The sequence below is a fragment of the Sus scrofa genome, chromosome X (assembly GCF_054392235.1).
Source record: "Sus scrofa isolate SSC_HxYL_T2T_F1_AM1 chromosome X, Sscrofa_HxYL_maternal_Yorkshire_Landrace_v2.0, whole genome shotgun sequence".
NCBI lineage: Eukaryota > Metazoa > Chordata > Mammalia > Artiodactyla > Suidae > Sus > Sus scrofa.
The window spans coordinates 62,105,179-62,177,267 of record NC_139401.1 but is presented as its reverse complement, the minus strand read 5'-3'; the positions used below and the strand labels follow the sequence as shown (position 1 = coordinate 62,177,267).

The 72,089-nt window shown below is 38.5% G+C and overlaps 1 protein-coding gene, 1 long non-coding RNA gene and 1 other non-coding gene across 9 annotated transcripts; 1 reads left to right on the top strand and 2 right to left on the bottom strand.

Annotated features, from left to right (window-relative positions):
• The first annotated feature begins 12,445 nt into the window (after nucleotides 1–12,445).
• Nucleotides 12,446–35,481, top strand: VSIG4 (V-set and immunoglobulin domain containing 4). 7 transcript variants are annotated; one of them, NM_001244102.1, is given in 8 exon segments: nucleotides 12,494–12,628; nucleotides 18,548–18,904; nucleotides 19,607–19,888; nucleotides 27,187–27,249; nucleotides 27,805–27,882; nucleotides 31,401–31,505; nucleotides 33,706–33,727; nucleotides 34,063–34,797. In NM_001244102.1, coding segments are annotated over 8 exon segments (1,200 nt in total). In that variant the 5' UTR covers nucleotides 12,494–12,573; the 3' UTR covers nucleotides 34,301–34,797.
• A 1,297-nt stretch (nucleotides 35,482–36,778) lies between these two features.
• On the bottom strand, nucleotides 36,779–41,042 carry LOC110257651 (uncharacterized). The gene is made up of 2 exons (XR_014834741.1): nucleotides 38,126–41,042; nucleotides 36,779–38,000 (listed from the first exon to the last, which is right to left on the bottom strand). It is a non-coding gene; the product is annotated as an uncharacterized LOC110257651 (long non-coding RNA).
• On the bottom strand, nucleotides 37,862–37,940 carry MIR223 (microRNA mir-223). The gene has a single exon (NR_162179.1). It is a non-coding gene; the product is annotated as a microRNA mir-223 (primary transcript).
• Nucleotides 41,043–72,089: the final 31,047 nt, after the last annotated feature.

Genomic DNA, 72,089 nt, shown 5'->3' with positions numbered 1-72,089 from the left:
AGAAAAGGAATATAAAAATATAATACCTTTTAAAATTGTATCCAAAAATTAAATATATAGGAATAAACCTTACTAAACAGGTGAAAGACTTATATGAATAGAACTATAAAACATTAATCAAGGAAATTAAAAAGGATTCAAACAATGGAAAGATTCCATGCTTCTGGACTGGAAGAATTAACATCGTTAAAATGGACATACTACCCTAAGCAAGCTACAGATTCAATGTGATCCCTATCAACTTACCCATAACATTTTTCACAGAACTAGAACAAACAATCCAAAAATTTATATGGAACCAGGAAAGACCCAGAATTGCCAAAGCAATCCTGAGAAACAAAAACCAAGCAGGAGGCATAACTCTCCCAGACTTTAGGCAATATTACAAAGCCACAGCCATCAAGATAGTATGGTATTGGTACCTAAACAGACATACAGACCAATGGAAGAGAATAGAGAACATAGAAATAAACCCAGAATCTGTGGTCAATTAACCTTTGACAAAGAAATTGAGAATATAAAATGGGAAAAAGATGGTCTCTTCAGCAAGTGGTGCTGGGAAAACTGGACAGCTACATGTCAATCAATGAAACTAGAACACACCCTCACACCATGCACAAAAATAAATTCAAAATACCTTAAAGACTTAAACATAAGACAAGACACCATAAAACTCTTAAAAGAGAACATGGGCAAAATATCCTGACATCAAATGTACAAATGTTTTCCAGGTCAGTCTCCAAAGGAAATAGAAATGAAAAAAAATAAATAAGGAAATAAACCAATGGGATCTAATCAAACTGACAAGCTTTTGCACAACAAAGGAAACCATAAAACAAAAGGCAACATATGGAATGGGAGAAAATAATTTCAAATGATGCAACCAACAAGGGCTTAATTTCCAAAATATGCAAACATCCCATACAATTCAACAGCAGAAAAAAAATTGAATAATTGGCAGAAGACATCAATAGACATTTCTCTAAATAAGATAGACAGATGGCCAACAGTCACATGAAAAAATGTTCAACATCACTGAATGTTAGAGAAATGCAAGTCAAAACTACAATGAGATACCACTTCACAAGGGTCAGAGTGACCATCATTAGTAAGCCTACAAATAAGAAATGATGGAGAGAGTGTGGAGAAAATGGTACCCCCACTTCACTATTGGTTGGAATGTAAATTGGTTCAACCATTATGGAAAACAGTATGGAGGCACCTCAGATCATTAAATATAGAACTACAATATGATCCATCAATCACACTCCTGGGCATATATCTGGACAAAACTTTCATTTCTATTTCAAGATACATGCACCCCTATGTTCACTGTAGCACTATTCACAATATCCAAGACATGGAATCAATCTAAATTTCCATCAACAGATGAATGGTTTAAGAAGAAGTGGTATACATATACATAATGTAATACTATGCAGCCATAAAAAAGAACAAAATTATGCCACTTACAGAAACATGGATGGAACTAGAGACTTGGATCCCATGCTGCTGTTTCTGTGGTGTAGGCCATCAGCCACAGCTCTGATTAGACCCCGAGCTTGGTAAACACCATATGCCACAAGTGTGGCCCTAAAAAAGACAAAAAAAAAAAAGACAAATACCATATGATAGTACTTATATCTGGAATCCAATATATGGCACAAATGTACCTATCTACAGAAAGGAAACAAACTTGTGGACTTGGAGAACAGATTTGTGGTTGCCAAGTGGGAGGGGGAGGGAGTGGGATGAACTGGGAGTTTAGAGTTTGTAGATGCAAACCATTGCATTTGAAGTGGATAGACAATGAGATCTTCCAGGAAACAGTATCTGAACACTTGTGTGTGCTCCTGCTTCACCCTGAATTTGAACTTGAACTTGAACTAACCCCCCAAGAATTTTCTCCTAATTCTTCCTATAGAAGACCTACCTAGTCTTCATAAAGTCTATTTAAAAATGTCATCACATCTTCCTCAAAGACTTTCCTGATCCTTCAGTATTTCATTCTTCATTCCCCTATGGCTTTATAGTACTTTAAATTCTTAGTTATAATACTTGCCACATTCAACTTGTTTAAACCTAGCAGACACTAAGTATCTGGTACATACAAGGCCCTTTTCTGGGACCATAATTATAGATATTAAACTCATAGTACAAAACACAGTATTGAATAGGGATAGCCAAAACATGGATTCTTGCTACATACTGCACAGGTTCAATACCAGTTCTGATTGAAATCAATATGGAGCCTCTGGAAAGTTATCTACTTACATTCCATAAGTCTTACCCTTGTCATCTGTAAAATATGAATAAAATTTTTATCTTTTTTTAGCCTTGTATTAAGAGTCAAATAAATGAGACAATTCCTTTGCTTACACAAGTCAGTAATCAAACTTTTTGGTGAAATGAATTGGAATTGAACATCCATTCACGAGGAGGGTGACGGAAAGACTGGTGGGTCTAGTGCCAGGGCTCTTCTTAGACATTAGAATAACAGTATTTCTTGCTCAACTCTCCAAGTCAGTGGGTAGAGTGTGTGGAAGTAGTAAACTCCTGAAATTTGGACAGTGTGTATATATCACAACCACCCACTCACAGTTACCACAGATATCTCACTTTCTTTTTTCTGTCACCTTAAGAACCAGAGCACAAGAAAATTTGTGGGTTTTTTTTGTGCAGTCAAAAAAAGACCTGATGGCATGCACTTGTTGCATTTTTTTATTTTTTCCATTCTGTGTACATTCATGTAACCAGTGGATCCAGTCTTGTGTGTGTGTTTGCGTGTAACATCATCACAGTTAATATAACCATGCTGCATAGCATAGGGAAGAGGGTCCAATCTCTTGTGTTAGAACATGATGGAAGATAGCATTTAAAAAAGAAGGTATGTGCATGATGCGTGTGAAGAGTGTGGCTAGGTCACTCTTCTGTACAGCAAGAATTGAAGGAACATTTTAAATCAACTATACTCCAATAAAACTTTTAAAAATAAAAAAATGAGATACAGATACATCAACTCCAAAATGATTCTTCCTCCTTGAACTTTGAGTTTTTCCTACTTAGCTCCTTGATACTGCTGAAAACTCAGCTGTGCTTTTCAGAAACAGTCTACTTGGTTTCTTATCCTCATATATATTCTTGTCCTTTCTACTCTAAGTGTTCAGTCATGTAGAGAGCTTTGGAATCAAACAGGTCCAGGCTGCCAACAATTCTATTCCCACGTGGCTGGTCCTAAACTATCTTCTGCTAAAATCAGCCACTCCCCTTTCAGCATTTCTTTAATCTTGTTTTTGGCCTTATTGTTGCCCATGCCATCCAGGTCTACCAGATGAGCAATGTCTGCACTTTACATTTATCCATGATTCACTCTGACAGTCAAGTCCTAGTTATTCTTTTTCTTCAGTGTCTGGCATCCACTCTTTCTGCTCTAATTTCACTGCCATAATTGTACATATACTCATTTGTTGCAAAAGCATCCAGGCTTGTCTTACTGCTTCTAACCTTGCCCCTCTAGAATCTACCATCGAGAAGCCATGGAAATAATTTTAAAACACAAACCAGATCACATCATCTCCATGTTAAGATTCTTCCAATCTCCTATCTCAGAACAAAAGTTAAAATTCTTTAAATGTCCCTCAAGACCCTATGTGATGTATTCCCCCTCAATTATCCCTTTTCCCATTACATCCTCTAACAATTTTCCCCTTAACTCACTCTACTCCAACCACACATACTTGAACATGTGTGCTCCCTGCTCAGAACCTTTCCACTTGCAAGTTCTCCATTCCTGGAATTATCTTTCCCCAGATATCTACCAAGCCTAATCTTATATTTCATTCAAGTCTCTGCTCAAATGTTACTTCCTCTGAGAATACATGCTGCCTTATTATTTATTATTAATTTTAAATTTATTAAAATTAAAAATTAAATTTATTATTAATTTTCTTTCACGATCATAAAAAATTATCACACACTTAGCAACTTAAAACACCACAAATTTACTACCTCACAGTTCTAGAGGTCAGAAATTTGCTAGGGATCTGACTGAACTAAAATCAAGATGTCAGCAGGATTATATTTATATTTAGAAATAATCCATTTCCTTCCCTTCTCAGCTTCTAGAGGCCATCCACATTCCTTGGCTCATGGTTCTCCTCCTCCATATCCAAAGCCAGCACTGTTGTACCTTTCTGCACCTTTTTTTCATAGTAACATTTCCCTCTTTCTGACTCTTCTAACTCTCTCTCTTCCTCTTTTAAGGATCCTTGTAATTACGCTGATACCACCTAGGAAATCCAAAATAAACTTTATGTTAAGGTCAGTTAACTAGCAACCTTAATTCTACCTGAAAATTTAATTATCCTTTGCCATGTAAATTAACGTATTTATGGATTTTGAAAATTAGCATGTGGACATTATGGGGGGTCCAGCATTCTTCCTACCACATTATCTGTACCACAGCACTGCTTTATTTTAAATTCATGGTACTCATCAATACCTGATATATTATATATAACACGTGCATTTTCTAATTAAACATGCATATAATCAAAATAATCAAATAGTTCTATGATGCTTGTTAAAACATTTCTCCTTCCTCAGAGACAATCATTTTCAACCTTTTTAACTGATTATTTTTGGTTTTGACTCCAATAACTCTAAACTAAATAACATGCTTATATTGCTACTCCTTCTTCTATCTTCTATAGAAGATGAGACTCTAGCTCTCATTTCCTCCTCTATATCCATTCACCCAAGTCCTGCATATATACATTCATGCATGTTTACTGCCTTCACATTATTTCAATAAATGCATAGATACTTTTGCTTATGAGAGTAAGATTCAATGTTTATGTTGCTAGAATTTATGGCTGATCCATATCATGGTTATGTAATTTTATGTATCCTTTCCATATTCATTTGTTTGGGTATTTGTTTAGTAGATTCTTTCCACTAGAAAAGTAAGCTCCATGTCTGTTTAATTTGCTACTATATCCCTGGTACCAAGAATTGTGTCAGCAACACTAAGGGTAAATTATAAGCATTTGTTCATTACCAACTATGTACTTAGTTTATATTTGGGCTCTTGTACTGGAACTTTGCCAAAACCTATCAGGGCCTTCAACAATGAGTTATGCCTGTGATTTTCAAATAATTCATGTCATTGACCCCTTTCAGGATTGTTAGAATCCCAGTAGAACTAGCAGATAAAATCAAAGTTTTAAGATTAATGTGAGATTAGAAGGTCAAAATAAGCAGTTTGTAGGTAAATGTTTAAAAATCAGAATATTTTCTCAGGTCAGTCTCCCAAAACAATAGAAATTAGAGCAAAAATAAACCCATGGGACCTAATCAAACTGAAAAGCTTTTGCACAGCAAAGGAAACCCAAAAGAAAACAAAAAGCAACTTACAGAATGGGAGAAAACAGTTTCAAATGATGCAACAGAGAAGGGCTTAATCGCTAGAATATATAAGCAACTTATACAACCCAACAGCAAAAAAACCAATCAATCAATGGAAAAGTGGGCAAAAGACCTGAATAGACATTTCTCCAAAGAAGATATACAGATGGCCAGCAAACACATGAAAAAATGCTCAACATCACTGATCAAAAGAGAAATGCAAATCAAAACTACCATGAGATACCACCTCACACCAGTCAGAATGGCCATCATTAATAAGTCCACAAATAACAAGTGCTGGAGGGGCTATGGAGAAAAGGGAACCCTCCTGCACTGTTGGTGGAAATGAAACTGGTACAGCCACTATGGAGAACAGTTTGGAGATACCTTAGACATCTATACATAGAACTTCCATATGACCTTGCAATCCCACTCTTGGGCATCTATCCGGACAAGACTCTACTTAAAAGAGACACATGCACCCGCATGTTCATTGCAGCACTATTCACAATAGCCAGGACATGGAAACAACCCAAATGCCCATCAACAGATGATTGGATTCGGAAGAAGTGGTATATATACACAATGGAATACTACTCAGCCATAAAAAAGAATGACATAATGCCATTTGCAGCAACATGGATGGAACTAGAGACTCTCATCTTGAGTGAAATGAGCCAGAAAGACAAAGACAAATACCATATGATATCACTTATAACTGGAATCGAATGAACAAATGAACATTTCCTCAGTAAAGGAAATCATGGACTTGGAGAAAAGACTTGTGGCTGCCTGATGGGAGAGGGAGGGAGTGGGAGGGATCTGGAGCTTGGGCTTATCAGACACAACTTAGAATAGATTTACAAGGAGATCCTGCTGAGTAGCATTGAGAACTTTGTCTAGATACTCATATTGCAACAGAACAAAGGGTTTGGGGAAAAATGTATAAATGTAAGGATAACTTGATCCCCTTGCTGTACAGTGGGAAAATAAAATAAAATATATTAAAAAAAATCAGCTCTCTGAAGAGAAAAAGAAGCCCCAGATTATGGCATTTGTTGATTTTCATGGTGTAAATAGTCTCACTATGGCTTACTTCAAACTACCAACATGATGTCAGTGAATATGGATTTGGGAAGGAATGTGTAAAATGTGCTCTCAGGATTCACGTTGGCTCCAGGACCCCATTGGTTGAAATAGTCTAGTATCTCCCTCTCACCTTTCTCTCCCAATTCTCTCCTACAATTACACCCCTACCGGATCCCTAAGGTTATCTCGAACATAGCCTAAATATACATGGGTGAATATGACATCTGTAGGGTATAGATGGGAACATTGAGGCCAAAAGAAAGGCATGAAGTCAAGACTCCTAATGTTTATTCTAATGCTCTCTCTACTGCATTATGCTGCAAATAGCCTAATTGTTCTCCCATTCACCTGCCGCATACACTATTCCATTGGCATTCTGCCAATAGATTTGGCTCTAAAATATTTTTTCACCAGAAACACGTCCAAGGTTCACTCTAAAACCTTCTATAGCTCCCATAGAATCCTAAAAGGTCAGGTTTAGGCATCTTGGTTTGGTTTTCAGTACCATCCACAATCTGGTTAAGCTTTTCCTCTCCCCACTCTTCTACATATGCATGCCAAGTTAAGTTTAACTTACTTTTTCCCTCTTCACCACAATTCTTGTTCTTTCTTCCTCTGGGTTTTGTCTTTCTCTCTCTCTCTCCAGCTTATCCGGAATTCCTTCCCCATCCTATTTGCCTAGCCAATACTAAACAAAATCAGGTCCCAGTCTACTTTCCAGCTCCTCTCAGAAGTTTTCTTGGACTGCTGAAGTCCAAGTCCATGGGGTTTGTTACTACCTCTGTACTCCTATTGTACAAATGAGTTTCCATCATTCTCTTATCCTTTAGTATGTGAGACCTGTTACTGTTAGTTTGCTTTTAAATACATCACTCCCTTTGTATATGTATATTGAATCACTTTGCTATATACCTGAAACTAACACAACATTGTAAATCAATTATACTCGATATAAAATAAAAACTATACTAAATGTACATCTTTCTCTGTTTTTATGTTTCTTTGAGTTAATATCTTTATGTGTATATCTGTGTGTTTACATGCTTATATGCATGTATTATCTGCTTCTGTTCTGCATGGATGTATGGATTTGTGTTTCAATCTTTGTTTCTCTGTCTATGTGCATGTTTGTGTATATCTGTGTATCTGTATAACTTTTGTGTGTGTCTGTGTGCTGTGTACCTCTGCATGTATATTTCATGTGTCATGTGTCAGTGTGCTAATATTTTATGTTTATGGCCATTATTTATACATATGTATATCTGTATGTATATGTGTTCATGTATATATGTGCATCTATGTTTATATGTGGTATTTGTGGGTTTATGAGTTTGTGTGTATGCATGTTCTCAAGTAGGAACTGTACAGATTTCTTTTTGCACCACTGCTTACCCCCAGCTCAGCCAAGCCCAAGGTACATATGCATATAGGAGGTCTCACACTGATTAAATGTCCCAACCTGCTCTTTCAACCTTTTTTAGGAAGATGGGTTATGGAGGTAGAGTTAGGCACAAAGTCACAATGACCTCTGGATACTGGGCCATATGCATTCTATAATTGCAGCAAGCACTGGGTTCTAAGTTAAGGAAAAGGTGAACTCCCTGGATTAAAATGACTATGCATCTCCCTTTCCTCTCTTCTACTATTGCATCTTTCCTGGTTCAGCTTAAGTGTAGTCCTTGTGAATGGAGAAGAAAGGAGACAAACCAACTTAAATTAGAAATTTCCCTTCAGACACTTACCAGCTGTGTGACTGTGGGCCAATCCTTTGGTGTCTGTAGACCTCAGTTTCCTCAAGCAGATAAAAAGGTAAGACCTAAGGAAAATGACCCCAGCCCAGAGTATGTGTTCTATGAATAATAGTTTTCCTTTGGGAAAAAGAAGTGAATAATATCACTTTTTCTGGGAAATCTTTCCACACTACTCACTAGATGTCTGAACCACAAGCTTTAAAGTTCTATTAATAATCCACCTTATATCACTGTGTACATATTTTTGTACATTGGTGTTTACATTGTGTGTGCCTGTGGTGTCCATACTATGTATCTTGACTCTATCTGTACTAAAATCTTGTTCAACCAGAGATCATGTCTACCATTTCTTCTGTCCCCCTTATAATATCCAGAGAAAAGATCTGAAAATACTTCCTAAGTGGTCATTAAAGGTGCAAATAAAGTAGAATATTGTTCTGATTAATAATATAATTTTTGGAGACACACACATATGGGATTGGAACTTGTCTAGGTAGTTTCACTATTCTGGGCCTCAGTCTCATTTGTAAAATGCTGATCTATGCAATTCATCCCTCAAAAAATATTTATTGAGTGTCTATTATACGTCAGGCACTCTTCTGGGCAATGGGGATATAGCAGCAAACATGAAATACAGATTTTCCTGCCTTCATAGGGCTCATATTCTAGAATGTAAGACAGATAACAAAGAAATAAACCAGTAAATGTACAATATGCCAAGTAATGATGAGTTCTACAAATAATAAGAATGACAGCATAATAACAAAGAGTGACAGAAGAGATAGAAGTGTAAGTACAATAATACCCACCTGAGGGGTTGTAAGTACCAAATGAAACAATCTACACTAAGTACTCAGTACAGTGCCTGGAAGAGTAAATGATTAAGAAATAGTAGCTGTCATACTATAAAAATCTTAGAGGAAAAACATAGGCCAAACACACTCTGACATAAACCACAGCAACATCTTCTCAGAACCTCCTAGAGTAATAACAATAAAAACAAAAATAAACAAATAGGACTTAATTAAACTTAAAAGTTTCTGCACAGCAAAGCAAACCCTAAACAAACAAACAAAAAAAGACAACCCACAGAATGGGAGAAAATATTTCCAAATGAAACGACTGACAAGGGATTAATATCCAAAATTTATAAACTTTCCACGGCTCAATACCAAAAACACAAATATCAAAAAATGGGCAGAAGATCTAAACAGACAATTCTCCAAAGAATTCATACAGATGGCCAAAAAACACATGAAAAGATGTCCAACATCACTAATTATTAGAGAAATGCAAATCAAAACCACTATGAGGCACCACCTTGTTTTTTATAATGATTTTCATTTTTTCCATTATAGCCAGCTTACAGTGTTCTGTCAATTTTCTGCTGTGCATCAAGGTGACCAAGGTACAGATACATGTATACATTCTTTTTTCTCGCATTATCATGCTCCATCATAAGTGACTAGACATAGTTCTCAGTGCTATACAGCAGCAGCTCGTTACTTATCCATCCCAAAGGCAATAGTTTGCACCTATTAACCCCAAATTCCCAACCCATCCCATTCCTTCCGACTCCCCCTTGGCAACCACAAGTCTGTTCTCCATGTCCATGATTTTCTTTTCTGTGGAAAGGTTCATTTGTGCCCTATATTAGATTCCAGATATAAGTGATAACATATGGTATTTGTCTTTCACTGGCCAGAATGGCTATCATCAAAAAGTCTACAAACAATAAATGCTGAAAAGCGTGTGGAGAAAAGGGAACACTCTTACACAGTTGGTGGGAATGTAAATTGGTGCAACCGCTGTGGAAAACTAAAAATAGAATTACCATTTGATCCAGCAATCCCACTCCTGGGCATCTATCCAGAGAAAACCATGACTTGAAAAGATACATGTACTCCATTGTTTATTGCAGCAGTATATACAATGGAAATGTCCATTGACAGAGGAGTGGATCAAGAAGATGTGGTACAAATACACAATGGAATTACACTCAGCCATTAAAAAGAAAGCAATAATGACATTTTTAGCAACATGGATGGACCTAGAAATTATCATGCTAAGTGAAGTCAGTCAGACAGCAAGACACCAATATGTCTCAAGATGCCAATATGCTATCACCTGCAAGTGGAATCTGAAAAAAGGACACAATGAACTTCTTGAAGAATAGATACTGACTCACAGACTTTGAAAAACTTACGGTTTCCAAATGAGACAGGTTGAGGGGTGGGAGGAAGTACTGGGGGTTTGGGGTGGAAATACTATAAAATTGGATCGTGATGATCATCGTACAACTATAAATGTAATAAAATTCATTGAGTAATTTAAAAAAGAGTTGGAAAAAATGTTGACATAAAGGGAAAAATAAATAGTAGCTGTCATTATTATAGTAGTTATTATATTATAGAGCAGTTTAGTTTTTAAGATCAGAAAAGATACAAGTATCAAGACTAAGAGCACTCATGTTACACTTGGGGAAGCTAAGGTTCAGAGCCATTTAACTTGCCTAAAGTTTCGGAATGAAGTATATTCAGAGCCACTCCTGTCTCTGGGCTTCCTAACTTCCCCTTCAATGTTCTTGCTCAACAGGTTTACTAAGTGCACTGCAGGACTTGAAGTCTTTGCCAGAGAAATGCTGTGCATGCTCTCAAAGGCATTGCTTTATCTTCAGATCCATGAGATCCTAACAAGAGGCAAGAAGTAGTTTAAAAAATGCAGTCACCAGGCCAGAAAGAAATTGACACCTGTCCAATGAGGCATGGGCTTTCCAGCTCTTCTTCAAGAAAGACTATATAATGGAGGGTGTGGAGAGGGAGTGTGTGAGGGGGTGTGTGTGAATGGTAGTAGCAGTGGTGGGGGGTTGGCTGGAAAATACAAAAGATGGAGTCTCCAAAGTTTGGAGTTACCTGAGTGAGGCCCAGAAGAAAAGAATGACTAGAAATTCCAGTGAGGTAGATTGAAGGAAATAACTAAAAACCAAGGGACATCCAGACAAGGGGGATTGAATCTGGAATGCAAGGGGGCTTGACAGAATGCCATGTGATAATCAAAGGGTCTGAAATACTGGAATATCCTCTTAGCCCTTTCATAGACCCAGTATCAGCTACATGTAACCATCCCTTGACAAGAGTATAGAGGAGATAATGTCTCTCTTTGGAGTCCCACTCCCCCTCTGTTCAAAGCTCACTCCTCTCCAACCAAGGCCTCTCTATCCCCCTAAAAAGAAAGCTAGATTTAGAAGTTACTTTTACTTCAGTATGAATTTGTTGAATGTATTTTTCCTTTTAGAAGTGTTTATATTTTCAAAGTTTAGTAGATTGTTGGCATTGCCAAACCTAGATGTAGACCTCTGGTGGACTTAGAGTCACTCTGGAGCCTGTGAGAAAAATCAATTAAGCTTCCTAGAATGCTTAATATCCATCTCTGATAGGTCAGGGGTATGTACCAATGGAAAGCCACTGAAAAGTTTGACCTAATTGAGGATACCAATGTCAGACCAATTAGAAAGTACACTAGATTCTAGACTTAACTTTCCCATAAATGAAATAAATAGCAGATTCCTTGTGAGCAGTAATGGGAATTAATGGGAACACTTACCACCAAATAAGCAGAGCTATTGGAGAAAGTAATTCAAAGAGCTTTTTCCATATGAGATATGAGAGTATATTCCCCCATAACAGCCTTATTTGTTGGTTTACCAATTATTTAAACAAAGAAATAAACCAGTAAATGTACAATATGCCAAGTAAATTTTTATATTATTATATAAAAAAGCTCTTTTATAAACTTAATCTCTTGTACTCTGAAGCCCATAGGTACCCACCTCCACCTCTGGTTATTTACATAGACTGAACAGATAGGGATTGACAACATGACTGCTGAATATTGCCTAGGCCAGCAAAGTTGATCTCTTCTACCTGGATCCGACAGAAAGAAAAATACCCCCATAGTGGAAAGGGATACCCCAAAGGTCATCCCTCAACCTCATCTTGTGGAGGAAAAAAAGTAAACACAGCCTGGGAGATCAAAGGCCAGAAACCCTATTGGATCCAGAAGAAGTCAAGTCAATGCTCTAGCAGGGGGATGAATTGCTCCACTCACGCTAAAAACCTCCAACCCAAGTAGAGGAGGGAGGGGTGTGCTCATGTGACTTCTGCTGAAATAGAGAAGGAAGGGGAATGCGAGATGGGACTGGGAGTCTGAGTAAGAGATATAGGGAAGAAAGGGAAGTGGGCAGGCACAGACACTGGCAGACATCAGGAGTTCAAGTGTTTTTGGCATCAGGAAGCTGGAAGAAAGGACAGAAATCGCTCTGACTGTGATGGGACTCTTACTGGGCCTGCGGCTCCTGAGCCACCTACTGGTGGTCACCTATGGTAAGGTAGCAAAAGGGAGCCTGGCAGCAACTGTTGGCATAGACAAAGGCTGGGGGTGGAGGGAGAGGTGGGATTGAATGCCTACCAAGGAAGTCCTACTCCTGCTGAGTAGGTAAGTATTCTCAACCAATGTTCCAGATTCTCTCAGTTTTGGGCAGAAGGGAAGTATATGTTTGAAGGATGTTGAAGAAGCCAGGAAGGAAATAAGTTTGGGTAAAAATTGGAAAGGATCTTCTCTTAAAAAACATCCACATGACTATCTAGTACTGTCATATCTCATGGATATTAAAAATGTGCCTAATGCCACCCAAATCCCTCCTCTATCTATTGACTTTCACATGAAGTTTTGCCATTATATTTTAGCCCTCTGCTCCTTGGTTTTGATCCTTGTTAAGATCCCTCCCCCCCCAAGAAGTAATGTTGTCAAGAGCTAGATGAGACCTTATAAATAACCTATATCCACCTTTCACTGTCATGAAAAAATGCTCAGAATAGCTATTCACATACTTACTGTGACTGAGAATTCACTACTTCTCTAAACATCTTGTCTATCCAGAGGCAGTTCCATCTGTTAGAAAGTTCTTCCTTGTGTTGAACTAAATCCACAACTGTGTGGTTTCCATTCAAAGACCTCAGCCTTATATCTTGGAGACACAAGGAATTTATCTTCTCCCTCTATGCTGTAACACCTCTTTAGGGTTCTGAGGACAGAAACCATGCCCCTTTATCTTGTCTCCAGGCTAAACAGCCTCTGTTCCTTCAACTGTTCTTCACAGGACTTGGCTTCTTACTACCTCCTGAGGTAACTCACTTCCCTGTGGACATGCCCCAGTTTGTCTGTGCTATTTGTGGAAACCTAATGCTGGACACATACCCCAAAAGAGGTCTTGATTATCCCATAGTAGCATTATTTTGTGGGGGTCTTCCTTCATCCTCATTTATACCCCTGAGAATCAGAATAGCCTTTTATGAAACTATGCTTCAGTAATAGCCAAGTGATACCCAATGTAGGGTGGAGGGACCCTTGACGTACCCCTGCTTATTTCATTTTATTAGAGGGAGAAGCTAGATAGGTATTAGCTTGGTGCTCTTTGTGTGGTTAGAAAGAACTCAGCTATCCATGACTGATGCATATTAGGCCATCCTATCCTGGTGCTCAGTGATCCAGAAAATTCTAGAACCTCAAAGTTAGAAGAGACATTGAATTAACTCACCTGAGAAGGAAAATACTTTGCTCCAGGCCACAAAGCATTAGTAGCAGATTTAATGTTCCTAAAAATATTGTTCTTTCTACAACTATATTTTCACACATTTTAGAGTGCACCTCTCTACCTTCTCCAAATCTCTCGATTTGAGCTGGGACTTAAAAAGACAGAACTGGAGCTCAAGGGACTATTCACTTCATAAATGTTAAATTTAAATCAATTTGTGTGTGTGTGTGTGTGTGTGTGTGTGTGTGTGTGTGTGTGTGTGTGTGTGAGAGAATGTGGATCCCCCCCACCCACTGTCTGTGAATGTCCTCTAGACCTGGAGGCAGGTATTCCATTTATATGGAGGGTCTTATACCACAAACCCAAGACTGGAAACATACTAAATGGCCAATAACTCCTTCTGTTTACCTTGATCTCAGTGTCCCCAACTCATCCATATAGTGAGGAGATCAGCTTGGCTGGGCTCAAAATTCCCTGCCAGCTGGACAGCTCTGTAGGATTATGGCTTCACTTTTTAAAAAGCATCTAGGTCTAAGATACATATTGAAATAAATATAATAAAAATAAGTCCCAACATTTGCATTTTATAAACATTGTAATTATTTATCTAAGCTAATCTTCTATTGAGAAGGAATCACAAGATGGGGATAGAGGCCAGACACAGAGGTGTTGTGTCGTCAAAAGATCTTAACCTCTTTTTGATGATAAGAGAAGAAAATTTTTTTAAAAAAGGACCCAGAATGGACCTCATAAAGGGGCCTGCACCCCCAAAACTAGGCTTTTTCATTCTTTATAATCATCACACATACCACAGACCTTTGCTTTTCTAAGTCCTGATCCCAGGACAAGAGAGGGGCTTGGTACTATACCTTCTTTTTCAAGGTAAAACCTTTTCAACAAAGCTCTTTGAGTCAATGTCAAACCCTTTTCTTTCTTCTGAGGGTATGCAATACTTGAAGGAAATTCAATCCTTCCCTGAGGGAGGAAAGCTAGGCTCTGATGTTCTGGGAAATTTTTCTCAGAAAGCAGCTGACGTAAGGGGGGATTATTTTTCAGGTAGTCAGGAGGATATTATCAGGCCTTAGGATAATACCCCTTAAGCCACACCAAATAGTCCTGGATAAAGGGTTGTTGGTTTCAGTTGTGGCCGATGGATTCACAGTTTAAAAATTAAGAAGGTAGTGTAGCATCTAAAAGATTCCACCAGGCCCAGCTCTTTCCCTGCTCTCTGTGTGATATTGGGTAAGCATTTTTCTCTCTCTGGACCTCAACTTGTCCATATATACTGTAAGGGAATGGGACTAAGTGCTTCTAAAAGCCCTTCTAACAATACCATACTGAAAGTCTCCAAATTCTATCCTGTCTGGTGCATCAAGCTATGTCGTACCAAGTATCTCACCATTTCATGATTTGCATGGACCTATAGCAGGCAGAGTATCCCCCAAGAGTTGGGACTTTCCTGAAATAGATTTTCCCTACCCAATTGTCCAGGAAAGTCAGGAATATTGTTTAATTTGTCCATTTCACATTGGCTGCCAAGCCATCCCTGTTGCTGAAGTGTTGTTTCTGGCTGCCCTATAACCCAGGGATGACCTATTACCTACCCGCTACTTGGTAGGTCACATCAGGTTGAAAAAGAAAATTCCTTACCTTCTCATGTACTGACTTCTCCATTAGGTCATTATTAAAACTGACAATGATCCAATCTAATGAAACTGTCCACACTGGGGAAGACATATTTAGGACTTCTATAGGATAAGAAGAATTAAGACAAATATGTAAAGTTCCTCTTGAGGCACAGGACTAACATTTATCCCACAATCACTGTTTACCAGCCATTATGCCAGGTGCTTTCATACCTATAAGCTCATTTTATCTCCATGCATGGAAGGTATATTATTACCTCTATTTTACTGATAATGACCTAAAGCTCAGTCAGGTTTAGCAATTTACCCAAGGTCACACATCAAGATATATGGTAAGGCATATCTTAAACTTAGATTGTTGTTACTCTTCTTACTACATTATGCAGTCCTTCACTGTCCTCCTGATCTCACCAGGTGAGGCTCCTACTCAGTGTTTCTCTAGGTTCTCTGTGCATCAGAGAAAGATTTGGAAGGTGCAAACCTATGGTATTATTTTTTTTTTTACCTTCATTAACATTCATTTTTGAGGTCAGAATACATGAGGAACTGTACATTGTCCTATTTTTTGTGATACCCCGTGCCACCACACACTCTCTCTCTCTTCATGCTACTGGTGAAATAGGAGGAATAAAAGGATAGAAGAACAAAAATAAAAAGGAGTAGTAGTGGTGGGAAGATGGAAGAATGGATGAAAGGAAGGAAGGAGGAAGAAAGGAAAAGGGGAAAAACAAAGTAAAAGCGGAAAATATGACATTCTTGGATGCCCGGTTACTATTTCCCACTCTCCTATTCTGGGATGGAAGAGTCAAGCCTGAACTACTTCTAGATGTGACTTTTAAGGCTGAGAAATTGGGACTGGCTGTCCATGTTTTTGACAGACCAGAGTGTATTATGTGAGAATTCCCAAAAGCTCCCAGAGAGAGAGTAATGCAAGACAAGCCTTTCAGTTCCCCCTAGGTCAAAGGGAAGACATACATATGCAGGGACAGGCATTTTTAGCTGCTGAGCTGTCCTCATAGCAGAGTTTTTCTTCTGTCACCCCGGAAGGGAGAAAGGGAAGGGAGTGAGAATACTTTTCAGAGGAGGAGAAGGGAGAGATTTGGGAAGGCTACATAAAGATTAGTGGACAAGAAGACATTAAACTGAAAGGGCCAGATAGTTTTCATGGAGCTTAAGTCTGGTATATTGTGCTTGCAAGTGACAAAAAAATGTGGGTCTATGGTAATAATAAGATATATTTGCATGCATACAGAAACAGGGACTATCAATAGCAGTGAAATTCACCACCTAGTGAAAGCTCACCACCATCTAGAAATGTAATTATTTAATTTCTGCTTCCATTAAGTCTATTAGCACTGAACCATCTAAGATTGGAAGAGATCTTTAAAAATAATGCTTTCATGTATACATTCTTTTTTTCTCACATTATCCTGCTTAATCATACATGATAATGTGAGAAAAAAAGAATGTATACATGTATGTGTAACTGGGTCACCATGCTGCACAGTAGGAAAAAAAGATGTATTGTGGAGATAAAATAAAATAAGAAAAAAATGCTAAGACCTAAACAAAGCTAAGAACTTGCCCTAGACCATTCAGTCCATCATAGCGCTGATTAACTACAAAACATCATTTTTAGAGCACACCAAAATCCACCTATATCGTGCTCCCATTTGTGGATCTGAATCTTTCTCCCTGCACAGTCTGAAATTCCCCAAAGAGTATTGCTGGATCTAGCAACATGGACTCATGTTTATTTATTCTTTTTTATTCAATGCTTTTATCTTGTCCAAAATATGCTGCTTATGTACTAGACTCCCTGGTGAGTGCAAAGGCCAAAGACTAAACTTTAGTGTTCCATTGATAGAAGCCCTGGTACTTGGCAATACATTCTGGGAGTTTCAGGGTTTTTAAACATACCCCCACCCCACCTTCCATTTGTTTGACTGAGACTGGGAATCCTGGGCTACTTTAAAAGCTTTTACTAAGTAATAGCTCACACTTTGAAACTACCTCTCCTATGATAGATATAAATACATATCTAAATAAAATCACTTACTCCTGACCCCAGATACGTAAAACACAATTTCCTCAAAATACGAAGTTATGGATGGAAATTGCTGATGGAAGGTGATAGCTCTCAACATCCCCAACTTTTTCCCCTTTGTTTCCCTCCTCAGCAATCCAAGAAGCAATCATCTTTAGTCCTACCACCATCCCTACCACAGTCATCTTTAGGATTATACTTAGAATCTTTCCCTTCCAAGAAATTTTCTTCTCCATTCCCCATTAGGATGAAATTTTCCAATATATCTTTGCTGATAACTCAGAGATATTAAAAGGGAAATAAAAAAAGAAAGGAGTGAAATCAGAAAAATAAGTCAGGTTACAAATTACAGGTTTAATACTAATCACTCATTAATAAATTTTGTTAAACAGGAATGCATCTCACACAAGTTTCCACCATCTGAATTGTCCTTTGCCTTCCTTCTTCCCCTCCAGAGAAAAACCTTAGTCTAAGGATTTGATCACTGAGCCATTCTGAGGGAGCAATGGGAAATAATCAGGGCAGATAACCCTTTCTTTCTGGACCTTGAAGCAATCACATTCCTCCAGATAGATAGTTACATACAATAAAATAGCCCAGACCAAGCTGCTCAGTATTTGCCCCCACTCTTCTTTTGGAAAATATTGAAAGATTATTTTCTTGGGCTTAAAGTTTGTGGAATTCTTAGAGATCTTTCCATTCAGATTCTCTACATTATATATGGAGAAAATGGGCCATTCATGGTGAAAGGTGACTCACCCAGGATCATCTTAAGCAAGGCAATGATGGGAAAAGAACTTGAAACTCAAAAGAGCTAAACAACATTAAGGGCTTTCCTTCTGAGAACTGGTTCTGATTGACATGAAGGCTGGAGACAACAAAATGTCGTGAGTAATCTGAAAGTATAAGTTAAGTGCATGTTTTGCAGAAGCCACTAGACTCTACCATGGCCATTCCAGATCCCAGGTGGGTGTGTCATCTGTGTCTGCTTCCTTTCTCTCTTCCCCCTCTTCAGGCCATCCAATCCTGGAAGTGCCTAAGAGTGTGACAGGACCTTGGAAAGGGGATGTAAATATTCCCTGCACCTATGGTCCTCTGCAAGGCTATACACAAGTCTTGGTAAAGTGGTTGGTACAACATGGCTCAGACCCAGTCACCGTCTTTCTACGAGACTCCTCTGGAGACCATATCCAGCAGGCAAAGTATCGGGGCCGCCTGCATGTAAACCATGAGGTTCCAGGAGATGTTTCACTCCAACTGAATACCTTGGAAATGGATGACCAGAGCCACTATACTTGTGAAGTCACTTGGCAGACCCCTGATGGCAACCAAGTCGTGAGAGATAAGATCATTGAACTCCATGTCCAGAAACGTGAGTCACTGTGTGTGTTAATCCTAGAAAACTCTGAGAAACACAAAGAACTTTGTTTACCTGTATATAGTCTCTCTTTAGTTGTATGTGCTAATCAGAGGAAGTGGATAGGCAGAGTATCCTCAGGGTAATCACTTCCGTGGCAGAATTTAATAAAGGTTGGAAAGGCTTTCTGGCCTTCAAATCTCTACCCCTTCACATGTCCCAGAAATTCCAACATCCATAGCTTTATTGCTTCATTGGGCTCTGAATCTTAAAATGCATAAAAATTAGCATATCTGATTAGGATATTAGAGACTGGATAGATGCTGGCAGAGAAGCTCTGGGAAAAGGGATGCATGGATTAGCCCAGATAAACCTTGCTAGCTTAACAATTTTACAAAGATCTGACCCTGGCAATCCAAAACTTCACATAATCAAAAAACTCCACTTGAACCAAAAAAATCTGTATTTTGTTTCAGTCATTTGATTTTTTTAACTCCAGATAATATAAAACCCTAGATAATACAAAATGGGACCTAATCTTCCAAAAGAAGCTCTTTCTATTTAAATTATACTATTCTCTTTTTCCTTCTGAAATCAGGAGTCCCATTTAGTTCCCTTTGCAGATAATCCATACCCCTAGACCCAGCAGGGATGACTCAGACTTGTGTTCCCATATTATAACTTCCCAGCGCCTCTTTTCTTGTCTTCCCTTTGCAGTCTCTGTTTCCAAGCCCACGGTGACAACTGGCAGTGGCTACGGATTCACAGTACCCCAGGGAATGAGGATTAGTCTTCAATGCCAGGCTCAGGGTTCTCCTCCCATCAGTTATGCTTGGTACAAGAAACAGACTAAAAATGAAGCACCCATCAAGATAGGAGCCTTGGGTACATTGCTCTTCAAGCCAGCAGTGGTGACCGATTCGGGCTCCTATTTCTGTACTGCCAAGGGTCGGGTAGGCTCTGAGCAGCACAGTGACACTGTGAAGTTTGTCGTCAAAGGTGAGCAACTCTCTTTCCTGGTGAGCATCCCAATGTACTATCTTGGGAAATACATGAGGATAATGCCCTTATTACAGAGAAGAGAGGTTGGGGAAGGATGGAGAGGGGGGCCTAAATTGTTCAATCACAAGGAAGAAGATCCTGGACTGAGGACAAAAGGGCTAGAGGCAACACCTTTTAGGTTAAGTAGATGGTAAAGGGAAAAGTGACATTTACTAGGTACCTTTATTTTCCAGATACAGCACAAAATGTTGACATATTTTCTCGTTGAATCCCATAAATATCTCATGAAATAGCTGTCATTATTATTATTTTACAGAAGAGGAAATTGAGAATTTCAGAAAGGAAAATCTACTTGCACAGGGGCTCACATCTTGGAAGTTCAAGGCAGGATCTGCACTCAGATTTAATGCTCTTTCATTATGTCTGATTGCTTCTCATGGTTGAACTTATACCAGCTCCTAGGCACCCTTTGGGATGATTTTTGCTTGTTTATTTTGCTGTGCTTTGTTGAGTGTGGTTTCTGTTGTTATTTTTTGGTTGATTATGTTTGTTTTTGCTTTATGAAGTAAAGGCCAGCTCTCTACATAGTTTCTTTAATTTGTCCCTTCCTTTTCCCTAAAGCCAAATGCAAGTTCTGGTTGACTCAGGTTAATCAGAGTTTGACTGTTTATTACAGTATTATCTTAGGGGTTCTATAAACTGTATACATAAACATTGTAGGCTGGGATTTAAAGGAACAGCCCACCAGTGTTTGCTGAAGTGAATCTGGTTGCCTTTCCAGAAATCTCCTTGGAAAGGAAGACATTTATCCTAATAAGTTTTCCATTGCCCCAAATATGTTAAGAACTACCTGCTTATAGGAAACTATTCTTATAACTACCTGAAAGTTATTCTCTGAGGATATCTCTGTAGAAAGAAAGTGAGCAAACTGGCTCCTTTTACTTGAGTTAGGAGATTGATGTTGGTTTGCGACTCCTGTTTTGCTTTCAGGAATTTGTTTCCCAAAGTTAAGTTGTAGTGAGGATATCTGTGCTATAGGTTTTGGTCTGTTAGTTTAGGGGAAAACAAGGGCAGTCTTACTCTGAGAAAATTATATGGACACTGGCCCAGTTCTCTTAGAACTGGCAATCTGGTCAAGCAGAGAGAGCAGGACACAGCCAGAAAGTCTAAGAATATTTACTTTATAAAGAGACAAGTTGAACATTCTCACCTTTCTGTGAGTTCATCCCTAGCCCATCTGGGCAGGACCTTACTCATAACCAGTCAACTTGTCTATTCCTTATCACAATCTGTACTTACACATAACAAGGCTTTTAGGCAGTGCTCACTTGTCCTTTACTGACCAATAAGGTAATCGAGGCTCAGAGTAGTTACTCTAAACCTTCCATCCTTCTCTTCACTCTAAGCCAAGCTACTTTTTCTTAGCTTCTTCTACCTGCCTCCTTCTTCATCTCAACCTGGTCCCATGAGTCTGGCCCCCTATCTCATATCTGTCTTACATAGCTCTCAGCCCTTCATCCCTCCACCTCACTTTCTGTGCTGTTCCTCTCTTCTAGGATGGCTCTGTGTGCCATGTCTTTGCTCACAACTTTTGACTGCTAAATACTACTCACAGAGATGCATTGATACCACTTATTTTCATGCTCTGTATATCTACTGCCTGTCCCCGTGGTGGTTGCCAATTAATTTTCTCATCTATGTCCTGCTTCTTGTAGAAGCAATTCAGAACACTTTCTGCTTTATTTCATGTCCTCAGCCATGCTCCCAGAAGAAGAGGTCATCTCCCCCCTTATTTGAGAAGATCCAGACCAGCCCCCTCAGATTTGAATTCTATTAACCACCCCTCTCTGCCTTGATATTTCCCTCCCCATTACCTCTTGGCTCAGAGTAAGATGTACCTTTCTTATCTTCACACATCTCCCTACTTCACCCATTATCCTCTACATAAGCCTGAAGTGTATGTATATATGTATAATATATCATTGTAAGCCTAATATACATATATATATAAATAACATATATACGTGGCTATTCTAAAAAAATCTTTCTTTCCATCTGCCACTCCATCTCTCTCCAATGGCTACTAGCAACCTACTGAGGAGTAGTTTTCACTGTTCCTTCCAATTTAGCACAACAAAACTTTATAAAATGGAATCATCCCTTTCCTCTAAATCACCAAAGCCTAAGATCTCTCTATTCACACCCATTCTCCTCCACAACTCTGTAGTAGTTGGGTCTGTTGAACATTCCTTCCTCATCAAGTCTTTTATTTATTTATTTTTATGGCCTCACCCACAGCATACGGAGGTTCCCGGGCTAGGGGTCTAATTGGAGCTACAGCTGTTGGCCTACCCCAGAGCCACACAAAGCGGGATCAGAGTAGCCTCTGCAACCTACACCACAGCTCTTGGCAACAACGGATCCTTAACCTGCTGAGTGAAGCCAGGGATCGAACCTGCAACCTCATAGTTCCTAGGCAGATTCATTTCTGCTGTGCCACAATGGGAACTCTCTCATCAAGCCCTTTAAACCACTAGTATCAACTCCACATCTTTCTTGGTTCTCTTAAGACTTATCTGACTGATCCTTTTCAGACAATTTTGTTGTCTCTTCCTTCACTATCCCTTGATTGTAAATGTTCTTAAAGGTATGTTATTTTTCCCCCATTTTTATTAAAGTATAGTTGATATATGATGTGCCAGTTTCTGCAGTACAGCAAAATGACCCAGTCATGTGTGTGTGTGTGTGTGTGTGTGTGTGTGTGTGTCTGTGTCTGTGTGAGTATATATATATACTTTTCTCATACTATCTTTCATCATGGTCCATCCCAAGAGATTTGATATAGTTCCCTGTGCTATACAATAGGATCTTATGGCTTATCCATTCTAAATGTAATCATTTGTACCTCCTAACCCCAAACTCCCAGTTCACCCAATCCCTCCCCTACCCCTTGGCAACCACAAGTCTCTTCTATATGTCTGAGAGTCTGTTTTTGTTTTGTAGATAAGTTCAATTGTACCATATTTTAGATTTCACATATGAGGATTTTATTCACTTCTGTGACTTCAAATATCTTCTCTAAGCTGATGACACTCAAATGAATAATTTTATCCCAAATTTTTCTCCTTAGTGCCAGATCCCAGTGTCTGATTACCTCTGGACAGATTCACTTCTAAGCTTGCTTGTATAAAACTAAACTTAGCTTTTACCCACCAAACCTGTTCCTCAAACCTGTTAGAATATCCAGCAGTATCTTTGAATCCTCCTTCTCCTTCACCTCTAAAAAATCAAGATCACTATATTCTTTGAATTCACTTACTAAATAATTTCTCATATTAAGCTCTTCCTTTCTTTCCCCATAACTTCATAGCTTTTCTTCATCTTTTTATGGAACAATTTCAACAGCCTTTTAAGTCGTCTCCCCATGTCCATCCATCTTCACCAAACCATCAACATATACAACACTTATTGAATATCTGTTTTATATCACTAGATATATATAAAATCCATGACTTGTTCTCTGTAGTTCAGCAAAGTACTTGGCACACAGCAAGCACTTAATGAATATTTGTCAATGAAAGGCCAAAATATGCCATTCCTTCCAAAACCCCACCATACTGTTGTCTGAATTATTTTCCCAAATCTTAGATTGGGCAATGTAAACTTCTTTCCTCAAAAGCATTCTGTTACTCCCCATGAACGCTTTTACCAAAGAACAAAGTCTTAATTCCATTAGTTCCTAACTTATTCAGCTTTATCTTTTAAAATATCCCTCTACATCTGAAACATAACATGCTCTTCCCTCTGTCTGCAATGTTCTTCCTCCTTCTAGGCCTAAAGAAATTATGTCAATTTTGGAGTTCCCATCATGGCACAATGGAAAAGAATCCACCTAGGAACCATGAGGTTGCAGGGTTCAACCCCTGGCCTCACTCAGTGGGTTAAGGATCCGGCATTGCCGTGAACTGTGCTGTAGGTCACAGATGTGGCTTGGATCCATTGTTGCTGTGGCTGTGGTGTAGGCCAGCAGCTACTGCTTCGATAGGATCCCTAGCCTGGGAACTTCCATATGCCGTGGGTGCAGCCCTAAAAAGACAAAAGGAAAAAAAAAAGAAATTCTATCAATCTTTCACTGAAACTTTCTTTTTATTGAGATATATTTCACACACTATAATACTCAACATTTTAAAGTATACAATTAAGTGCTTCAGATGGTTGTACAATCACCACCATCATGTAACTCTAGAACATTTTAATCACTCCAAAAGAAAACCCTGTGCCCACTAAGTAGTCACTGCCATTCCCCATTTTCCTAGCCCCTTGAAATACTAATATGCTTTCTATTTCTATGTATTAACTTATTCTGGGTATTTCATATAAATTGCACCATAAATATGTGAAATTTGTGTCTGGTTTCTTTCAATTAGCATGATATTTTCAAAGTCCACCCATGCTGTAGCATGTACCAGTACTATATTTTTAAATTTCCAAACAAGATTCCATTGCATAGATATAATACACATTCATCAGTTGATGGGCATTTGATTCAATTCTACTTTTGTCTATTGTAGGTAACACTGCTATATGAACTTGTGAAAGTTTTCATGTGGACATATTTTTTTCAGTTCTTTTATGTATATCACTAAGAATGTAATTGCTTGGTCAAATAGTTACTCTATGTTTAATTTTTTGAGTAACTGCCAAACTCTTTCCCAAAGTGACTGCACTATTTTACATTCCCATCAACAATGTATGAGGGTTATAATTTTTCATATCTTCACCAATTTCTTATTTTCTGTTTTTTTTAAATTATATCACACTTAGTGGATATGAAGTGATATTTCATTGTGGTTATGATTTGCATGCCCCTAATGATAAATGATGTTGCATATCTCTTCACGTGCTTATTGGTCATTTTATGCTTTTTTTTTGGAGAACCACCTATTCAAATATTTTGCACATTTAAAAATTTGGTTGTATGCCTTTTTGTTTTTGAATTGTAATGGTTCTTTACATGTTCTGAATACTAGACTCTTTCAGATATTTTATTTATTTATTTATTTATTTATTTATTTATTTATTTATTTATTTATTTTTGTCTTTTTGCCTTTTCTAGGGCCGCTTCTGTGGCATATGGAGGTTCCCAGGCTAGGGGTCTAATTGGAGCTGTAGCCACCAGCCTACACCAAAGCCACAGCAACTCGGGATCCGAGCCATGTCCGCCACCTACACCACAGCTCACGGCAACGCCAGATCATTAACCCACTGAGCAAGGCCAGGGATCGAACCCGCAACCTCATGGTTCCTAGTCGGATTCGTTAACCACTGTGCCACGACGGGAACTCCATATATATTATTTTAAAATTTGTTCTACCATTCAATAGGTTGCTCTTCACTTCCCTGATAATACCCTTTGATGTACAAAAGTTTTTAATTTGGATGAAGCTTAACTTTTCTGTTTTTTCTTTTGATGCTTGTGCTTTGGTGTTATACCTAAGAACCCAAAACAAAAGTCAAGGTTATAAAGATTTACTTTTATCATTTTTTAAGAGTTTAATAGTTTTAGCTTTTATTATTAGGTCTTTCATCCATTTTGAGTCTTTTTCTGTGTATGATATAAGGTAGGGACCCAATTTCTTTCTTTTGCTACCCAGGTGTCTCAGCACAATTATTTGAGGAAACTGCGCTTCCCAATTGAATTATCTTGGCAATGTTGTCAAATAACAATGATCAAATATATACAGATTTTGGAGTTCCTGTCATGGCACAGCAGAAACAAACCCAAATAAGAAGCATGAGGTTTTGGGTTTGATCCCTGGCCTCGCTCAGTGGGTTAAGGATCCACCATTGCCATGAGCTGTGGTGTAGGCAGCAGATGAGACTTGGAACTGGTATTGTTGTGGCTATGGCATAGGCTGGCAGCAATAGCTCTGATTAGATCCCTAGCCTGGGAAACTTCATATGCTGCAGATCCAGCCCTCAAAAGACAAGAAAGACAATAAATATAAATATATATACAGATTTATTTCTGGACTCTAAGTTGTAGTACACTAATCTTTATGTCTATATTTATATCAGTACCATACTCTTTTGATTTCTGTAACTATGTAATAAGTTTTGAAATGGTAAGTGTGAGTCCTGCAATTTTGTTTTTCTTATCCAAGATTTTTTTTTTGGTGGGGATATTTAGGATCCTTTGCAATTCTTTATGGAACTATATTGATCCTTAATTAAGTGTCAGTTTTTACATTTCTGCAAATAGGTCATTGAAATTTTGATAGGAATCAAATTGATTCTATAGATTGCTTTGGCCAGTACTGCCATCTCAAAAATGTAATACAATTGAAGGTTTTTAAAATTCTTTAAAAGAATTTTATTACATAAGTTTCAGATGTAGAGCATTATAACCTGTAACACTAGATTTGGTATCCATGTACATGACAAAGTGATCACCACCACAAACCTAGTTACCATCCATTACCATATGGTTTATTCCCGTCACCCATTTTGTCCACCCCTGATGCAAACTCTTTTCCCATTTGTTAACTGCTAATCTGATCTATCTATGAAATATTTTCTATTTTGCTTATTTATTTTAGATTCTACACATAAGTGAAATCATATAGTATTCATCTGTTTTCCATCTGACATATTTCACTTAATATAATACCTTCAATGTTCATCCATATTGTCACAAATGGCAAGATTTTATTCTTCTTTGTGGCTAAGTAGTATTCCATTGTGTATACATACTACATCTTTTTCCTGTTCTTAATAAGACTAGGGTGTTTTTATTCCATAATTACTAGCTGGGCTGATTCAAACCTTTGGCTAATTTCCTAAAATATGAAGGAAAAAAGTTAACTATGAAAAATTTTGTCAGTTATTTGATTGCTTTTGTAAAGACGTAAATATTTGGAGATCGTTAATCTGCCATTTACACTCTCTTCACCACAACTGCCTTCTTTTAATACTTCTAAGTCCCTCTCAAAAGAATTAATAGCTAAATTTCATTTGGAACTTAGTAAAAACAAAATGCTTCCCTCGTCCAAATTAAAAGATGCTCCGAACTCCACCTGAGCATTGCTTGAGGATCTGTATATCCTGGTTTAAGAATTCTGCCTTAGAATGGTATGAAGAATAAATAGATGACATGCAACTTTCCGTATCATGAAAGAAGTGTTGAGATAGGTCCAAGTATGGATCTGTCTGGACTTACTTCCTAATTTCCCTAGAGCATTTGACTTTCACTCAAGTGTGCCAGGGTCCTTGACTGAATTCCCTTTTCCTTGCAGATTCCTCAAATCCACTTGAAGCCAAGACTAAGACACCTCCAACTATGCAATCACCCTTGGAAGGTGAGTTTTACTAGGATTTTGTAGGATTAGGAAAGGTTTGAAATGGTGTTTTGGAAGCCAAGGGAGGAGGCCTAATGGCATTAAATGGGTAATAAGAGGTTGCTGGGTTCTGCAGAGGGAAAATAGTAATAAAGGAATAAAATAAGAGAATAAAATAAAAGAAATATAGTAGGGATTTATGGATCATGAAGAAGTGGAATCATGAATATACATACTGTTTTGTGAAAATTTCCAAGGAAAAGAAAGGAATTAGAATAATCTCACAGGAAAAGTGAGAAAAGAGAAAACTGTGACTCCTGTTCTGCTTCTAGTCTGACTCGCTATCAGACTTTTGGTATGTTTCCTTCTATGGCCTTAGGCGGACCTCCTTCCCACCATCAACAGTGAAAAACTAAGAAAACTCACTTTATAGTAATAGTGGTCAATGACATGGCCAGGAATTCTGGAAAGCTTAGCACAGATACCCATAGAAAGTCCTCAAACTTTGCAGCACCCTCCGCCTCACAGCTCCTAACTGGAAGAGAGGCCTCTGATCCTAATACTCTGTTGTCATAGCAACATCCACAGTGAACTCATCCTGGGTCTGGACCACTGAAATGGATGGCTACATTGAGAAGACCAGTACTGGTCCAGGTAAGGGCAATGATAGGATTTCTACCCCTCCTTTTTGTCTTTGAACTTTGCAACTGAAACCTCCCACTATATGCACTTTTCTATACCATTCAACTCAGCAGAATATTATCTCCTATATGTCAAACTATGGTCAAAGACCCTGGAGATGGGTAAGGTGGATAGGATGGAAAGGTAAAGATACAAATCCAGGGATGAGTAAAGTCAGAGTGGGGTTAATGAGAATTATAGATGTTTTCTTAGAAAGTTATATGTTACCATAATAATATACTTCCTAAACATTCTACGTAAGAATAAGAATGGGACCATGACTTCAGCCAGTCTTCTCAGGCATTGGGACAGGTAAGTGTAGTGACAAGGCTTCAATGCTTGGGTTCTTCTCCAGGGCTCATCAAGAAGGCTGCAGCTGTTTTCTGATACTTCCAATGTTTCACGAATCCCTAAGTCTCAGAGATACAAACCCCAGGGAGTTCCTGTTATGGCTCAGTGGGTTACAAACAAGACTAGTATCCATGAGAATTCAGGCTTGATCCCTGTTCTCTATTAGTGGGTTAAGGATCTAGCATTTCCATGAGCTGTGTATAGGCTGTAGACACAGCTGGGAGCCCACATTAATGTGGCAGTGACTGTGGCATAGGCCAGTATCTGCAGCTCTGATTTGACCCCTAGCCTGGAAACCTATATGCCACAGGTGTGTCCCTATAAAGCAGAAAGAAGAAAGAAAGAAAGGAAGAAAGAAAGGGAGGGGGGAAGGAAGGAAGGAAGGAAGGAAGGAAGGAAGGAAGGAAGGAAGGAAGGAAGGAAGGAAGGAAGAAAGAAAGAAAGAAAGAAAGAAAGAAAGAAAGAAAGAAAGAAAGAAAGAAAGAAAGAAAGAAAGGAAGGAAGGAAGGAATCCAAACTCCAAAGATAAGCTGTTTGGGATTCATATGGAGCTGTTAGCTGGAATGTGTTAATATGACTGCATTGATTGTTAAAACAATGAAAAACTTTTATACTAGTTGATGATTAGATGCTTTCCTTAACCATTAAGCTTCCCATTATCACCTGGGCTGCCTTGGCCCATCCCTCAGTATTCTCTAGACCACCCAATGGCCCGGCAACAAAAGTATTGATGCCTAGTATAACATGGGGACTTCTAAGATTCCAGGTGTATAGTAGGCATCCTTTTTGATTGATTGGTGCTAAATATTTTGATGACTCACTCCTGGTCTCATCCTCTGATTTTGTGTCATTGATGGTGGACTTCTTTTTTTTTTTTTTTTTTTGTCTTTTTGCCTTTTCTAGGGCCACTCCCATGGCATGTGGAGGTTCCCAGGCTAGAGATCTAATCAGAGCTGTAGCCACCGGCCTATGCCAGAGCCACAGCAACGCAGGATCCCAGCCATGTCTGCGACCTACAGCACAGCTCACGGCAACGCTGGATCCTTAACCCACTGAGCAAGGCCAGGGATCGATGATGGTGGACTTCTTAATGCCTTTCTCACTTCCTGGCTACAGAGCTTCTTGGATGTCTCTGGTCATAGCTCAAACTTGTTTTGTGTGCTATGTTTGCATTGCCAACTCTGGCTTCAAGTCTTCCATAATTCCATGCCTCTCCCAGGGCAATGTTTTAATGGAAAAGGGAAGCTAGAAGATAACTCTTGGAGAGATTGTTTGGGAAGATAAGATGATACCTCCCGGAGGAATGGGAATTCTCAGATTTTGGATACATGTCCTATATCCTCTATCAATTTTTTCACTACTTGACACCTTCCAACAGTGAATTTTCCTTTCATCTGTATGATGCCAGATTTCTAGGATATACTATTTTGGGGTCTGGAGAAAACAAAACCAGTTGCAGTAGAAAATCCTAAGGACACTGGGATTCCTTTATCTACTCATCCATATTCCCTGAACCCCCTTTATAGATTCAGAACATTGTAGCTACAAGTGAATTAGACATCATCCAATCTTTTCACTGCATGTATGGGGAAACTAAGGCATTAGTCAATTTAACCACTGTCATTATATTTATTCTCCTATGATTGCAAAAATATTACCCCAAACTTAATGTTTTAAAATAACACAAACAGGAGATCCCACTGTGGCACACAGTGGGTTAAGGATCTGGCATTGTCTCTGCAGTGGTGTGAGTTCAGTCCCACACCTGGCACAGTAAGTTAAGGATCTGGCATTGCCCAGCTGTGGTATATGTCACAGCTGGGGCTCGGATTTGATCCCTGGCCCAGGATCCTCATATGCTGCTAGTGCAGAAAAAAAAAATGTATTATCTGACTCATTGGGCTAAAACCAAGTTGTAGCATGGCTGTGTTCTTTTTGGAGGCTTTGGCAGATAATTAGTTTGTCCTTTCCAGTTCCTAAAAGCTACCATCTTTCCTTGGCTTTTGACCTCCTTCCACCACTTTCAAAACTAGCAATATAGCATCCTCAAGTCTTTCTCTAACTATGACCACCTCTTCCATTTCCTTCTTCCACTTTGGAAGGACCCTTTGTGATGACATTGAGCCTACCCAGATAATGCAAGATAATCTCCCCATCTCAATGTCAACTAAATAACAATCTTAAATCTATCTGCGATCTTAATTCCTTCTTACATGTCAACTAGCATACCCACAGGTTCTGGGGATTTGGATGTGAACCTCTTCAAAAGACCCTTATTCTGCCTATCACATTCATAGAGCACATAAATAACAGATCCAGGACTGGAAGGCTATTCCAATGGTTTCCTTCATCTTGGGTCTGATAGGGATATGTAACCAAGGAGAATCAGTGGAAATATATTTTGAGGACAAAGCAACCTGGGTACTTGTCCAGACAATGTGAAGAAAGGAATCCTTGTGGCTAGAAATAATTGATCAGAATCTCAATAAAGTAGCATTTTTGTGAAGCTGGGAAGTCATAGTACTACTTTCTCCACTCTAAAAAAAAGGTGAAAAACCTCTTGTCTTGGCCCTATGGAAAGCATAGAGGACTGGCTCAAATTTCCAGGCCAATCAGCCACCAACAAGTTACTCTGAAATATCTTGTTTATACATGGCATCTCTAGCTTCTTTCAAGTCTTTCTTGTGGGCCTGGGGTTTTGTTTGTCCCTCTGGCTAGCTAAGAAAATTAGGAGAGGGAGTTCCCGTCGTGGCGCAGTGGTTAACGAATCCGACTAAGAACCATGAGGTTGCGGGTTCGGTCCCTGCCCTTGCTCAGTGGGTTAACGATCCGGCGTTGCCTTGAGCTGTGGTGTAGGTTGCAGACCCGGCTCGGATCCCGCGTTGCTGTGGCTCTGGCGTAGGCTGGTGGCTACAGCTCCGATTCGACCCCTAGCCTGGGAACCTCCATATGCTGCGGGAGCGGCCCAAGAAATAGCAACAACAACAACAACAACAACAACAACAACAACAACAACAACAACAAAATAGGAGAAAATGAGAAATGGAAAAGAAAGAAATGTGAGCTGCTCTGGGCTCATCAGTCTGTCTCTCTGGATTTGTTTTCAAGCAGATACCACTTTGTCTTGTTTTGCCTCCTAGGAAAAGGACTGCCTATCTTTGCCATCATTCTCATCATTTCCTTGTGCTGTATAATGGTCATCACCCTGACGTATATTATGCTCTGTCGGAAGACATCCCAACAGGGTGAGTGATGAGTATGATGGGGTGGCTCTTGCCCATTCATTCACTAATTCAGCTTTGTTGAGCATAAAGTCTGTATCAGGTACTATGGTAGGCACTTCAAAGAGTCCCCAGCATAGTTTTAGAGTGAGGGTAGGGGTCCATGGAGAAAGATATGCAAGGCAAAAATGAGAATACAACTTATGAAAGTTAATTCACAAAACTTTGATACCCAACCTAGTACAGCATCTACCTAATGGGTTTTTCATGAGGATGCAAGAAAAGAAGTCACATTCTTTGGCTTCAAGTTGCTTATAATTTAACCAATAGAATTATGAATCATGAAGTTTATCAATAAAAATACATAGCTATAAAGGCTATGGACTCAAAGCCTGGGGAAGACAATCAATGCTAAAGGGATCCAGAGGACAGGAGAGTCAGTTAGTAGGAGTAATTGACAAGGGCTTTCAGAAGGAGGCAGGACTTAGACTCATCCTTGGAGGATGAAAACTATTTGGAAGGGGGCAATATTCCAGGAGGGAGTGACTACATGTGTAAAGGGGCAAAATCTTAAAAGATAACTGTGAGTGAGGTCATCAATAAAGAAAATTCATATAGCCGAGTAATAGAGAAATACAGGGGAAAAAGAAAAATTTATTCCTAATTATAGAAGGTCTTGAGTAACAGGTTAAGGAATTTGGACTTTCTAGTCTAAATCTTGCAAAGGCAATAAAAATCACACAAACAATTTAAGCTGAGGACTGACATGATTATGGCATAGTTGTCAGGGCCATTTAACAACTATTTGCCAACAGAGGAGAAAAAAGATAATTTGGATGTTGATTTCTGAGTAAATCCTAACTACCCCTCAATTCCTGCTGCACTAACCATTTTAACTAGCATTCATGTGTCTATTTCTCTGTAATATATTCTACTCCCAAATAGCCTGATTTCTCCCATGGATCTCTCAAACCAAAGAAGAGAATAGGGTCTCCTTCACCTGAGTCTCAAGTATAAGCTCTGGTCTTGGCCAATTACCATGGCTATGACCCCTGAGACTAAACTTGAAAGTGGGGATATCTTAAATGGCTACAAATACCAGGAGTACTAAAAGAAAAAACATTCATTATAGTCTCAATGAGATTGGGTATAAACTGTAACCATATTAGAGTATTTCCCTTTAACAACTGTCCATGATTTAGGAGATAGGGGTCAAAATGTAGTATTCCATTAAAAGCCCTCTGTAATGTGCTTCTGGTCTATCTTATCAACCCCCACCATTCCATTTCATTTCTAGCCACTGGGGTCAAGTAGGCACATAAGCCATACATCTGATGTCCTTAGATTTTTTTTTCCTTTCTGAATTGCCTTCCCAGAATTTCTGCTTTCTACCTCTCTATAAGGGAGACAGACTTAGGGCATCAGTTCAATTTAATATGTAGTTACCAAGTGCCTACTATGTACCATGTACTAGGTATATCAAAGTGAAAAGGACTATATAGTATGGGAGTTACTATGCCAATTGGGGAGGCAAGATGTGGAAATACAGGACTCTATCACAAGGCAAAGACCTGTGGGATGCAATGCCAAGTCTGCTTTGCTGTGTTTACAGTCCTGGTTGCATACCTGAACGATTATAAGCCCCTAAAATGCTGTCTCAAGAGACATCTATCTTTATATCAGGCTGTAGAGCCTTTAAGCCTGCAAGGAATGTACTTACTTCTCCATCACATACACTAGGGGGCAATATTGACCTAGTTGAGGATCTTTCCTGGGTGTAGTGTGGGATGAATGTATCTGGGTATGGCTCAAGCCATGGTCCTGGGCATCATATTAATTCAGCTCCTTTTGCCTGGGCTCTGAATGGCTTCCCACAAAGACGCTCTATGGATCTTTGGCAAGATTCCTAGGTGGATAATGGGTCCAGTCCATTTTTTCCTCCTTCTGCCACACCAATCAACTGCTCCAACCCACTGTCCAGAGTCAGAAACTGCCAAAGATAACCGTGATCAAGTAGGCTTCCTCTTCCTTTCCCTGAGAAATCTGCATCCCTGTATTTCAACTCATCTTCCCAACAGCTCCCATTTGTTGGAAGGCTGAGACATATTGAGATGCCCCTTTCAATTTCCCCTTCCCTCACCTTTTGATGAGTACTCAAGGTCCATGCTTGGCCCTTGTCCACTCCCCATGGAGACTTCTGACCTGATTCTTCCTTCTTTTCTAGAGCATGTATATGAAGTGGCCAGGTAAGATAGCCCCTCTCCTCTTGTATCTTCTGACCCCTTCTTTGCTCTCAATATTTTTGGTTACTGGCATAAAGGAAAGGAGGTTTGGCACAGTACCAATCTTAAGCCCAGAGGCTGTCAGGGTGAGGGCACAACTTTCTTCCCTTTCTGAAGCACCTCCTATGGTTCTGTCCTGGCCCAATGAAAACACAAAATAATTCAGATTCACCCAACCTCTATAATCCCTGGGTGGCCAGTGCCTAAGGATCAGTTGGCAAGAATTGGGGCAGAAAGTTGGGAAACCAGGGTCCCAGATTCAAATTTCTTCTCATGGGTTTTGGGTTCTTTGGCCACAGGGTGCATGCCAGGGAGGCCAGTGACTCTGGTGAATCCATGAGGGTGGCCATCTTCGCAAGTGGCTGCTCCAGTGAAGATCCACCTTCCCAGACTCTGGGCAACGACTATTCTGATGAGCCTTGCCTAGGCCAGGAGTACCAGATCATCGCCCAGGTCAATGGTGACTACACTCGCTTGCTGCACACAGTTCCCCGGAATTATGAGCATCCGACCACTAAGGGCAAGGGTGTCTGCTAAAAGTATCCTATTCGGCAAGGGTCTATAAACATGGTTGCCTACTCAGTCCCAGCACTCTGCATGACCCCTTTTCCTAATATTTTTTCTTCCTGGATTGTCCAATGTATCTTTCCTGCCAACTCTGGAGTCCCTTGGCCTAAGCAGCTGTCATATGCACCTCAAGCAAGACTGCTACTGGTCAGGCTCTAGGCCCTTCTAGTATCCCTGCCTGTGGCTTCTGCTGCTTCTCTCCAGACACCAGAGGGAATTTCACATATAACTAGTACTTTGTCATCTTGCCTCTAGACACCAATGAATTTTGACTTCTTACCACCAGAGGGATGCTCAGCTCTGCCAGCTCAGGGGACCAGTTAGATTCAGGATCACTTTCCTTTGTCTAGTACCAGATAGCTTTTAATTGAGATTATCATGTAACAGGCCAAAGTTCAGTTCTGCTCCTGCACTGTGAGTCTAGTGTTCTCATACCCTTTTGATGCTCAATAAATATCTAAACATAATAGCAATCTTGGTCATATTGGTCTTCTCTCAAGGACCTAAGAAAAGCGATTGAAGTTAGACTAGTTGAGATAGTTGGGACCCTGGAAATATGGATAGCACCTTTGATTTTTTTGTTTTTTCTCCTTCCCATCCATACTACCCTTACCTGATTTGAGCAGTGAGCTCACAAGAACACAATTGATCTTTGGTAAAACAGTACTCAACTTCTTTCTGTTCTCTTCCTAATCTTCCTGCCATATCTATCTGGATGACTCTTCCTGGGTCAATTAGAAACCTAAAAATAAGGAATCTTTCTTTTTTTCTCAGGGGACTGTGGGTACAGAGATAAAGAGCTCCCCTTCTTTCCAAAGTATGGATATCACCCTCAAAGATTTCCACCTCCTAGAATCCTAAAATCTTTGGAGTAGTTTTATTCTTCATAGGTCATCTTTATCTCCTGGTCCTTTCCTAAAACATAGGGTGGGGTAAAAACAAGGAAGTATTTCTCCTCAAGCAGGAATAGGCACGAGGTGTGTAAGTGTGTCTGTGTGTGTCTGTGTGTGTTTATCTGTCTGTATATGTTCACACAGACATATACCTTTAAATTAATCTACCTGGAGAGGACGTGTTCTGGGCCAAGTTCAGCATTGCTTCCTTTCCTTCATGTAATTAATGTCAAATAAACTTCTTCACTCTCCATGGAAGCTGACATGTGCTATTTTCGGTTACAATGCAACCCCAAGTTCAGCTCAGATTTAATCACGATCCCCTATGAATTGATTACAGAAGTCAAAATTGTACACAAAGTGAACAAAGAATCTTTTGCTTTGCACCACCAACCCGCTAAGTCCATAGTTAAAACCTCAGCATTTTCCTCACCCCCAGATGCCAATTTCATATGGCTGGTGAAAAGAACAACTTCTTCCCCATAATGCTTACAAGCCTCTGAAACAAGACACCCATCAAGTGGAAACCTCAGCTTCCTTCATGAAACAGCTGTGTCCAAACCCAAAGCCTTTGAAAACATCCATTATCCATTCCTCTTTCCTTTAGTAAAAGGAATTATTGGAACTAGGAAGAGAATCCTAGTTGCATTTCCATTAGTAAGAAGAGCATCAAATCCAGGGACTTCTCTAATCCTCCACAGATGCTGTGGACCCCCAGGGAAATATCAGAGTTTTTTGTCTTAGAGAGCTTAGGGATTATATATTCTAACTCTTCCATATTACAGATGAGTAAATGAAGCCCAAAGAGGAAAAGCGACTTGTGTAAAGTCACACACACCAAGTCAGTGGTAGAACAGAGACCTAAAGTTGGGTCTGTGAACCCCTAGGAGCATATATTTATTATAGCAGGCCACTTCTGGAAGTCATCTCTGCTCCAAAACTGTTTTTTTTAAATATATATACAAGATAAGCCAGTTAGAAAATCCTAGATATAGGCATAGCCTAAATTTGCAAGATAGGTGAAACAAAAATGGTATGATAACATAGGACCCGCCTTAGGCAGGTGGCTGTTTGGAGAAAACTAGAGGAGTAAAAAGACAAAATCTCCAGGAAAGAGGGAAGATATGAAGTTACTCTAAGACAATTTCCCAAATATTGTTCCATAGAATAATAGATCCAGGAGATTCCCCACAGAAAAAAAATTTCCATGATCAGATAGGCATGGGAAATGCTTCATTCTATGGCTCTCTCTTGGAGATTTCCAATGCAAAATTAGAATATTAAAGTCTCTGAAAAATCTTGCAATAAAGCATCTGCAAAACCTTTTGCTACCAAGTAATTCCAAAACATATTTGCCCTCTTAGTCTACTTTTCGCCCCTCCTCCTCTGACTCTTGACCCTATTTCTCAGGAAGAAAAACCCTCCATGTTGGCAATTTACTCACACACCCTATAGCATTATTGTGACCAAAGTTTAATGTTTTTTCCTCAAAAAATCCCTATATAGCATTTAGTCCAAAGACCCAAAGCTAATGGACTGGTGAAAAGTCAATCAATCAGTAAATATGTATTTATTTATTATTTATTTATTTATTTATTTATTATTTTCTATAACTAGAGTACTGTGCTGGGTCTGGAATAGGGATGGAATGAGGAGACAGCAATCAAGCAAACATAGTATTGTTCTCTAGTAGATCACAATCTAGTGGGGAATTAAAAAATATCCTCTGTAGGGAGTTCCTGTCATGGCTTAACGGAAACAAATATGACTAGCATCCATGAGGAAATAGGTTTGATCCCTCGCCTCGCTTCGTGGGTTAAGGATCCAGCACTGCTGTGAGCTGTGGTGTAGGTCACAGATGTGGCTCAGATCTGGCATTGCTGTGGCTGTGGCATAGGCCAGAGGCCACAGCTCTGATTCAACCCCTAGCCTGGGAATCTCCATATGCCATGGGTGTTGCCCTTAAAAATAAATAAATAAAATAAAAACAGGAGGAAAAAAATCTTTAAAATAAATAAATAAATAAATAAAATCTTCTAACATTTCATTATAATTGAAGAGGTACCATTGGGCAGTAGGAAATAAAAGAGTATATACCCAGAAAAGGAGTGCTTTGAAAATGAAGAAGGAAAGAGTTTAACTTTCAAAACTCCATCAGCTGAGCCAGAAAGTATGGAGAAATTTTGAATAAGAAGAGAGAAATGAAGAAAGATGTTCCCAGAAGGTGAAAGAGCATAACGCAAAGGAGAGACATAGGTAAGATCAAAGTGTGTTTAGAAGCCAAGGCTAAGTGTCAAGAAACAGAGTGTCCAAGCCCTGCCATGATCCTTATGTAAGAATTCTGATGACCTTGCTAGGGAACTCTCAGAGGGGAATGTGAATGAAGAAAATAATGAATCAAGGAATACCTCCATCCCTAGGTCTCATATATCTCCTTCAAGACTACTGTGTCCCACTAGGGCTCCCACAGTGTGTGTAGCAGAGCTGCCTCACTTTGACACTCTCAGGTGCAATGCTTTAGTAGCATCAAATTTACCAAAAATAGCCTCTGAAAGCTAAGTTGATTGATGTTCTTGTATCCAGCTGGCAGTCTATTTATTTTATCTTGAAGTTCTGGCCTGGTGCTGCTAGGCATATGCCGCACTTGGGGTATTTGACAAACTGACACTCTACTACATGGAGTGTCCAACTCAGCTTGTCAAATACACGGAGCGTGGCATTGCAGGTTGGACCAGGAGCTTCAGTGGTGAGGTGAGATCTTCCTGGGAGATGTGGCCCTGGAGGGAAAGAGAGAGAAAGGAGTCACATCCTTTCTAAGCACCAGGGAAACTGCAGAGGTTACAGGGACTAGCTGAAGCACCAAAACAAGGAAGTAAATAAAACAGTCAATAAGGCTTCTAACCAGAGGAATGATCCTGAGGGTATGTAGCAAAGGCCCAGTTGATACTGCAAATGAAGTTCCAGTGTTCACCAGGGGAGGTCCTCAGATATGAGTCCTAAACTGTGGCATTTCTAGGGGTCTTGAACTTCAATAGGATTCTCTGTACAGCAGAGAGAGAAAAAATTGGTCATTGTTCTGCCTCCTGACCTCAGCAAAAAACCAAGCGCCAGAGTAATATCCATGCCTCTCCTTTCAGGCTATGTTCTAACAGAGTTGTGGTTATGGACATAAGCTTTGAGGTTAAGCATGGACATGAAGTCTGGCTCTGCCATTGAGTAGCTGAGAAAGCTTGGATAAATCATTTCATCTATCTGAGCTCTAATTTTCCACATCCACAAAATGGGTATATGTATAGTACCTACCTAATATGTTATTATGTTATTATGAGAATGACATAAAAAATAGTATGTAAAGCCCTTAGTTCAGTATTTGAATGAAGAAAATAATGAATCAAGGAATAGATAATGAATGCTCAAAAATTTTTTTAAAAAGGTACTTGAGCTACCAAGGAAAGTAAGGCCCATTGATAATTGATTTAACAGAGCTATGATAAATAAAACAGGAATTTCTTATGTCCTCAGCATTACTTAACACAGTACGCTTGTCTAAATAGGACTCCAAGAATGGCCGCTATAAAAGGACCATCATAGTTTCACCCACTCATGTTATAAATGAAGAACGAAGGCTTACACTTGGGATGAGAATTTCTAAAGATCATAAAAGTTGTTCACAGTTCAGGGATGTGCCCTATATCACACCATTGTGCCGTCCAGCTTTCCTTATTGGTCCTTTTACCTCTCTATTCTGTGTATGTCTCCAGGAAAAGGGAGACACATGAACAAGATAGTCAAAAAAAGTAGGCAGTAGACTTGGCAGTGTGGTACTGGGTTCATTCAACACACAGCCATCAGAGGAAATAAGAAAACTGTCAGGAACATGATCAGACCTAGAACTTCTGAATTCCCTTGGCAATACCCAGATGCTGTTGCTAAAAATTCCAGGTTGCCCATGTCAAATTCCTCCCTTTCCCAAGTGTGGTAACTGATCTGTGAGAAAATAGCTGGCCTATATTAAATACTGGCATGAAAAGTGGCAAACATTTCGAGAAATGGAAAACTGTTCCATGAGGCCAGAAGGCCTTGTCCCAGCAAAGACAAGGCAGAGGGACTTGTTTTTCATCAAAAATCAGAGTGTATTTTTTTTATTTTAACTCTTTCAGTTGAAGAGATAAAGGTGTAACATGTTCCTCCAATTTGAAAGCTGAAAGTGACTTTAAGTCTGAGGTTCTAAAGTGTATTTTCTATCTCCTCGTTTCCCTCTCTACCTACTCAATCCATTCTAAGCCACCCAGAAGTATTTCTTTTTCAGCCAGTGCAACTATCATGTTCACCAGATATGGCATAATGGAAAGAATCAGACAAACATGGATTCTAATTCTGCTTTGGGCACCAATTGGCTAATCATGGCTTTGGGAAAGTTTTCCTTTAGGCTTCAGTTGTCTTTTGATATTCGGTTGTCTTCTCTGGAAATGCAAACAAGAAGACTTACCTGGCAAAATTGTCAGGAAAGTGTTTGGTGATTTTTCTGGAGCCTCCCATATAGGAGTTCACAGGCATATTGGCTCAATCCCTGGGGCTGTGGGTAGAGGCCAGCCAAGGAAGATGATTGATAGAGTTGAGTTCAGAGTGGCAGAGGAGAGAGAACTGGATTGATGACTTTCATCTATCATCATCCTTATTGGCTACCAGCTCCAGTAAGAAGACTTGGATATTGTTCTGGAGAACTGGAGATGTTCACAGCACAGAGTACCTTTTTTGACTTCATTGGAAGGATGATCGGTATAAGGAGGCTAAAGATTCTTACACACTGGAATCATAAAAGCCTTATAGACCATTTTGCTCCAGTATTAATGAAAAAAGCAATGGCTGAGCTGAAACTAGATTGGTTTTATTTATACTTTTGATGTTCTAGTCCATGCCTCTCCAATAATGTATATAAGGAAAGCAAGTTCAGCTGAAAAAGGCTGGCCAGACCCATAAGAAAAATATGTATATCTATGGATTTCCATGGATATCTACATTGATTGATATTGAGGCACTCTGAAAGCTCCTCTCTTGGTCTGTTATGTTGCATAAAATATCATTTGTTCCCTGCTCTACCTTCAGAAGACTTACATATCAAGCAATAAGACCTGCCCTGCAACTGACCTGGTTGGGCTTCCGCATACTGGGAACAGTATGGGATTTTTTTCAGGCACACTTCAGCCTCCTGTTCAGCCCCACCCAAAGATATTTACTCAGCGTCACTCTCATGTCCTTTCTCAACAGAGGGCTGACAACTATCAAAATAGGGGATATAAAACTAAGAGTCTCTAGACATTATTTACCTAATCCTTCCCTTCTTCTTCTCTGCAGAAGAGTCCTAGAATGGAGAAAGGACTAAATCAAAGATACACAGTAAGTAAATGGCAAAACCAGGACTGCTATTCAAATAGCCTGACGGCTGGTTCTAGAGAACATTCCACTTCCATTTGGCTGTCTCTTTAGCAGTCTATCTGGTAAGGAAATGTCATCCTCCCTTCTCATCATTACAAGTTCCAGGACAGAAGATAAACATGACCCTTATTCTCCCCCACCCCTGACTGAGGATTCCTGAGAAGGGTCCAAGAAGAATGGAGTTGGTAGATCCAAGCCACATTTGGTAGTCATGGATAGTGCCTCGGTTTGAGAATCCTAGCAGAGAGGGCAAGTAGATACTATACCTGTTATTGGAGTGGTGCTTTCATCTCGTAGGAGGCATAGGTTGGTTCCCTGGTGATGATCCAAACTGCCGAGGCCAGAGGGAATTGGGCTTTATGCTGTGAACAGGAAGGTCCTGTGTTTTGAAGGGCCCTTGGTGTCTTCAAGAGGAAACTGAAATGAGGAAGATAAGTCTGAGGTTAGCCAACGGAAATCTGGGTGCAAAATGACAAAACAGTGCCGTTGTGAAAGGGTCTCCTACTGCAGCAACAGTCCCCACTGACATGCCCCCACCCACTTCCAGGCTATCTCCAACAGATACTAACTCTCCAAGCTGCATAGAGTCACAGCAAAAAGCTCTGGCTGTCCTAGGCTTTGCCTATGGCCAAGGAGTTTTCTCCAGGTTTACTGAGGAAGTCTTGGAATGTTAAATCTGAGACATTATCAGATTAAAAGCCCTATTGTCAAAATTGAAAAACTGACCCTCTGAAAGATAAATGGAAATGGCTGATATCAAAAAGCAAATTAGTGGTACACCTTGAATTTGAATACACTTCTATCAACTCCAAATAATATGTTCTCTCACCCTGTCATAATGCCTCCTGGTCCTAAAATAACCATTTTACCTCCCCTGGCAGAGGAACATAATTTTCAGGGCCCAGTGAAAAACGGAAATGAAAGGACTATTATTGAAAAAAAGTCAAATTCAAGATAGCAACAGCAGAACATTAAGTGTGAGGTCTTTATAAGCATGAAGCTTTACAGGTCACATGCCTATGAGGCTGGCCCTGCTGGCACAGCTCTGTACACAGGTCACATTATGGCATCCAGGGGACTTACAGACAGAAAGATAAAAGGAAATTCACATCTATTAAAGCATTTATTATGTGTTTTACATATGTTATTTAGTCAACAACCTTCTGGCATGGTACTATTATTATCCCTACTTATAGATGAGGAAATTGAGATATGTAGAAGTAAAGTAGTTTATTTAAGGAACACAAAACTAGGAAATAATGGAGAAGTCAGAATTTGCACTCAGGTCTCTCTAAATCCCAATGTTAGATTTTTCTACTCTCCAGTGTTGGTTACAAGGAAAATAATTGACCTTAAGAAGGAAAAGATAATGCCTGACCCTTAAGTTCAACTATGACATGACGAGTATGAGAAGAAAGTGAATGGCTTAGAGCCTTGTGTTTGCAATCCTTAGGCAGTCTCCATTCACAGCCAGGAAGGAAGACTTTGGGTTTCCATTATTCAGTACTCTACATCATGAATCCTGATGACATGGCAGATGGAAGAGGCAATTCCTGTTATGCTTTCAGGGTATACTTAAGGGATAACCTTCAAGGATTTCAGTGCCCAAATATCAGTCCATGGTCTACACAGGAGAAGTAGGACTCTTGGAAATACTCAAGCCTCAGTGAATAATCTATTCAAGCTACATACAGTCATATAAACTCAGGCTCAAGAGAAAAGACTACATCCTGGAAGCCAGGAATTTTATGTCCTACTTCCAGATCTGTCAGTTCTGTTTCCTCCCTTAGTCTTAGTTTCCCATTTAGCAAGCAGAAGTTGAACTGGATGATCTTAGTGGCTTCTCTGACTCAAATGTTCCCTGGTTCCTTTATAACCCTTTCAATCCCTGCCTCTGCCTCACTATGGTCTTTCCTGTGGTTCCAAGGTTTGGAGGCTCTGGGGATAGCCTGGGATAGGGATTCACTTACACTCACTACTCTGCAGAAAACTTCCTTGCATCAGAATAATCTATTGGCTTAGTCCTCAAGACAAGTTTCCCCATATCTTGCTTCTAGAAATATTCAGTTCCTTTTTCTTTTTGGTTTCTGACTAAAGCTTTGGGTAAGGGCAGGGTTGTCCTGTGGGCACTTTCCTAGGGAGGGGCCCTTCCCCCATACTCATATCCTAGATATTGAGTAAGTTTAGCTACCCATTCCTTTATTTTTCTCACTTAACAGTTAAGGTACTCTCCTGGCTTTTTAACAGACACCCTGTGGAAACAATGTCTTCACTTAAAGTAGTAATTAATGGTGGCCAATTTGAGCCACATAGTGGGTCCAAGAATAAGAGCATTAGGAGCCAGGAGGCTCTGCAATCATGCCAACTATGGAAAAGGCCTGAATTAGAACAAATGGCATGGGACTCTTCAGAGTTCCTCTTTACCTCACAAACACAAAATATGATGGGAAGGGTCAAGTTTGCAACAACAGCACAAAGGACTTTTTTCTTTAGATCTATTGTCCAACCAAAAGACAGAGTGTTTACACTTTGGATGCTCATTGGCTTGACTATGCTTAAGAAGGGAGATGAGGGAGAAGAGAGTTGGATAGGGAAAGCAGGAAGACAATAATGGAGTCCCACACTGAAGATGCCTTCATTTATTCACTCAGTGCTGGAATGAAAAGAACACTGAGTGTTGAGACAGAGTCACTGTGTCTTAGATCCTGTATTATAATCCCACCTCTGTAACTCACTAACTATAGGCCCTTAAAAAAATCATGCACAGCCTGTCTGAGGATCAACCACCTGAGGAATTCTCAGGATGGAGGGAAGAGGGATATAGGCAGGCACCCAAAGAAATAGGTATCTCTATAGTATGAGAAAAATGATTTGACAAAATTCAAAGTACTATCAGAAAAGTATGTAAGATTGGAGTGGTTAATGAATCCAACTAAGAACCATGAGGTTTCAGGTTCGATCCCTGTCCTTGCTTAGTGGGTTAAGGATCCAGCATTGCTGTGAGCTGTGGTGTAGGTTGCAGATCCAGCTCAGATCCTGCATTGCTGTGGTTCTGGCACAGGCCAGCAGCTATAGCTTCAACTGGACCCCTAGCCTTGGAACCTCCATATGCCACAGGTATGGCCCTAGAAAAAGACAAAAAGACCAAAAAAAAAAAAAAGAAAAAAAAAAAGAAAAGTATGTAAGATAGACATGATTCTTCCATGAAAGGGAGTGAGGGAGTGATGGTATTTAGAAGGGCTCTTGGAAAAGTGAGATTTTAACTGAATTCAAAAGGATGAGAAAATAATGATGCTCACTATCTTTGGAAAACCTCTGACCACCTCTCCTGACAAAGTTAATTGTTCACTGCTTTGCCTGCCTCTGGTCTCAAAAAACTGTCCACATTGCATTTATGTGTATGTCTTTCCAAAAAAGACCAAGAGCTGCCCAAGGAATTGTGTCTGATCCCTTCCTTTCTTCATAGGGCCAAGAATAAAAGAGTGAATGCATCAGTGCGTAAGCAAATGAAGGCGATCTCATAGTCCAAGATCCCCACATTCCTTTGCTTACCTCATTTCCATGAAGGAATTAAGAAAAAAAAAACCCTTTCAACACTGAGTTCAATTCTCTATCCACTTACCCCCACCTCTGATAAGAAACCCATCAAGAAAAGGCCCCAGGACAATTGCAAAGCTAAGGCCACTTCCTGTGCAAGAAGCCAGTGTCCACACACTCCATCTCAACCCTGGTGATTTCTGTGTATATGATTGCATCAGGGCTTCCTCTAAAAGGAAACCCAAAGACTGATGAAATTTATAGGGCACCCAGGCCAAGATTGAAGAACTTCATGTACTCTTCATGGGCCTTGAAAGAGAGGGTTCACTGTGAGGTTCCCCACAAACTCAGTGACAATTATAAGAAAGGTAGCAGCAATTAATCTATCAACCATAGCTCAGCTTTATTCAACAAGGGTGTGTTGAGCATTTACTGGCTGCAAAACCCTATGGTTGGTACCAAGGGGAAAATAAATACATGGCATAGCTGTAATGTATATCTAATAGAAATATAATGTGAACCACAAATTTTCTAGTAGCCACATTAAAAATTTGAAGAAATGAAAGGGTGAAAGTAATTTTGATAGAATATTTTATTTAACTAAATGCACCCAAAAATGTTATTTTAACAGTAAGCAATGTAAAAATGTTTTATTGAGATATTTTACATTCTTTAAATCGTGGTACGTATTTCAAACTTACAGTATATAAAAATTTGGACTACTCATGTTTCCAGTGTTCAATCACCACATGTAGATAGTATCTACATTGGACAGCAGAAGTATAAGTAGTCTCTACTCTCAAGGAATTTACTGCCTAATCCAGGATCCAGACTAATACATAAGCATGTACAAAGGACAAGTAATATCATAGAGGTGGTTGTATGGAAAAGAGGACTGCACTGAAATTATGAGACCTAGACTACAGTCTTTCCTCTGCCACTGATTCCCTGTGTGACTTTGAGTAAAACCCTCTCCCTCTATGGGCCTCTGTATTTCCATATCTGCAATACAGCTAGACTAGATTCATTAACTCAACAAATATATATTTAGTGTTTTCTAATAATCGAGCATGGTGTGAAACACTCAGAACACAGAGAACAAAACACATAAGATGCCTACATTCTTGGCACTCGTAATGTGGTTGAAAATAGTTATTGAACAAATAATTACAGGTAAATATGTCAGAGACAGAGAATCACAGAGATCTAGGAAAACATATCACAAGGGAACCTAATCCACAAGTTTGCATAGGTCAGGGAAACCTCATAGGAAGTAACTTTTGAAGTGAGACTGAAGAAAAAGAAGGTATGAGCCAAGTGAATAATTGGTGAAAAGCCATTCTAGGCAGAAGAAATAATGTGTAAATGTTCTGAGATGGGAAAATATGTGGCATAGTCCAAGATAAAGAGGTTGAAGTAAGCAAAGGAAAGAATAGCTCAAAGCAAGGTAGGAAAGGTAAAGCATGAGAGAAAACTGAGGATGCCCTGTATATTATGTTGAGGGTTTAAAACTTACCCAATGAGACATAAGAAACCAGAGAAGGTATGGGTGGTAAAGTACCCTTCCATACTCAAGACAAGGAATATTGGACTTTAGGCCAGGGGCATAAAAATTAATTCTAACTGGCTGGACTAGAGACTTCACATAAGAGGCAGCATTTAAAAGGAGCCTTGAAGGGTATTAAGATCAATAGGCAGAGAAGGGCATTCCAGGCAGAAGGAAGACCACAAGTAAAAGTTCAGAGGTAGGAAAGAACATGGTGATCTTGTGTGAATGGAAGGACCACTGATGCAAGAGGATAAATATAAGCTTATCTTTGAATATCTATATACATATAGAATAATAGTAGCCCAAGACCTATCCAACTTTCCAAGTGTGTAATGGAACAAACCAGGCAAAGACCTTGAACCTAAGAGATTAATTTGTACTGTAATATGATAGTTAGCACACATTGTGAATTTACTAAGTGCCAGGTACAGTTTTAAGCTGTTTGCATTACTAGTTTATGCAATGTCTTCATGACAACCTTATGAGGGAGATGCTAAAATTATCCCAGTTTGACAGATGAGGAGCTTAGGTTCAGGGAGGTCATGACACTTGCCTAAAGTTAAACAGATGGTAAATGGCAGAAGAAGGATCCAAATGCTATTCAACAATTTATGAAGGGTAGGAATTTTGAAGGAATCAACAAAAATATATATAATATCTAATTCAAGTCAGTTATTATTTCGGTTTACAAGGGCAATTTTATCCTTAAAAACCTCAATTAATTTTCAATTTATGATCATTAGAAGAGCTGAGCTGAGGCAATGCTTGCTTAGCTTCTTAGAAAAAAAATTGATCAAGTAAATAAGACAATGATTCCAGAAAGTTATTTAAAGGTTTAAAATGTAAACTGGCTATAATCTTCACTTTTTAAGTGAAGCTTCCTTCAGAAACTTCCTTCATCGATGACATAAATAACTAGCCAACAATTCTTACCTATTTCCTACAATGGTCCACCTAAGGGTAAAAATCCCTGGCCAACAATTTTGAATAGATAGGGAAGGAAGGAAGGAGGAAATAACTTGCAATAGCTCATTCCATATATTTGGAAGGAATAAAATTGCATTCTTTAAAATATATAGTCTCTCTAGTTGCATCCATGTTGCCTCAAATAGCATTCCATTCTTTTTTATAGCTGAGTAGTATTCCGTTTTATATATGCACCACATCTTCTTAATCCATATATCTGTTGATGGACATTTAGGTTGTTTCATACTAAGTAAGTAAGAAAAATATAGTAAACAAGAGAAAGATAAATACCATATAATATCACTTATATGTGGAATCTAAAACGTGGCACAAATAAACCAATCTGCAAAACACAAACAGATTCACACACATACTAGGAAGACTTGTCATTGCCAAGGTGGAGGGAGGGAAGTGGGATTGACTGGGAATTTGGGGATAGTAGAGGCAAACTATTTCATTTAGAATGGATAAACAACAAGGTCCACTGTACAGCACAGGGAATTATACCCAAAATCTCCAATGTACAACTTGAACATTTTCTCACCCAAAAGTAGATGCTACTATGTAGATGTCAAATGTCTGTAACTAATAAAGAGTATTACCAAAAAAAGAGTGTTACAACTAGATTAAGGAGGAAATAAAAATATCAAAAATGCTAAAAGCAGGTGCTTGATTGGTGGCTGTCTTTGTGCTATAGAGACAAGAGCATTGAACTTGAGATTCAAAGACTTGGATTTGAGTTTCAGTTTGCCACTTTCCAGCTATGGGGCCTTGAGTTAATTACTAATATTTCTGATTATCCATTACCCCATCTCAACATTGAACTAATAAATATGTACCTCAGGAAAGTGGTATAACTGAGAACTCCTCTCAAAGCCAAATACTACAAGGTAAGAAGCAAAAAAGCTAGCTATTGTTAGAAAAAGAGGCATTTCTACTCTATTCTCAGTTCTAGGCAGAATTAGATATGGGAAATGGAAGTAAAAATGTTTTGATGAGTGCTTGTTACATACCATATACTCTCACATCTATTATAACACTATTCCTCTCAATAAATAAATGAGGATGCTGAAGCTCAAAAAAAGGCACTTTCTGTCAAAGTCATATATTTAGTAAATGATAGAGCTGAGATTTAGTCATTTATTAGCTGTGCACCTAACAAGGCATGAGAAGGGCTACACAAGAACTTACATTTCCTTCGGTCCCCTAAAACCATGCAGTCCAGCCACTATCTCTTGCTTTGGAGGAAAGGGGGTTCTCCCACTAGATTACAAGCTCCATTAAGTAAAGAATTATGTCTGTTATATTCAGGTGTTTTTTGTTTAATAAATTTGCTGATTTGTTTTTTTCTTAATTGTGTTTGGTAGTTTTTTTATATATTAGAGAAATCTCTCCCTTTGTACTAAGAATTGCAAATATTTTCACTAGTTTATCATTTGCCTTTTGACTTTGCTCCTAGCATTTTATATTTTTGTTTATTGTCTGTATCTTCTACAAATCTTCATGAGGGCAGTGATTCTATTTTATTCACAACTACATTCCTAGTGCCTTGCTTATAGTAGGTGTTCAATAAATATTTGTTAATAAAAATAATTATTCCTGTTGTACAGGCCTGAAAATGAGGCGACATGTAAATACTAAATGTCTTGGCCTTCCCTTGACCTTGGTTCCCTATGACCTGGGACCCATAATTAACCAAGATTAAGGATTCAATAAAATAAAATAAAATAAAAGCCCTAGACACAGTGTCAGGAGACCTGAGTTGCAGGCCCAGCTATGCCAAAGCTTGTAGTATGGCTTTGGGAAATTCCCTTTGTTTTTCTTTATAAATGTGGTGTACTAGATGGTCTTTAAGAGCCCCCTTCTCCAATTTATAAATTTGCTAACTGGTTTAGGTGATAGAAATACCAAAGATAATATAACTGACCAGGATTTTACCCTCCTAGAACTCATGTTCTAATGAGAGAAAAAGGCACTCGCCAAACAACCTCACAACAAAAATATGTCTTATGTAGGATAAATATAGGGTGTTATAAGAGAAATAATAGTAAATCTAATCTTCTGTTAAGTCTTTCTTCTAAACTGTCTATAGCTGAGATCTGAAGGATGATCCAGACTAATTAAAGTTCTTTGGGCCTAGGTTCTTCTATATATATACACACATATATATATGTATATATGTAAAGTATATCATATATAACTTTTTAAATACATAACATATAATATTAATTATATGCATTTATATTTTATATTATTTTTCCTTGCTATACAATTTATAATTTTATTATAAACATATATTAAACACACACATTACATATAAATACTAACCTAACATATGAGAAAAGTTTTCTAAACTGTAATATGACAATATGGACATGAGGGATAAATTTTTTCATGTGGCTAGGAATTTCTCTGCACCTGTTTGGAACCACATGGGTGGCCTTTACTCTAGGATCCTTTGAGGCCGAACCTGAGTATCTCTGAACCTTATAGGTGGATCTGCTGATGCTTTTAGTAGAGTCAAGTAAATACCTGATAAGCAAAGACCTGTTTTGAAGCCTGAGAGTGTCTTTAACTACATGTTAGGCCCTCTTCTCTGACCCACTGATGCTATCAGACATCCTAGAAAGCTGCCTGGTTCATGTAATCTCTTAACAACCATTCTGTGAGGTAAAAGTTTTTCTTCCCTTTCCATAGATGAGGAAAAATTAAGTTCAGAGTGCTCAAATAATTTACTTCAAGTCATTCAGCACCTGAGTGATTTTAAGTTCAAAACAACTTTCTTCTATACCACATGTCACTTGGAAGTCATTTTAGTAACATCCACTGCATCAAGGCTGGACCATACCAATTTTTATTACAAAGCAGATTGGATAATTATTTTTATTTTTGGGTGAATGAAAATATAAAAATTCTCTCACTTCCCTTGCCATGAGCTAGCTCCTCTGACAGGAAGCTGATCCTCTCATCTCATCTGAACCATGTCAGTTGTGGTTTAAATCAACTTCCTCTCCCCTTATCCTACTTTTCCTCCAAGCATTCCTCCCTGAGTTACAAGCCTCCAACCTCTGATGCCTCTTTTTGAACTTCCCACTTTGACCCTGTAAGCCAAACAAAGGCGTTTCAGAACTGAGATTAAGACCACTCTCACTTCATCTGCTTCCTATTCCACTGGCTCAACTCACAAAGCTCATAAGCCCAATGTCCTATTCTCAGATGACAACTATCTGGACCTTCATATGTTGATCACAACCAAATAAAAAATTCTCTTTGTAATGCCCACCACATCATTCTTCAGTTCACTCAAAGTTCTTCAAAAAGTAATTCCTAAAGGTTGCCTCATTGTTGAACTTCCTAATTCACCATACCTTAACTTTTTAAAAATTTTCTATCTCCATTTATGTACTGAACCTGCTATCCAGGGTCATGAAATTACCATGAACTCCTAATCAACAAAGCCAAAAGCCTCTCTACTAGCTCCCATTCTCTTCAATGTCTCTCTGCTCTTTAGAATGACTTATATCATTGAAGTCACAGAATCATCATTCAGATGAGATGTAAAGATCAGGTTTCTTCCAGATAACAGCTTATTGCAAGGAATGTGTTCTTTTTTTTCCCTAATGCCTAACACAGCACCTGATCCAGAGTGCTTTTCAGCAAGAACAGTTGAATTTGTTTACTTAACATTTCTATGATTGTTTTTTCTTCCTGACCACTCTCCTTAATTTTCTTCATGGATTCCTCTTTCTTTTCCTGTTTCCTATTACATGCTAGTGTTTCTATAAGTTCTGTATCTTTCTATGTGCATACATGAATGTGTCTGCAGGTTGCTCGCTCTCTATCTTTCCCACCTCTACATTAATAGATTCGATTGAATATTGAGCATATCCCCCTGAATATCTAAGTCCTCATGTACATTGCCTTATACATCAAAATTTCTCATAATCCTGAAGGGAACCTATATCTCCATGGAGGGAATCCAAAAAGAGAGATCAGTCATCTTTGACCACCGTTATATATATTTTATTAATACTCTGATTATAACACTTACCTATTTGTAACATGGTCTTTTATATCCTTTCCTCACCCTCATTATAGCTGGGGATTCATTACAGGACATTGTCTTTTGGATAATTTCTATATCCTCAGTTTAGGGCACAGAGTAAATTACTGTTTATGAAATGTTAACTGAATGAATGAGTGGTAATGAGGTCAGCTTCCATAGTGTCTGTATTAAGAGAAAGGATAATCTTGTTCTTAATGAATAATGAAAATGAGAGAGTTCCCCATTGTGGCACAGCAGAAATGAATCTGACTAGTATCCAGGAGGATGCAGGTTAGATCCCTGGCCTTGCTCAGTGGGTCAGGTATCTGGTGTTGCCATCAGCTGTGGTGTAGGTTGCAGGCGTGGCTCAGATCCCGAGTTGCTGTTTCTGTGGTGTAGGCCAGCAGCTGTAGCTCAAATTTATCCCCTGGTCTGGGAACCTACATATGCCATGGGAGTGGCTCTAAAAAGAAAAAAAAAAAGATGAAAATGAAATATATACATAATGTTTATTTTCTTTTTTCTTTTTTTTATTTTTTTCCACTGTACGGCATGGGACCAAGTTACCTTACGCATACATGCATACATAATTTTTCCTCCCATTGTTGTGTCGCAGTGTAAGTATCTAGACATAGTTCTCAATGCTACACAGTGAGATCTTATTGTAAATCCATTCCAAGAGCAATAGTTTGCATCTGTTAACCCCAAGCTCCTGGTCCCTCCCACTCCCACCCTCTTTCCCCCTGGCAGCCACAGCACAAATGTACATTTCCACAGAAAAGAAAATAATGTTTATTTTCAATCAATAATGTCTTTCTCCTTAAAATTTGGTATTTATTGCCAAAATGGCCTTTTAATAACACAGTTGAAATGGTGTTACCCTACTGCTTAAATTAAAAAGGATCAGTGGCTTTCCATTGCCTAAAGCTAAAAGTTGAAAATTCCTCAGCCAAGTAGTCAGAACCCTCACAACTTGTCCACAACCTATGGGTTCATCTTTATCCACACATCCTATATTCCAACTACAATACCCTCTAAGCTCTAGTAGCACACTTCTGATTTTCCATATGACTCTCTGTGGACCTGGAAAGTTTCTTGGCCCCCTAACATCTATTCTGCCAGGAGACATTGTGTTTGCTCTTCAAGCCCAGTTCAATAATCACCCCCTCAGGGAGTTCCCGTCGTGGAGCAGTGGTTAACGAATCCGACTAGGAACCATGAGGTTGCGGGTTCGATCCCTGCCCTTGCTCAGTGGGTTAACGATCCGGCGTTGCCTTGAGCTGTGGTGTAGGTTGCAGACGCGGCTCGGATCCAGCATTGCTGTGGCTCTGGCGTAGGCCGGTGGCTAAGCTCCGATTCGACCCCTAGCCTGGGAACCTCCATATGCCGCAGGAGCGGCCCAAGAAATAGCAACAACAACAACAACAACAACAAAAGACAAAAAAAAAAAAAAAAATCACCTCCTCCAGGAGACCACTACTTGTTCCCCTAGAAGAAGGTTTCTGCACTATGTATACACCTCAATTATGGCCTGATCACACTACATTTAGGTTATATGGCCAGAAGATGAGATCTATCAGACAGGGACCTTGACTTACTTGCTTTTGGATTTCCAGAGCCTAGGGTAAATTCTAGCATGAAGCAGACTTTCTGTAAATTCTTATTAAATTTGATTAAAATTCCTATTGAAATATCTTTTCCATACATGTTCACCCTCCAATTCCAATCCTACCCCAGTCCAAATTTCTTCAGATGGCAGGGGTATCACTTTTCTTAGGCTCCATGCCTAGCACATGGTAGGCTCTTGGTGAAAAATGTAGTCTCAGAATCTGACAAGAAGTGAAGACATGATAGCATAGCAATTGGATTTTCTTCCAAACCTCTACTTTCTTCCTACTGACATACTGGTACAAAATTTGAAAAAAAATGAACACAATTTCAATCAGAATTACATTCCAATCATCCTAAGAATAAAGAGGAAATTAAAATCTGAGAGAAAAGGAAAACCCACAGTTGGAGGAGGGGGGCTAGAGAGGGGAAATTTGCCATCTAAAATCAAAAGGAATATCTTTCCATTTGTTTACACCTTCTTTAATTTCCTTGATTAATGCTTTATAGTTCTCAGCATATAAGTCCTTTACCTCCTTGGAAAGGTGTATTCCCAGGTATTTGATTTTTCATGGTGCAATTTTAAAGGGTATTGTATTTATGTATTCCTTTTCTAATATTTCTAATATTTCATTGTTAGTATACAGAAATGTAACTAACCCAAATGTCCATCGACAGATGATTGGATTAGGAAGATGTGGTATATATACACAACGGAATACTACTCAGCCACAAAGAGGAATGAAATAATGCCATTTGCAGCAACATGGATGGAACTAGAGACCCTTATACTGAGAAGTAAGTCAGAAAGAGAAAGACAAATACCATATGATATCACTCATATCTGGTATCTAATATAGAGCACAAATGAACCTTTCCACAGAAAAGAAAATCATGGACTTGGAGAATGGACTTGTAGGTGCTCACTAATCAACACACACAGACACACACAAAAAGTGTGTTGGGGGAAATACCAATAAAAAATAAATTTAAAATAAAATAAAATAAAAATGAGAAAAGCTGGAAATTAACATCTGGCTCCTGGGAAGTTACTAGAAAAGTAACTAGGTTCAATCAATATAATGTCTGTTTTTCTGATAACTCTTGATCCTTAGTTACAGGCTAAGAGAGATTACAGAAGGCAGAGGAAAAAATGGTGTGGAAAATGGCAGAACAAGTTTACAACGTAGGCCTACATTCTGCCTTTGCCATTGATCCACTTGGTCAAGTTTCTTACCCTCTCTGGGCTTCATTGTCCCCATATGCAAAATAAATAAATTGGTTCTTTGACATTAAAGAATGAGATAGAAGTGTTTTCTAAGGATATGGGCTTACTTCTCAAGTAGAGATCTCTCATTTTGGGGCACAGGATTCAGTTTTACATGACCTCCAAACTCCATTTTTGAGAGGACACCTGGAGTTGACCTGACCATATTCAATGAACTGACTCATGCAAGTCAAACTCACAGGGAACAGATTTAATAAAGAGGGGTTTTAATTTGTTTTTTTTTTTTATATTTTTAATTCCAGAGCAAATATAATGTACAAACAGCTGTGAATGCTCATGTTGCTTGAACAACAATTTCTCTCTTCCTCAGAAAAATCTATTCTGGAAGCCAAATTAATCAGAATGTTGCCTGATGAGAACACAGACAGGACAAAAGAGATTAGGTGAACTTAATGAATTTTTCCTTCCCCTAATCTCCTCAACTACGATGGGGTGGAAAGAAGGACCAGCGTCTCCTATTTCTTTTTTGTCCCTTAGACACTACCATACATACAATGGCCACTTGATGCTGTTTTTTTTCCAATGTTCACCTAGAGTCCCCATCCACCCTTCAGTGTTATTTCAGCAGATAAGATATTGCTTCTAGAGCTTCTTTAACATCCAATCAGACCTCTTGAGATTCCACCTTAATTAGATTTATGATTTCTGAGAGTCTCTCTTCTTTCCTACTTTGATTAGTGAGAGCTAATTTATAATAAGCCATTTCTAGGGCCGCTCCCGCAGCATATGGAGGTTCCCAGGCTAGGGGTCGAATCGGAGCTGTAGCCACCGGCCTACGCCAGAGCCACAGCAACGCGGGATCCGAGCCGCGTTTGCAACCTACACCACAGCTCACGGCAACGCTGGATCCTTAACCCACTGAGCAAGGGCAGGGACTGAACCCTCAACCTCATGGTTCCTAGTCAGATTCGTTAACCACTGTGCCACGATGGGAACTCCTAATATGCCAATTTTATAGGACAAAATCTCAGAGGGATTTTTTGCTTTGGGTAGAGGGCTCTCACTTGTCCCTACTCCTATGTACAAAGAGCTATGCCCTCTCCCCTGTTAGAAATTGGAGTGGGCTCAAAAGACTTTGGAAGGAGTTCCCATTGTGGTTCAGTGGAACAGAACCTAACTAGTATCCAAGAGGACATGGGTTTGTTCCTTGACCCCCTCAGTGGGTTAAAGGATCTGGAATTGCTGTATAAGTTGTGGTGTAGGTCAAAGACCAAGCTCGGATCTGGAATTGCTGTGGCTGTGGTGTAGGCCAGCAGCTGTAGCTCCAATTTGACACCTAGCCTGGGGACTTCCATATAACTCATGTTTGGCCCTAAAAAGCAAAAAAATAAATAAATAAATAAATAAAAAAGGACTATGAAAGATTCAGGGTATTTGCAGATGAACTTCGTTTCCCTTGAGATTATTTGTTTGAGAAGTTTAGTAACCAAATTGTTGCACTGTTATCAATGGGATAAGCCTTAGAACCCAGTGAAGTTGGTTTCATAGTGAGGCAGGATTGGTGAACATAGTAGTAAAAGAGAAGAATTACCCTCTCTTTCTTTCCCCTGTACTCCTCTCCCATTTTTTTTTCATTTTTTCTTCTACACATTCCTCTCTCATCTTCTCTTCCTTCTTTTCTCTCTCATTTTTCTCTCCTTCTCTCCTTTATCTTCTATTCTTTCTCAAGCATGGATAGATATTAAGACTAGCACTAAGGTAAACCTGAGCCTGAGCCTGAGCCTGAGGTTATAAATTGGTACAGCACTTTGGGTTTGCAGAGAAAAGAAGGGGGAGGAAGAAGAGGAGGAGAAGAAGAAAAGAGGTCTATAGAAAGCAAATGAAAATGAATTTGAAACTTTCACCAAGTCTTCTCCCATGAAAGCACAAAGATTTTGGACTTTATATCTAACCCCTTTACAATGCCTCTGCCTCAACCAAGATAAGGCTTATCTATCCAAAACACTGTGCTGCAGTTTCTGCTCTTCCTGTAAATATCTGCTGCTAAGAAAAGCTTTGCTGGCATCTAAAGGCAAAACCATACTGTCAAAGGGCTCACAAATGACTTCCTCCCTCTGCTTCCAAGATGGAGTCTCCCTATGCCTATCTTCTTCCTGGGCAGTGCCAAAATTCTGATGGGTCCACTTAATTTTTAGTTGAGATGAGACTGTCTTAGTCTTGCCCCAGTTGATCAGGCCTGGAGTTGAAGAATAATGTACTTATTCATTGGACAACCTGAGGCAAAAATGCTTCATCTTCCAAGGCTTTAGATTTCTAACAGGAATATAGCGGTCATGGACTAGTTAATCTCTCTGAGCTATAAAAGCCCTTAGGGACCAAATATCTTCACTTCCTTGTTATGGAGATAAGAATGCTGGGACTGAAAAAAAATTTTAAAAAATGTGGGAAAGGGATTGGCTTGTTCCTGGCACACAGTAGCCACTTAGTAAATGCCAGTTCTTCTCTGCACCATTTAAAAAAACTTTTAGCAGCAATGGTTCTAATAGTAAAGGGATTCCTAAGGGTGCATCCAGTGCCATTCCTGCATACTACACTGCCTCCAGATGGCTATCAACCCTAGTTAGGTGGATTATGTACAATTCTGGCTCTTTCTTAGCTCTGGACCATGGAACTTCTCTTCAATCCATGGTTTACTCTTTTTCATCCTTCAAGTCTTAGCTTAAAATATCCTCTCCTGGAATGGCCTCCCTTCCAACTCAAGGTAAAGTAGCTCTCCTTACCTCTTTTCTCTCACATAGTCAAAACCATATTAATTTCCTCCCTAGTACTTACTACCATTTGGAATAGTTTATTTTGGGGTCAATTTACTTGTTTTTTACTGATCACCTCCCTGGTTCTGGAGTCTGCATTTGTGACTGTGAGTTCTTTGAGATAAATAGGAATGGTGTTTTATTCACTGATATATTTGCTAGTGCTTAGCATATTACCTGGCACATGGTAGAAGACATTAAATAATATTTAGTAAGTAAATGACTCCTGCCTCTGACCCAACTTAAGTCAGGATGAGAGAAGTTGACATTATTGAGGTAACTATTATGCTTAGGCTGAAATTGAGAAGTTGAAGGCATGGAAAGGCCAGAGAACTATTGAGTCACATGGACATGAGACTCTAGCAAGAGCAGAGATCAAGGTCTTGACATGGAGGGACAATTAGGTAAGTATAGTTTAGCAGTTGAGTAGGGAAATAGGCTTCCTTATGGTCTACTTCTCTGGGCCTCAATATCCTCATGTGTAAAACAAAGGTCATAATCTTTGCTCTGCCTACAATACAGGGCTGCTTTCAGATCTGATGTAATAATAGATGTGAAGAAGGAAAGTAGGATGGGGTGGGAACTTATGAGTGGGTGGCTTATCTACCACCACCCCTAGCCCAGGCTTGGCCTGAGGTGGCTTCTGTAACTGCCTCCCCAGCAGTTACTCACTGCAGAGTCATTGTTAAAAGGAAGTCCCAAAAACAGTAGTCGGACTTTTAGCCCATACCACCTTGGTTGCTCAAGAATGACAGTTGGCTTTTGCATCAGTGCCTCTGTACCATTCTTTCTCCACCCTACCCCCACCCCCATATTACCTCCTCAAAGCGTATGTGTGGCAATTTCCAAGCTGGCATTTCTCCACCACTGTGGCAATAGTCTGGTCTCTCAGGGACCCTGGGATGGGGGCCTCAGGTGATGGGGGTAGGAGGAACCAGATTCTCTTAATCTCTCAAAATGACCCTTATCTGTCTGGGAACATGTATTTCAAGTCATCCTGCTTTCCCTTCAACTACTTATACCTTTTGAAGTTTAGTTTAATTTTACAACTTGGACTCGTCTTCTTAGGGCCCAGCATCAGTAATTCAGCTCAAATAAGATCACATACTATAACCGGTAAATAGGTTAGGAGCCTAGTTTTACCTATACCTAGCTCTACTTCAGTCCAATATCACCATCTTAATCACAAAAATCATGTTGATCATGTTGGAGAGTGAGATAGGGAAGATACACATCCTTGGCAATGTCCTTTGCCTATTTTTCATTAACTAATTTAACAAACACATGAGTTATTACTCTGAGTCAGGTTTCTGTCTAGTGGGGAAGATAGCCAAATAAACAGACTGTTACAATTTGGCCAAAGTGCTCATTACCATAATATATTCAAATATAATATGTAATGCAATATGTATAAGCTATAGTATAGCATGTATAATGTGTAATATAGTATGTATAAACTACAGCGGCAAAACAAGAGTGATCAACTTTCTGAGGAGGGCAGGAGCAGTTTCATAGAGACAATTTTAAATGAGACTTGAGGATAAATAAGAGGATAACTGGCAGTTTGCAGGTAAGGGTGGGAAGAAGGGTATCATAGTCATTCAAGAATAGTATTCTAAAATATCATGTGTATATATATATATATGCATGTGTGTGAAATAGGTAATTTGGAGTGACTAGAATTCTGTATGATTTGAGAGCAAAATTTATGTTGAAAAAAGTGGCAGTAGACGAAACTGGATAGATGTACAGGTCCATATAGCTGAGAACCTAGAATATCATGCTGAGTTTAGAATTTGTCCCCCAAAACAAGGAAAAGTTATTGAAGGTAGTAGAAAAATTCATTTAGCAATTCCCAGAAGTATATTTTCTGGATCCATATTTGAAGAGTCTAACAAATGTGCAATTAGTTATTGGAACAATAGGAACAACTATTAGATATGAAGCTATGCTAGGAAGTCTGAAATCTATGTCCATCATATTTATGATTACCACTGCCTAAAGATAGAATTGTCCAATTTTAGATCAAAGATATATAAATATAGACCAAATTTTTATTTTGTATAGTTGTTTATAGAATGTCAAGAGCTCAAACTTTCTCAAAGGATTAAATATCAGCCAAAAATAAAAAAAGAGACAATTCTGCAAGAAAAACAAGATTTTGCTAACAGAAGGGAAATGAGGGGTTGCCAAGAAACCCTGAAATTCTAGTTCTAGAGGTGGAGGAATTGGAAGCTGAAGGGAAGAGATGTAGCTATTAGATGGCAATCAATATCTTGACACCTCTCACTGAACATCCTTCTTCTCAAAAATATCTTATTTATATGCCCCTTTATGCAGCTGATCTTTATTTATTTAAAATTAAAAGGAGGACTAGGTTCAGTTCAAGCTCTGAGGAACTTAGTATAGTGTTATGAGTTATGTCCTCCTAAAATTCATATGTTGAACCCCTAGTATATCAGAATGTGACTATAGAAAATTTAAAGAAGTTATTAAGTTAAAATGTGGCCATTATAAGGGACTTTAAACAAATATAACTGGTGTGCTTGTAAGAAGAAAAATATTGGACACAAAAAGAGACACCAGGGATGTATTCATGTGTAGGAAAATCATGTGAGGGATCAGTGACAAGGTAGCCATCTGTAAGCAAGGAAAGGGTCCTGGGGAGAAATAAAATCTTCTGACCCCTTAATCTTAAAGTTCTAACCTCCAGAACTGTAATAAAATAAAATTTTGTTTTTTAAGCTACCCAGTCTGTACTACTTGTTATGGCAACCCTAGAAAACTCATAAAGGCAAAAAATTGTTTTAGTTCACTGTTCACTGATGCCTTTCTCATGGCATCATGAGTCCCTGGCAAAGAGTCCTTATTAGTAGTCTGGCAAAATCTCTCTCCTCACCACTATGACCAGGTCACCTCATTGGCCACAACACCAAAGTAATTAGGCTAGCTCCTTCTCTCTTCTACTTCAGGTCTGGACAAGGTACCATGTGATTTTTGCAACTGGTATATTTTATTCCTTCTGTTAGGTCCTCAGAAATAGTCAGAAAGAGGATAGCTATGGCAGGAGTTTCATAGGTGGGAGGTCCCACCAAATTTTAGGTAAAGTAAAATGAAAAGGCAGAAAAGCCCTGCATTTGGAGTCAAGAGAATTTCTGTGTTCAGCTCTACTCACAACTAGTCATGTAACTCTAAAATACAACTCTTAGTCTCTCTAAATCTTGTCATCAATAAACAGGTGACAATGTTTATCTCACTAGACTCATAGTGACTAAATGAAATGGTATATAAGAGCTGATTATTATAAACTCTGGAGGAGTTGAATCTTGGATATTTATCATGAATCCCACAAGGAGAACATCTCCCAACCAACCCCATCTCTACTTGCTCATGAAGAGGCCAAATTTGATTCTGTTTGGAAAATTACCCAAACATAATCAAAAAGAAACATATGAGCTTAGACTTTCACAAATAGCCTGAAAAAAGAATTTGGACACATTACGGGTGTGATGGAAATCAGATGTGTCTCAAGTCTCAATCAAAGAACCAGGTTGTGATCCAAGTCCAAAGCTTAAGAAAGAATAGCAGGAATGGAATTTGGTATAGGAAAATAGTAAAATATTCAATGATGTTGTGATTTGGATGAAGTTACTGTTATGTTGTCATAACAGAGAGGAGATTGAGGGGGGTAATCTCCGTGGAAGCTAGGGAAAGAGGAGACAAAAACAGAAGAATGAATTGATGTGCTGCTGACACTATCCATGGAGAAGGACAATTCAGGAGATATAGCTTAGAAGCAGCATACATAATATACTGGGATTCCAGTGGACATTGAGCTCAGTATGTGTCAATTGTGAAAGGTGGTGGCAAAAAACTAAAGCCATCATTGACTGCAATGACAAAAATGCAGTGTCCAGAATGAGGAAGGTGACGGTCTTTGTCTATTTAGCCCTGGTCAGACAACAGAAGGTTTTCCATTATCATCACCACACTCTAAGAGAAACATTGACAAATTGGGACAGCCTCAGCCCCCACATCTTCCTAGAGTGGCTATGGGTTTAAACTTCCTCCTGGAGCAGCCTTAACCTCCAAGCTTACCACAGTCCAGACCCAATCACAGCTCAGCCTTAAGTCGCATCACAAAGCTCTCATCAGCCAGAGAGCCATGAGTCTTGGAGAATTTGAAGTCTTATATTCTTCTGTCCCTTAAGTTTTAAGGTCTTAAAATTAAGAGTCAATTCAAGTAAATGTCATTTTATTTGTTATAAAGTGTCATAATTAGAAATTGTTCAGGCCAGAGCCACCCACCACAACCTAAACTCTTTTCTGTATTAGGAGAATTTCTTATGTCTCAGGCCTAGATGTGTTTCTCAGTTAAGCCTGGAAAGGGTGTAAATGTGGGCATATAGACCATATGAAATAGAATACTTCTCCAAATTTTTTGAATTTGTCCTCATACAACTGTTTGGAGCAATGCTTGCTTGGGATTATGGTTTTCCTCACAGTGAATGGTGTCTCCCCAGTGGCGTACTGGATTTTGATGGGGCTACACTTTATTCTCCATTCTATGTCTCTTGAGGGTGAATGTGGTTTCTCACTTTAGAGCATGACAGAGATAACAAGTATCCTTGAGCCTGATGTTACTGTCTTCTTGAAAGAGCAAGTACAAAAACTCTGAGATGCTCTTATCATACTCTGTCTTTATACTGTCTGTTGATGTGACTGATGTTTTTGTTCTTATTGATATTTTTGCTCTTGTTCTTATGGATCTTGATAATCTAGCTATTGCTCTGAGTTTCAGTGTTGCTAATATTATTGCTTTTTCTGATAATGTTATAATGGAGTGCACAGTCCTACTGGATTTCCATAAGTCATAGTTTCCCTAGCTTCTTCAGAAAATATTTTGCCTACCTATCACGTATATATTTCTGCTGACTTCCCTAGAAGGATTCTGGAATTGGACTTTTCCTGGGGATACAGAGGGTAGTCTCTGCCTCATTTTTGGCCAAAGATTAATATTGAAGTTCTAGATCATCTAGTCATCCAGTGCTTTTATACCTAATTTATTTCATAAAGCAATACCTTTCAAGTGGATTGTGATCCTAAAGCTAATGAGAAACAGCCTTAAGAGGGGGGTTGTCCTCAAGAGGATAGAGATCTGGAGTTCCCGAGGTGGTGCAAGGGTTAATGAATCCAACTTAGGAACCATGAGGTTTCGGGTTCGGTCCCTGCCCTTGCTCAGTAGGTTGATGATCCGGCGTTGCCGTGAGCTGTGGTGTAGATCACAGACGCGGCTCGGATCCCGCGTTGCTGTGGCTCTGGCATAGGCTAGTGGCTACAGCTCCGATTCGACCCCTAGCCTGGGAACCTCCATATGCCGCAGGAGCGGCCCAAGGAATAGCAAAAAAGACAAAGAAAAAAAAAAAACAGAGGATAGAGATCCTTTCTTATTGGTTCCAACCCTTTTGAATGGAAGGATGGCTATTCATTGTTTCTCTATTGCAGCCTAAAATATGTGGCGTATAAATGTCAAGGATATTTACTTCAATGCTATTTGTGATAGTGAAAAACTGGAAACTTAAACTTACATCAATAGTGACTTTCAAAAAAAATAGTGACATATTTGAGTAAACAATGGCGCATCTATACTACATGATACCATGCCATCAGTTAAATGAAATATGCCTAGATATCCAAATCATGTTTTTGAGCCCCCCCCCCAAAAAAAGCAAATTGGGGTCTAATATGTACAATATGATACATAGAAAATAAACACCATGTATATCACCTGTAAAAATACATAGATACCATAATAGTAGTTATTTCTGAGGAGTAGGGGAGGGGACCAGACCTAAGACAGAGATGGTACTGGAGATTAAAGAAGACATTAATCTTATCTGTCATGTTAAATATTTCAATTTTTATAAGAACATATTAAAATATTAGAGTGCCTAAATAAAATTTTTAAATTCCAACAATAAAATAATAATAATAACTTGGAAATATATTCATGTTAAATTGCTAAGCCAAAAGAAATAGGTTATGGAATAACATAATCACATTACAAGAATAAGCATATATGCAAAGAAAAATGTTTGGAAGAATATATACTAAAATGTTTACAAGGTTATCTTTAGGTGATGATGGTGGTGGTGATGGTATTGGAATTGTAAGTAATTTTATTTTACATTTTTGTGTATTTGCTTGCCTGTGTTTTTGCATTTTTATAAAAATATATTTAAATAATAAAAAATAAAAACAAGCTAAAGTATGATAGTCACTAAATTTGCCAATATAAAGAAACTGCCTCCATAAAACAAAACACAGCATTTAGAATGAATAAGCAATGAGGTCCTACTGTACAGCACAGGGAACTATATACAATCTCTTGTGATAGAACATGATGGAAAATGATATGAGAGAAAGAATGTATATATCATATATACATATATGACTGGGTTACTTTGCCGTAAAGCAGAAATTGAGAAAACGTGGTAAATCAACTATACTTTAATCAAAAAATTTAAAAACTATATAATAGGAGTTCCATTGTGGCTCAGTAGGATGCAGTTTCAATCCCTGCATAAGGATGCAGGTTTGATCCCTGGCCTCAATCAGTGGTTTAAGGATCCATCATTGTCACAGGCTGTAGCATAGGCTGCAGGTGCAGCTTGAATCTGTCATTGCTGTGGCTGTGGTGTAGGCTGACAGCTGCAGCTCCAATTTTACCCGTAGCCTGGGAACTTCCATATGTCACAGGTACAGCCCTAAAAAGAAAAAAAAAATATATATATATAGTGAAAAACAAAACAAAATAAGCCAGAGAAGCAGAAGAAAAGTCTAGATGGAAATCTAGAAGTTCTTTTGTCCCTGACACTCAAAGTTCTAATCAACACTGAAACACTGAGCAGTTCATTCTGTGTCAGGCCCCATTGCAACACATGGGAATGGGATAGGAGTCAAAAACACTAAAACAAATTCCTGTTCTAAGGTTTAATTTGTGCTTGAAGATCCTTCACTGAAATTCTCAACACTACCTCCTAGTCCAGATGCACATTGCTTCTTCTCCAGCTCCTACCATTATGGAACATATAAACATAGAAAATTTGCTTCTAATATACCCATTTTAGTTTCTAAATTCCTTCCAAAAAGGAAAGGAGCCTCGATTCTTCTAAATAGCCATTCTTACATTTAATTGGCTATTCTAACCTTGGCTGCATTTCTTTTCTTCTAGCTCAGTGCCCCTAGCTCTAACAACCATTTTGTTTTCCTTATATTTCACTTGTGATCTTCTACCCCCACTCCAAAGCAAACATACACACACAGAACTTTTTTTGTAAGACACTTTTCTTTTTCCTTGCTATTATACAAGTAAAACATTCTCAGAAAAGAAAACTTTAAAAGAAGAACAAAATGTAGGTCAAGGTAAAAATCCCTAATCCTACAACCAAAAGGCAACCATAATTAACATTTTTGTGCATTCCCTATCTGTCCTTTTTCTGAGTATTTGTGTATGTGTGCATTGTTTGTTTTCCGTAATTGAGATCATAAATTTAACACCGAGTTATGTCTTCTTAACACCATAAAATTGCCTTTTTCCCATGTTACTAAATATTAATTAAAATCATAATTTTAATGGCTGCATAGTATGTCTTACAGTTATATTTATTTAGCCACTCCCTGGAGCATTTAACATCATCCATTATGAACACATATCTTTGTCGGAATCTCTGATTATTTCCTTAAGACAAATTCCTATAAATGAAAATATTGAGTCAAAACTATATGAATTTATTTAAGGATCCTCACCTATATAAAAATATGGATTAAATATGCATATAGATGTATATGTTGATATATATAAAGAGCTGAATATAAAACATTTTTTTAAAAATGCAAGCCTTTTATTAGCTTCACCTTAAAAAGACTCCCCTAATATTCCTTTCCTATCTTTGTTCTAATTTATAATAAGGCACTTGTTTAGTCTGTAGTCCTTTAGGAAGAAATAGGAACAAAACTCTTGAACTACTTTACTGAGAAAATTCAACTCTGTCCTGCTTTCAAGAGCTCCCATCAAACACTGATTTTGGTGAGACCCTCCTCCATGGGAAGTGTCCTGCCATGTAACAGTGCTTTTGTGTGCAAGTCTTAAGGATTGGCTCATTGTGTGAGAAGTCATTCTCAAGCCTGCTGTGAAAGTTATATGAAAAGGGTATGTGACAGACTTTTCCCAGTGCAGTGATTGGCATGTAGTAGGAACACAATACCATAGCTCAATCTCTTGACATTCTGATAAGCATGGGGTAATCAACTGATAAGGAAATTGATTGTTTAATTGAACATTAATTAAACTATTTATTGCACAAGTTAAGGCCTACCCTGCGGACAGGGACCATTCATTCCATTCAAGTAATTTGATTTGTTGTCAAATCAATATTTATTTATATTTGGAAAATAGGTTTGTTAGAAGTATGTACCCAAGTGTTGTGCTAAAGCAATGTGAGTGACACCAGAGAAATGTCTCTGTTCTTGAAAAAGTTAAGATGGAATTGTGGCACAGTGGAAATGAATCTGACTAGGAACCATGAGATTGAGGGTTCGATCTCTGGCCTCGCTCGGTGGGTTAAGGATCTGTTGTGGCCATGAGCCGTGGTGTAGGTCACAGATGTGGCTCAGATCCGGCATTGCTGTGGCTGTGGCATAGGCTGGCAGCTGTAGCTCCAATTAGACCCCTAGCCTGGGAATCTCCATATGCCACAGGTGCAGCCCTAAAAAGACAAAAAAAATAAATAAATAAAAAGAAGATAGAATTGAAAAGATACCTATCCCTGAATACTAAAATATCAGTGAAAAGACATTCTAAGATGCCATGCTAAATGTAACCAACTTGTTAAGTATCCTGTAGTGTTTAGGGAAATCCTCATGGAGAACATAGGACTTTGAATTATGCCTTCAAATATCTGCACAGGATACAAAGAAATGAAAAGAGGGTGGTGTTGAGGGTTGAGGGGACAGCTTAAACCAAGATATAAGGCTAGAAATAAACCTAAGACATCAGAATAACTGACTGGGACAAGGGGTAAAAGCAAGAGGTGAGAGGCCCTGATTGCTGAAATTAAAAGCAAGATAACGTGGATAATGCATAACTTAACCTCTCTGGCCCTCAGTCTCCTCATCTCTTAAAAAGGATAATGATGCTACCCACATATCTCATAATATTTGTAATAATTTAAAAGGAATTTATAAAGGTACAAGTCTTGGTACCACTAATGGACTTGAGGGAGTCTCAGCATAGAAGACATAAGATCTCTCAGAAACAGAACCACACACATAGAGTAATACAGATACAAGATGCAAAAAGAAAGAGCATTTAGAGAAGAGTAGCAGGACCCTAAGGCCCATGCACTAAGGTGAGGAGGTACAAACAAAGAGGAAGTCAGTCATTAAAAAGAAGGGTCTAAATGAGGAAGAAGGACTAAAGATCATTAAACATCTATCAAGAGCTGTTTTATCTGGTGGGGGAAAATAAGTAAAATATTTGGCATATTTTCAGTTCTTGTGGTCTAGACCTAGATGTTGCTCAACTGGCCCTTAGCAATAATGACATCTATTAACATTGTGGCTCAGAATGTAAATGTGTCATAGTGGTTGGAGCAAGGGCTCAGTTTAGATTTTCTGGGTCCAAAGAATATGACTCTGGAGAAAATGTGTAGGAAATGGAAATTAACTGTGAGGTATTTTATATTTTTAAAAACTTTATTATAGTTGACTTAAAATGTTCTGCCATTTTCTGCTGTACAGCAAAATGATCCATTATACATACATACATATATATATACATTCTTTTTCTCACATTTTCCTCCATCATGTTCCATCACATGTGTTTAGATATAGTTTCCTGTGCTAAACAGCAGGATTTTATGGTTTATCCACTCCAAATCCAATAGTTTGCAGCTACTAACCCAAACTCACAGTCCATCTAACTCCCTCCACATCCCCCTTGGCAACCACAAGTCTGGTCTCCATGTTCATGAGTTTGTTTCTTTTCTATAGTCAGGTTCATTTGGGTCATATATTAGATTCCAGATTTAAGTGATAACATATGGTATTTGTCTTTCTCTTTCTGACTGACTTCACTGAATAGGAGAGTCTCTCTTTCCATCCTTGTTGCTGCAAATGGCATTATTTTGTTCTTTTTTATGACTGAATAGTATTTCGTTATGTATATATACCACATATTCCACTCATCTGTTGATGGACATTTAGGTTGATTCCATGTCTTGGCTATTGTGAATAGTGCTACAATGAACATAGGGGTGCATGTATCTATTTCAATGAAATTTTTGTCCAGATAAATGTCCAGGAGTAGAATTGCTGGATCATACAGAACTTCTATATTTAGTTTTCTGAGGCACCTCCATATTGATTTCCATAACGGTAGTACCAATTTACAATTCCACCAGCAGTGTAGGAGGGTTCCATTTTCTCCACACCCTCTCTAGCATTTGTTATTTGTGACTTATTAATGATAGCCATTCTGACTGGTATGAGGTGGTATCTCGTGGTAGTTTTGATTTGCATTTCTCTAATAATTAGTGATGTTGAGCATATTTTACATGTGCCTATTGACCATCTATAAAAGTTCTTTGGAGAAATGTCTATTCAGGTATTCTATTTTTAAATTGGGTTCTTTGTTTTATTGCTGTAGAATAGTATGTGTTATTTTTTTATATTTTGGAGATTAAGCCTTTGTCAGTTGCATCATTTGAAACTATTTTCTCCAATTCAGTAGGTTGTCTTTGTTTTATGGTTTCCTATTCTGTGAAAGAGCTTGTAAGTTTGATCATGTAACAGTGGTTTATTTTTATTTTTATTTCTGTTGCTTTGGAGACTGAGCTAAGAAAATAGTTGTACAGATGATGTCAGAAAATGTTTTGCCTATGTTCTCTTCTAGGGAGGGGTTTTATGGTATCTCAACTTATGTTTAGGTCTTAAGCCACTCTCTTGATTATTGTAGCTTTGTAATATTGCCTGAAGTCTGGGAGAGTTATGCCTCCTTCTTGGTGTTTGTTCCTCAGAATTGCTTTGGCAATTCTGGGTCTTTTACGGTTCCATACAAATTTTGGGTTTGTTTGTTCTTGTTCTGTGAAAAGCTTCATGGGTAATTTGATAGGGATCACATTGAATCTGTAGACTGCTTTGTGTAGCATGGCCATTTAAAAAATATTGATGCTTCCAATCCAGGAGCATGGAATAACTTTTTGTTTCTTTGAATCAACTTTAATTTCCTTGATTGATGTTTTATAGTTCTCAGAATATAGATCTTTCACCACCTTGGTCAGGTTTATTCCTAGGTTTTTAATTTTTGTGGGCACAATTTTAAAAGGTATTGTATGTTATATTCCCTCTCTAATATTTCATTGTTAGTATACATAAATGCAACCAATTTCTGAATGTTAATCTTGTATCCTGCTACATTGCTGAATTAATTGATCAGTTTGAGTAGTTTTTGTGTGGAGTCCTTAGGGTTTTCTATATATAGTATTATGTCATCTGCATACGGTGACAATTTAACCTCTTCTCTTCCAATTTAGATCCCTTTTCTTTTGTTTGATTGCTGCAGCTAGGACTTCCAATACTACGTAGAATGAAAGTGGTGAGAGTGGGCATCCTTGTCTTATGCCAGATTTTAGCAGGAAGGCTTTGAGCTTTTCTCCATTGAGTATTATATTTGCTGTGGGTTTGTCATAAGTGGCTTTTATTATGTTAAGGTATGTTCCCTCTATACCCACTTTGGTAAGAGTTTATGTCATGAGTGGATGTTGGACTTTGTCAAACACTTTTTCCGCATTTATTGAGATGATCATGTGGTTTTTTTACTTTCTTTTGTTAATATGGTGTATAAGCTTAATTGATTTGGTTATGTTGAACCATCCCTGTGAAACTGGGATGAATCCCACTGGGTCATGGGGTATGGTCTTTTTTATATGTTGTTGGATTTGGTTGGCTAACATTTTGTTGAGAATTTTTGGGTCTATTTTCATTAATGATATCAACCTCTAATTTTCTTTTTTGGTAGTACCTTTGTCTGGTTTTGGTATTTGGGTGATGATGGCTACATAGAATTTCTTTGGGAGTTTTACTTCTTCAACCTTCTGGAGAAGCTTAAGAATGATGGATATAAATTTTTCTTTGTGTGTTTGGTAGAATTCGCTTGTGAAGCCATCTGGTCCTGGACTTTTGTTTGTAGCGGGTGTTTTTTTATTACATATTCAATTTAATTTCTAGTGATCAGTCTGTTCAAGTAATCTATTTTTGGTATTTGGGTGATGATGGCTACATAGAATTTCTTTGGGAGTTTTACTTCTTCAACCTTCTGGAGAAGCTTAAGAATGATGGATATAAATTTTTCTTTGTGTGTTTGGTAGAATTCGCTTGTGAAGCCATCTGGTCCTGGACTTTTGTTTGTAGCGGGTGTTTTTTTATTACATATTCAATTTAATTTCTAGTGATCAGTCTGTTCAAGTAATCTATTTCTTCTTGATCCAGTTTTGGTTCACTGTATGTCTCTAGAAAGTTGTCCATTTTTTCTAGGTTGTCAAATTTGTTAGCATATAATTGTTCGTAGTATTCTCTTATAGTTTTTTGTACTTCTACAAAAGCCATTGAGATTTTTCCTTTTTCATTTCTGATATTGTTTATTTGAGTTCCTTTTTTGAGCTCTTTTCTGTGAGTCTGGCCAGAGGTTTGTCAATTTAGTTTACCCTTTGAAAGAACCAACTCTTGTTTTTAGCGATATTTTTTTGCTATTGTTTTTTGAATCTCTATTTTATTGATTTCTTCTCTGATCTTTATGATTTCCTTCCTACTGCTGACTTTAGGTTTTGTTTGTCCTTATTTTTCAAATTATTTAGGTGGTAGGTTAAGTTGTTGTTTTTTTTTTGTTTGTTTGTTTTTTGTTTGTTTGTTTGTTTGTTTTTTTGTCTTTTTGCTATTTCTAGGGCCGCTTCTGCGGCATATGGAGGTTCCCAGGCTAGGGGTCGAATCGGAGCTTAGCCACCGGCCTACGCCAGAGCCACAGCAATGCTGGATCCGAGCCGCGTCTGCAACCTACACCACAGCTCACGGCAACGCCGGATCGTTAACCCACTGAGCAAGGGCAGGGACCGAACCCGCAACCTCATGGTTCCTAGTCAGATTCGTTAACCACTGCGCCACGATGGGAAGTCCAAGTTGTTGTTTTGATATTTTTCTTCTTTTATGAGGAAGGCCTCTATTGCTATGAACGTCCCTTTAAGCACTGCTTTTGTGGCATCCCATCGATTTGGAATGGTTGTGTCTTTATTACCATTTGTCTTAAGGTATTTTTTTAATTTCCCTTTTGATTTCCTCATTGACCCATTAGTTATTTAATAGCATGTTTTTTAGTCTCCATATATTTCAGGTTTTTTTCTCATTTTTTTTCCCTGTGGTTGATTTCTGATTCATGCCATTGTGGTCAGAGAGGATACTTGAAATAATGTCTATAGTCTTAAATTAGTTGAGGTTTGTTGAGGTTTTGTGCCCCAATATGTGGTCAATCCTTGAGAATGTTCCATGCACAGTTGAAAAGAACATATATTCTGATTTTTTTTAACACAATGTCCTCAAAATATCAATTAAATCTAACTTTTCAATTTTGTCATTTAGGATATCTGTTGCCTTATTAATTTTCTGTCTAGAGTGGGGTGTTAAATCCCTACTATTATTGTATTCCCATCAGTTTTTCCCTTTATGTCTGTTAGCATTTTTTCTATGTATTTGGGTGCTCCTATATTAGAGGCATTTATGTTGATGAGTGTAATATTCACTTCTTGAATGGATCCTTTTACCATCAAATGGTGTCCTACTTTGTATTCTTTATGACTGTCATTTTAAGGTCTATTCTGTTGTATATGAGTATTGCAACTCCTGATTTCCTGTCTTCTTCATTTGCATGAAATGTGTTTTTCTACTCACTCACTTTCAATATATATGTGCCCTTTGCCCTGAGTCTCTTGTAGACAGCATATTGTAGGCTCTTTTTTTTCAATCCAGTTTGTCACTCTATGTCTTTTGATAGGAGTGTTCAGTCCATTGAAATTTAAGGTAATTTTTGAAAAATATGTATTTATTGACATTTTAAACTTTTTTTTTCCAGTTGATTCTATGTTTCTCTTTGTTCCTTTCTTTTTTTGTTGGATGATTTCCTTTTATTTATGCTTGTGTATTCTTCTTTTTAGTTTCTGGGAATGTAATGTTTGGTTTTGATTTTTTCGTTGCCCTGTTTTTCAAGTATGTTAACCCCTTTCTATACCTACTTACATTAGCCTGATAGGCATATAGTCTCAAACACATTCTAAAAAAATGAATTTAGATTTTATTACTTTACTTCCCCACATTTTATGATTTTGATGTCATTTTTTTTACATTCTTGTGTTTATCCTTTGGGTGTTTCTTGTGCATATAGTCACTTTTACAATAGGATTTTCTTTTTTCTGTTAGATCTGTATACTGGCTTATTTAAGAGATTCCTTTCCACTTGTGATTTTTCTCCATCCTATTTCTTCTTACTTCTTTTTATTTAGAGTAGCCCTTTCAGTATTTCTTTTAGAATGGGTATAGCATTGCTATATTCTTTTAGTTTTTGTTTGTTAGAGAAACCATTTATTTCTTCTTCAATGTTAAATGATATTCCTGCTGGGTAGACTATTCTACACTGCAAAATTTTCCCTTTTAGAACTTTGAATATATCTTGCCACTCTCTTCTGGCCTGTAGTGTTTCTGTAGAGAACTCAGCAGAAGCCTTATGAGGATGCTCTGATAATTATATCTTTGTTTTTCTCTTGCTGCCTTTAGAATCCCCTCTTTATCTAGCTTTTGTCATTTTTATTATACTGTGTCTTGGTGTGGGATTGTTTGGGGACCTCTGTGGTTCCTGTATCTTTATATCAGTATCCTTTAGATTTGGAAAGATTTCAACTCCAATTTCTTCAAATATATTTTCAATCCCCTTTTCCTTTTCTTCTCCTCCTGGAATCCTTATTATGCACAAATTGGCCCACTTTATATTGTCCTATAAATCTCTTATATTGTATTCATGTTCTTTCATATTTGGTTTTCTGTCTGCTTTCCTGATCGGGTAATATCCATTTTTCTCTCTTCTAAGTCACTAATTCTTTCTTCTGCACTATGCTATTCAATGCACTATGCTATTCAATGCCTTTAATTCAGACTGCAACTCTGCAAATGGATTTTCTAATTAATCTTCACTCCCCCTTATATTTTCTAGTTCCTATCCAAAGTAATCTACATTACTCTTATATCCACTCTTAATTCCATCATATTTTTTCTTAATTTCTTTAGTATTTTTACTATCTCCTTTTCTTTTCTTTTTCATTTTATTTGTTATTTTTTTATTTTCCCTCTGTACAGCAAGGAGATCAAGTTATCCTTACATGTATACATTACAATTAAATTTTTTCCCCACCCTTTGTTCTGTTGTACCATGAGTATCTAGACATAGTTCTCAATGCTACTCAGCAGGATCTCCTTGTAAATCTATTCTAAGTTGTGTCTGATAAGCCCAAGCTCCTGATCCCTCCCACTCCCTCCCTCTCCCATCAGGCAGCCACAAGTCTTTTCTCCAACTCCATGATTTTCTTTTCT

Coding starts and splice junctions, on each gene's coding strand:
- VSIG4 (XM_021079406.2), top strand. CDS start 12,574: ATGGGACTCTTACTGGGCCTGCGGCTCCTGAGCCACCTACTGGTGGTC. Junction 31,506..33,705: donor TCGGAAGACATCCCAACAGG/GTGAGTGATGAG, acceptor CTTCTTTTCTAG/AGCATGTATATGAAGTGGCC. Junction 33,728..34,062: donor CATGTATATGAAGTGGCCAG/GTAAGATAGCCC, acceptor CTTTGGCCACAG/GGTGCATGCCAGGGAGGCCA.